Raw genomic sequence first — 60,948 nt, 5'->3', positions numbered from 1 at the left:
AAAAACAAATGGAACGGGAGCTACCTCTCATGTGAATGCACGTGACCAGCGCATGGCTGCTGGCAGACCTCTGACTCATTCCCCTCTCATTCGGCCCCCATTCATAGTAGAAGCCTCAAACAAGTTTCTAAAGACGGTTGAAGCCTAAAGAGTGGAAGCCTTAGGAAGTGCAAGATTACCAATATCTTCAATAGGGGCTGAGTTGAAAATCGACCAACCTCAGATGTCCCACTTCCTGGTTGGATTTTTTTCTCAGGTTTTTGCCTGCCATATGAGGTCTGTTATACTTACAGACATCATTCAAACAGTTTTAGAAACTTCAGAGTGTTTTCTATCCAAATATAATCATATGCATATATTAGCAACTGGGACTGAGGAGCAGGCAGTTTACTCTGGGCACCTTATTCATCCAAGCTACTCAATACTGCTCCCAGCCATAAGAAGTTAATGCATTTAAGCCAATCAGTTGTGTTGTGACATGGTAGAGATGGTATACAGAAGATAGCCCTATTTGGGAAAAAACCAAGTCCATATTATGGCAAGAACAGCTCAAATAAGCAAAGAGAAACAACAGTCCATCATTACTTTAAGACATGAAGGTCAGTCAATCCGGGAACATTTCAAGAACTTTGAAAGTTTCTTCAAGTGCAGTTGCAAAAACCATCAAGAGCTATGATGAAACTGTCTCTCATGAGGACCACCACAAGAAAGGAAGACGCAGTTACCTCTGCTGCGTTAGTTACCAGCCTCAGAAATTGTAGGCCAAATAAATGATTCACAGAGTTATAGTAACAGACACATCTCAACATCAACTGTTTAGAGGAGACTGCGTGTATCAGGCCTTCATGGTTGAATTGCTGCAAAAAAAATACTATTATAGGACACCAATAATAATAAGAGGCTAGCTTGGGCCAAGAAACACGAGCAATGGACATTAGACCGATGGAAATCTGTCCTTTGGTCAGATGAGTCCAAATTTGAGATTTTTTTTTCTCCAACCACTGTGTCTTTGAGACGCAGAATAGGTGAGTGGATGATCTCCGCATCTGTAGTTCTCACCGTGAAGCATGGAGGAGGAGGTGTGGGGGTGCTTTGCTGGTGACACTGATTTATTTTGAATTCAAGGCACACTTAACCCGAATGGCGACCCCAGCATTCTCCAGCAATGCACCATCCCATCTGGTTTGGGCTTAGTGGGACTATAATTTGTTTTTCAACAGGACAGTGTCCCACACCTCCAGGTTGTGTGAAGGGTATTTGACCAAGAAGGAAAGTGATGGAGTGCGGCATCAGATGACTTGGCCTCCACAATCACCCGACCTCAACCCAATTGAGATGGTTTGGGATCAGTTTGACCGCAGAGTGAAGGAAAAGCAGCCAACAAGTGCTCAGCATATGTGGGAACTCCTTCAAGACTGTTGCAAAAGCATTCCAGTTGAAGCTGGTTGAGAGAATGCCAAGAGTGCGCAAAACTGTCATCAAGGCAAAAGGTGGCTACTTTGAAGTATCTCAAAACAAAAATGAACACTTTTTTGGGGGTACTAGATGATTCCATGTGTTATTTTATGGTTTTGATGTCTTCACTATTATTCTACAATGTATAAAATAGTAAAAATAAAGAAAAATCCTTAAATGAGTAGTTGTCCAAACTTTTGACTGGCACTGTATAACAAGGCAATTAGAAATGCCAGACAGGCTCATTTTTCTAATAATCAGAATAATTTAATAGTGCGCTTCTCAACCATTGATGGCCTGATAAATCCTACCCCGAAAACCTATGTGAACTTTCCTTCACATCTAAATGTGATGCATTTGTGGGATATTTCAGAGATCAGATAACAAACATTAGGCTGGGTATCAGTCAAGCAAGACCTGATGAAGTGTTGATGTGTGCCTTAGCCAACCACGCTACGGCACTATGGATTTATTTTCCCTGGTTGACACAGACATGCTCACGAAAGTGATACACCAACTGAAGCCTTCTACCTGCCTTCTCGATCTTATCCCAACCACCTTCAAAACAGGTTTTAATTGCATATCTGTAGAAGTGCAGGTTATTGTTTATCACTCCCTATTCACAGGCACTTTCCCCATTGCACTAAAAACTGCTATGGTGAAACACCTTCTGAAGAAAAGTAATCTAGATTCTTAAGCTCTTTGCAATTTTCAGCCAACCTCCCATTCTTAACCAAAATTCTGGAGAATTTGGTTTTCAAACAGCTAAATTATTGTTTTAAGTGCCAACTGTATTTTTTATTTTTTTATTCCAAACTGTTTTTTATGCCCACCACAGCACAGAGACAGCCTTAGTTAAAGTGGTAAATGATCTTAGAGCCAAACACAGATGCCAAACAGCTCTCTGTTCTTGTACTCTTGGATTTAAATGCTGCGTTCGACACTGTTGACCTTGATGTCCTTCTGGACAGACTGGAGAGGTGGGTTGGCCTCTCCACTCCAGTTCTAAATTAGTTTAGGACCTATTTAACCAGTGGAGAGTTTTTGTCACTCTTGTTGAACATAACTCAGAAAATACATATCACATTATATCACGTCATATCACGTTACACAAGATTTGATTTTGGTTCCGGTACTGTTCAGTATGTTACCCCTTGTCAGCGTTATCAGAAAGCACAGCATTGATTTTCACTGCTACGCAGACGATACATAACTGCATTTCTGTGTCGAGTATTTTAGTTCCACTGATAAATTATTAGACTGTATTAGTGATGTAAATACTTGGATGGCTCACAGCTTCCTCCAGCTAAATCAAGACATAACCACGGTACTTATTTTTGCAGCCAAAGCACAGAGAGAATCTGGCCGAACATTTTAATTCATTTGATTTATCTTTATAACGATAAAATGTCAGGTAAAAAATCTAGGTGTTATTTACGTTTCTGAACTCAATTTCAAATCGCACATTATGAATGAGACAAATAGCTTTTTACCACCTGAGGAACATCCCCACAGTGTGGTCGTTTCTCTCTCACGCTGATACAGAGACAGTCCTCCATGCTTTTATAACAAGCAGGCTTGACTACTGTAATGCTCTCCTGTCTGGTCTACCCAAGAAAGCCATTGTTCAACTGCAAAACATCCAGAATGCTACAGCATGGGTACTGACCAAGACCAGACGGGGAGCACACATTGCATCAGTTTGAAGGTTTTCACTGGCTGCCTGTGCATTTTAGAATTAATTTTAAGATACTTCTGTTGGTTTTTAGATAAGTAGAAGCCTCAGAAATAGCCTCCCTGTGAACCTGAAGGGGGCTAAAACTTTGGACATATTTAACAGATCTTAAAGCACACCTTTATAGCTTTGTTTTTCCTTAGGGTGCTTTTTAGTCGTTCAGTTTTTGTTATTCTTTAGTATTTTATCCTCATGTTTGCTGTATAATATTTCAGTTTGTATTTGTTTTTTCCCCTGTGAAGCTCATTGTGTTGCATTCCATGTCTGAAATGTGCCGTATAAATACTATGTAAAAGTGGGATTGAGAATATTCAGTAGGACTCTCCAACCCTGTTCCTGGAAAGCTACCCTTCTGTAGGTTTTCACTCCAACCCGAGTTGTAACAAAACTGATTCAGTTTATGAACCAGGTAATTATTAGAATCAGGTGTGCTATATTAGGGTTGGAGTAAAAACCTACAGAACTGTAGCTCTCCAGGAACAGAGTTGAAGAGCCCTGCAGTAGGGTCTGTAGAATCTGTACTGAAAAAAGTGGTGGTCCCATATTTCATGAGCTAAAATAAAGATCCCATAAATGTTCCATACACACAAAAAGCTTTTTACAGACTATGTATTACCACACCAGCCCAGGACCTCCACATCCGATACCTTCACGTGCGGCTACTAAAAGTCCGCACTTTCAGAGACCAGCCACCCAGACAACTGATGAGTATTTCTGTCTGTAATCAATCCCTTTTGTGGGGGAAAACTCATTCTGATTGGCTGGGCCTGGCTCCCCAGTGGGTGGGCCTGGCACCCAGGTGGGAGGGCCTATGGCTATGCCCCTGCCCAGTCATTTGTAATCCATAGATTAGGGCCTAATGAATTTATTTCAATTGACTAATATTCTTATATTAACTGTGTGAATCATTGTATATGGAATATTGGTTTATAGAGCAAAAACTATTCTGGGTGCTGCAGTAAACGTATTGTACGGAAAACACAGCAGGGTCTGTAGAAATGATATCTATATATCATGGGGCTCTGAATAATGGAGTGTTGCTGGCCTTTAACTCCACCAATTCCATTGGCCACAATGTGAATCATTGTAAATGGAATACATAGCAACACTTTTTACTCCACCCATTCCATTTGTTCCAATGCAACACTGTCAGCCTATACATTTGAATATTGACTAATAGAGAGAGAACTATTCTATGTGCAGAGGTAAAAGTGAGGTTGGGAACACCCAGTAGGGTCCGTAGAATCTATATTATCTCATGGGGGACTGCGGTTTAAATGCCCAGCTACACTTTCTACTCCACCCTTTGTATTGTTCCCAATTCAATAAACTGTAGGCCAATACCGCGCATTTGGAAAGTATTCAGACCCCTAGACCGTTTCCACATTTTGTTATGTTACAGCCTTGTTCTAAAATTGATCAAATCTTTTTTTCCCTCATCAATCTACACACAATATCCCATAATGGCAAAGCAAAAACAGGTTTTAAGACATTTTAGCAAATAACAAAAAATCTGAATTGACATTTACATATGTATTCAGACCCTTTACAAAATACTTTGTTGAAGCACCTTTGCCATCGATTACTGCCTTGAGGCTTCTTGGGTATGACGCTTCAAGCTTGGCACATCTGTATTTGGGGGGATTCTCCCATTCTCTGCATATCCTCTCAAGCTCTGTCAGTTTGGATGGGGATCGTCGCTGCGCAGCTATTTTTAGGTCTCTCCAGAGATGTTAGCTCGGGTTCAAGTCCGGGCTCTGGCTGGGCCACTCAAGGACATTGACACTTGCCCCGAAGCCATTCCTGCGCTGTCTTGGCTGTGTGCTTAGGGTTGTTGACCTATTGGAAGGTTTACATATAAATATATATTCTATAGACCCTAGTGAGTAATCTCAAACCCAATTTTACTTTGGCACCTAGAATAGTTCTCTCGATAAGCCAATATGTAATTCATACTATAGCTAGTGTATTGCATTGGTGGCATTTATTTGACCTTGGAACATGTTTTAAAACCCACATTTAATGCAAATGTCACTTAAATATAAACAAATGCGAATCATTGTTAAATACAGGTTGACACTTTTCTACTATTACCCTACTAAGTATTCACAACAATACTTGTACTGCACCAGCCAGAATAGTTTTTGCTCTATACGCCAATATGTATTCATCACAGGAGGTAGGTGGCATTTTAATTGGGGAGGACGAGTTCATGGTAATGGCTGGAGTGGAATGGTATCAAATAGATCAAACACACGGTTTTATGCCATTCAATTGGCTCCGTTCCAGACATTATTATGAGCGGTCTTCCCCTCGGCAGCCTCTACTGTATACAGTGATTCGCAGTGAGGACATTTGTCTGACTTTGGGACATGTTTTAAAACCCACATTTTATGCAAATGTAACTTAAAAATGAATCATTGGTTTATGTTTATACATATGTGTCATATATCATGAATAAATACAAGTTATTGACACTTTTCCACTTTTGTTTTTGTTTTTTGAAGGGTGGATCAGCTTAATATTGCGGAAATAATGTTGCTTCCAATGTAATTGTCTGCATCATTTCCAATCCCCCATATTTTTTTGTAAATATATATATCCATACACGCATGCATATATATACACACATACATACACATACCTATATAGACATACATATTTTAAAAAAATAATATACCTTTATTATTATTCCCCGCAAACCCTTCCGCCGATCCCCCAATTGGAGTAAACTAATAAACACTTCTGCTTCTACCTTCAATCCATACATTTTATACACACTCTACAGACACAGTCTACTTTACAATAGTTCTCTCACTTTTCCACTATTAAGTGGGAGACTTTTATTTGGAAAAATTCCGTGACCCGGAACAACTGTTTAAGTGTTGCTGACGAAACGCGGATTTTTTTTGACGATGAATAATACACAATTTCACACAAAACATCGAAAACACATTGATCGTTGCATTGATCTCGTTTAACACCTAGTAGCCGTAATCGCAAAGGTAAGCCATTTGATCAGACTTGCTAATACGATAGCTGTTGTGAGGTAACGTTAGTTATTTCTTTGCAATCAACGGTGTTGGTAAGCTAACAGTAAAGTAATCAGTAGGCTTTTAATCACATTCATAGAATGTTTGATAATGTCTGTTAGCTAGTTAGTAAGTTTTGATATGGAAAATATCGATGCAATTCGTCAGCTATCCGTACGTTAGCTACTAACTAGACAGGTTGTACTTCTAAGTAGCAGCTAACTAACGAACTTAGATAACTAACCGTTTCTTTGCTAGTTGGCTAGCTAACCACCCGACTCGCCGGCTAGCTAACCACCCGACTCGCTAACCACCCAATTAGCCGGTTAGCTAACCACCCGGCTAGCTAACCACCCGACTCGCCGGCTAGTTAACCACCCGACTCGCCGGTTAGCTAACCACCCGGCTAGCTAACCACCCGACTCGCCGGCTAGCTAACCACCCGACTCGCCGGCTAGCTAACCACCCAATTAGCCGGTTAGCTAACCAGTACTGCATTGCTGGACGAAAGCAAAACGGACTATACGGTACCGGTACCGTGCAGATTTATTCTAAAATCAACAAAGCGTTTGCTAAATGCCAAACTAACCGTGTGGGCCTTTGCGATTTTCAAACAACTAGCTAGCCAACTACTGTTAGCGTAGAGTTTCCGCAGTAGTGGGACGTGTATGTAGTTGGTCCCATGAATTACCGATTGTGTGGAATGCAACTAGAGTCATTCCTGCCTGCGTGGCCACCGGCACTGCTAGACACGGGTTGCTTATACGTTTAACTTAGCCGGCTAATTCACGGGTTGTCCTTAGTTAACTACCTAGTACATACACTTTCTGGTATAGTGTGTATTTAAAAAAAAAAATTCTCAAGTCCGTTTCATGTCTATTTTGGGCTCCCTAAATAACCTTTCAAATGACATCCCTTTAATTTGAGTGGAAACATAATTGCTTGTTTTTGATGAGGGTGGAAATTGTATCCTCCAGCTGACTGGAAAGTTGTTGTTGGCTATGATGATTCTGTGACATTGACAGTGGCACTTTGACATAGGCAAGTGTAACGGATGTGAAACGGCTAGCTTAGTTAGCGGTGTGCGCTAAATAGCGTTTCAATCGGTGACGTCACTTGCTCTGAGACCTTGAAGTAGTAGTTCCCTTTGCTCTGCAAGGGCCGCGGTTTTTGTGGAGCGATGGGTAACGATGCTTCGAGGGTGACTTGTCGATAGGTGCAGAGGGTCCCTGGTTCGCGCCCTGGTAACGTAAAGTTATACTGTTACACAAGGACAAGAGCCATACATTTAGAATGAATACATAACTCTGGCAAGGACAAGTTGCTCACATTAGATAGGGCTATCTGTCGTTGTTGAGTTATGGAGAGCCTAGATAGTTAGATACAGTTACATCATCATATTACTGATTATGGTATCTCCATTGTTATGCAGGCTCATTTGATATGTTGCAGGCAGTTTGCTTATCTGCCCCAAATAGCACAACAACTCCCATCTATGAACAATCTGATCAATATCTTTGTCCTGGCCATTACCAACCGATCAATACATCCATCTCAACTGACGTGGGTCTGTATGAGAGGAGCCCTGCTTTGGAGCCTTCATGTCCTGTCCTGATTATTTTTCCCCAACTTAACTCTCCTCTGTTGGGGGAGAGGACAGGTTAATATTCCAGTTTGCCTGGAGCTGTGGAGCCAGACAGACGAGGGTCACTGTCTGACAGCCCAAAGCAAGGTGTTATCCGATATCAAAACATAAAATGTTGTTTTGAAAGACAAGGAGTGATAGGCTAGATGGATCCTGTAACTGATCCTGTAACTGATGGGAGAACAGCCAGTGGGTTAGGCAGGGTGTTATGTTGTCAGTAAAGTGATTGTTTAAAACCCTGGGTGTGGATCCAGGAATCAGTCAAGTTTGGCTCCTTATGGGTGTCTCTCTCAGCTCTGATGACATAGTTAGAGTTGTAATATGTTACGAATTGAGCCCAGTAATTATACATTAGTTTTTCATCATGCTCCTGTCAATCATGTACCAGCCTGTCCAGCATCTTGGCTCCTGCTTTTTCTGTTTGTCTGTCAACAAGTTTAAGTTTTTATATCTAACTGTTTTTCATCACTAATCCTCTCTGACCTCCAACAGGCTGGTTGCTGGTACAGTAGGGGCCTGGTCTAGCTGTGGGTCTTGTGGTGAGACAGAGATCCACACCTGCCCTTCAGAAGGGTGTGTGTTGGAGCTGGGAGGGGGGAAGCGACTAGAGGGGGGGGCAGGTGCCATGCTCTAGGGGTGAGGTGGGGAAGAGGGGGACTCACAGGTCAGTGGTGGTGTCTGAGGTTGCAGAGGAGATGAAGTTGAAGCAGCGTGTGGTTGTACTGGTTGCTGTGCTACTCCTGTTGGGGCTTGCCAAACTTTTTCTGCTGGACGGAGGAGAGGGGTCCGCAGCCAGCCGACGAGACCTCAGAGCCTTCCGCAAGGTAGGGTTGTGTTTTTGTGTCCGTGTGTATTTATTGTAGCTGGTGCATGCGTGTAGGCTATGAATGAACGTTTCTATCCATGTGTGTTATCAGATGGAGGCAGGCCTGTCTCTCTCCCGCGGTGCCAGTTTAACACACACTCTCCAGTCTGCATGGGAGGTGGCAGGCCAGTGGGTGGGCCCAAGGGAGGTGTACCCTGAGGAGACCCCCGAGCTGGCAGCCATCCTCACCGCGCTGGGCACTGCCAGGGTGGAGCGAGCAGACGTGGGCTACAAGGGCACCCAGCTCAAAGCTCTACTAGTACTGGACGGGGGGCAGAAAGTGGTCTTTAAACCCAAGAGGTGAGAGCGAGAAAACACACATGCACACTCCATTCTTTGGTTCTGTGCTCCTGAAGTTTTTTTATTTTTTATTTTATTTCACCTTTATTTAACCAGGTAGGCTAGTTGAGAACAAGTTCTCTTTTACAACTGCGACCTGGCCAAGATAAAGCATAGCATTGTGAACAGACAACACAGAGTTACACTTGGAGTAAACAATTAACAAGTCAATAACACAGTAGAGAAAAAAAGGGGGGAGTCTATATACAATGTGTGCAAAAGGCATGAGGAGGTAGGCGAATAATTACAATTTTGCAGATTAACACTGGAGTGATAAAAGATCAGATGGTTATGTACAGGTAGAGATATTGGTGTGCAAAAGAGCAGAAAAGTAAATAAATAAAACAGTATGGGGATGAGGTAGGTGAAAATGGTGAATGGGTGAAAATGGGTGGGCTATTTACCAATAGACTATGTACAGCTGCAGCGATCGGTTAGCTCAATCCTCAGGAACTGAGTGTCCTTGTTTCGCTCTGACTTCTGTCTGTCTGTTGTCTGGTTTTATGTAAGACTAGGCACTGTGCTTTTACTCTGGTTTATGTAAGAGGATAACTCTCTCCATCACTCCCTCCCTCTTTTTCTAGGTATATTAGAGACTATATGGTAGAAGGAGAGCCATATGCAGGTTATGACAGACACAATGCAGAGGTGGCAGCTTTTCACCTGGACAGGTACGGGCACACGCGTATCGGTCTTATGCATAAATATATACATTTTACATTCGGGATTGGGAATCTGGATACTGGTGTTAGTTGTATCTGAGTGTCTGTCCTGTGTCTGCTGTAGGATCCTAGGCTTCAGGAGAGCACCCCTAGTGGTAGGGAGGTTTGTCAACCTGAGGACTGAGATCAAACCTGTCGCCACGGACCAGCTACTCAGTACCTTTCTAATGCAGGGTGAGATGCTAGCGCACACACACACAACAGGGCTCTGTTCGGTCCCACCCATAATATGTCTGCGTCTAGGTATGCCACTCCTTAAACGTTGATAAGATATTATGTTTGCGTCTAGGTATGCCACTCCTTAAACGTTGATAAGATATTATGTTTGCGTCTAGGTATGCCACTCCTTAAACGTTGATAAGATATTATGTTTGCGTCTAGGCATGCCACTCCTTAAACGTTGATAAGATTATGTGTTTGCGTCTAGGTATGCCACTCCTTAAACGTTGATAAGATAATATGTTTGTGTCTGGGTTCAAGCAGCAGTGGGCTGGATCTCTCTCTCTAAATGGAAATGGTTAACCTCTCTCTCTCTAAATGGAAATGGTTAACCTCTCTCTCTCTAAATGGAAATGGTTAACCTCTCTCTCTCTCTAAATGGAAATGGTTAACCTCTCTCTCTCTCTAAATGGAAATGGTTAACCTCTCTCTCTAAATGGAAATGGTTAACCTCTCTCTAAATGGAAATGGTTAACCTCTCTCTCTAAATGGAAATGGTTAACCTCTCTCTCTCTAAATGGAAATGGTTAACCTCTCTCTCTCTAAATGGAAATGGTTAACCTCTCTCTCTCTAAATGGAAATGGTTAACCTCTCTCTCTCTAAATGGAAATGGTTAACCTCTCTCTCTCTCTAAATGGAAATGGTTAACCTCTCTCTCTCTCTAAATGGAAATGGTTAACCTCTCTCTCTCTCTCTTTCTCTCTCTCTCTCTCTAAATGGAAATGGTTAACCTCTCTCTCTCTCTCTCTAAATGGAAATGGTTAACCTCTCTCTCTCTCTCTCTCTAAATGGAAATGGTTAATCTCTCTCTCTCTCTCTCTCTCTCTCTCACTCTCTCTCTCTCTCTCTCACTCTCTCTCGCACTCTCTCGCACTCTCTCGCACTCTCTCGCACTCTCTCGCACTCTCTCGCACTCTCTCGCACTCTCTCGCTCTCTCTCGCTCTCTCTCGCTCTCTCTCGCTCTCTCTCGCTCGCTCTCGCTCGCTCTCGCTCTCTCTCGCTCTCTCTCGCTCTCTCTCGCTCTCTCTCTCTCTCTCTCTCTCAATGGAAATGGTTAACCTCTCTCTCTCTCTCTCTCAATGGAAATGGTTAACCTCTCTCTCTCTCTCTCTCTCTCTCTCTCTCTCAATGGAAATGGTTAACCTCTCTCTCTCTCTCTCTCTCTCTCTCTCTCTCTCTCAATGGAAATGGTTAACCTCTCTCTCTCTCTCTCTCAATGGAAATGGTTAACCTCTCTCTCTCTCTCTCTCAATGGAAATGGTTAACCTCTCTCTCTCTCTCTCTCTCTCAATGGAAATGGTTAACCTCTCTCTCTCTCTCTCTCAATGGAAATGGTTAACCTCTCTCTCTCTCTCTCTCTCTCAATGGAAATGGTTAACCTCTCTCTCTCTCTCTCTCTCAATGGAAATGGTTAACCTCTCTCTCTCTCTCTCTCTCTCTCTCAATGGAAATGGTTAACCTCTCTCTCTCTCTCTCTCTCTCTCTCTCTCTCAATGGAAATGGTTAACCTCTCTCTCTCTCTCTCTCTCTCAATGGAAATGGTTAACCTCTCTCTCTCAATGGAAGTGGTTAATCTCTCTCTCTCTCTCTCTCTCGCTCTCTCTCTCTAAATGGAAATGGTTAACCTCTCTCTCTCTCTCTCTCTCTCTCTCTCTCAATGGAAATGGTTAACCTCTCTCTCTCTCTCTCTAAATGGAAATGGTTAACCTCTCTCTCTCTCTCTCTCTCTCTCTAAATGGAAATGGTTAACCTCTCTCTCTCTCTCTCTCTCTAAATGGAAATGGTTAACCTCTCTCTCTCTCTCTAAATGGAAATGGTTAACCTCTCTCTCTCTCTCTCTCTAAATGGAAATGGTTAACCCCTCTCTCTAAATGGAAATGGTTAACCCCTCTCTCTAAATGGAAATGGTTAACCTCTCTCTCTCTCTCTCTCTCTCTCTCTCTCTCTAAATGGAAATGGTTAACCTCTCTCTCTCAATGGAAATGGTTAATCTCTCTCTCAATGGAAATGCTTAACCTCTCTCTCTCTCTCAATGGAAATGCTTAACCTCTCTCTCAATGGAAATGGTTAACCTCTCTCTCTCTCTCTCTCTCTCAATGGAAATGGTTAACCTCTCTCTCAATGGAAATGGTTAACCCCTCTCTCAATGGAAATGGTTAACCTCTCTCTCTCAATGGAAGTGGTTAATCTCTCTCTCTCTCTCTCTCTCTCTCTCTCTAAATGGAAATGGTTAACCCCTCTCTCTCTCTCTCTAAATGGAAATGGTTAACCCCTCTCTCTCTCTCTCTAAATGGAAATGGTTAACCCCTCTCTCTAAATGGAAATGGTTAATCTCTCTCTAAATGGAAATGGTTAACCTCTCTCTCTCAATGGAAATGGTTAACCTCTCTCTCTCAATGGAAATGGTTAACCTCTCTCTCTCTCAATGGAAATGGTTAACCTCTCTCTCTCTCAATGGAAATGGTTAACCTCTCTCTCTCAATGGAAATGGTTAACCTCTCTCTCTCTCAATGGAAATGGTTAACCTCTCTCTCTCTCTCTAAATGGAAATGGTTAACCCCTCTCTCTAAATGGAAATGGTTAACCCCTCTCTCTCTCTCTCTAAATGGAAATGGTTAACCCCTCTCTCTCTCTCTCTAAATGGAAATGGTTAACCCCTCTCTCTAAATGGAAATGGTTAATCTCTCTCTAAATGGAAATGGTTAACCTCTCTCTCTCAATGGAAATGGTTAACCTCTCTCTCAATGGAAATGGTTAACCTCTCTCTCTCTCAATGGAAATGGTTAACCTCTCTCTCTCTCTCTCAATGGAAATGGTTAACCTCTCTCTCAATGGAAATGGTTAACCTCTCTCTCAATGGAAATGGTTAACCTCTCTCTCTCAATGGAAATGGTTAACCTCTCTCTCTCTCAATGGAAATGGTTAACCTCTCTCTCTCTCTCTCAATGGAAATGGTTAACCTCTCTCTCTCTCTCTCAATGGAAATGGTTAACCTCTCTCTCTCAATGGAAGTGGTTAACCTCTCTCTCTCTCTAAATGGAAATGGTTAACCTCTCTCCCTCTCTCTCAATGGAAATGGTTAACCTCTCTCTCTCCCTCTCTCTCAATGGAAATGGTTAACCTCTCTCTCTCTCTCTCTAAATGGAAATGGTTAACCTCTCTCTCTCTCTCTAAATGGAAATGGTTAACCTCTCTCTCTCTCTCTCTAAATGGAAATGGTTAACCTCTCTCCCTCTCTCTCAATGGAAATGGTTAACCTCTCTCTCTCTCTCTCTCTAAATGGAAATGGTTAACCTCTCTCTCTCTCTCTCTCTCTCTCTCTCTCTCTCTCTCTAAATGGAAATGGTTAACCTCTCTCTCTCTCTCTCTCTCTCTAAATGGAAATGGTTAACCTCTCTCTCTCTCTCTAAATGGAAATGGTTAACCTCTCTCTCTAAATGGAAATGGTTAACCTCTCTCTCTCAATGGAAATGGTTAATCTCTCTCTCAATGGAAATGCTTAACCTCTCTCTCTCTCTCTCAATGGAAATGGTTAACCTCTCTCTCAATGGAAATGGTTAACCTCTCTCTCTCTCTCTCTCTCTCAATGGAAATGGTTAACCTCTCTCTCAATGGAAATGGTTAACCTCTCTCTCTCAATGGAAGTGGTTAATCTCTCTCTCGCTCTCGCTCTCGCTCTCTCTCTCTAAATGGAAATGGTTAACCTCTCTCTCTCTAAATGGAAATGGTTAATCTCTCTCTCTCTCTCTCTCTAAATGGAAATGGTTAACCTCTCTCTCTCTCTCTCTCTCTAAATGGAAATGGTTAACCTCTCTCTCTCAATGGAAATGGTTAACCTCTCTCTCTCTCTCAATGGAAATGGTTAACCTCTCTCGCTCTCTCAATGGAAATGGTTAACCTCTCTCTCTCTCTCAATGGAAATGGTTAACCTCTCTCTCTCTCTCAATGGAAATGGTTAACCTCTCTCTCTCTCTCTCAATGGAAATGGTTAACCTCTCTCTCTCTCAATGGAAATGGTTAACCTCTCTCTCTCAATGGAAATGGTTAACCTCTCTCTCTCTCTCTCTAAATGGAAATGGTTAACCTCTCTCTCTCTCTCTCTCTAGGTAATAATAGTTGTTTCTATGGGAAGTGTTACTACTGTAGAGAGAGTGAGCCTGCATGTGCGGAGGGAGAGAACATGGAGGGATCGTTAACTCTCTGGCTGCCAGATGTCTGGCCGCTCCAGAAACATAGACACCCCTGGGGACGCACTTACAGGGAGGGTAAACTGGCCAGGTGTGTGTATTAACAATTTGTCTGTGTATATGTTAACTGTGTGTGCTTGAGTATTCATTTTGTGTGTGTGTGTAGGTGGGAGTATGATGAGAGCTACTGTGATGCGGTAAAGAAGATGCCTCCATACGACGCTGGTCCCAGACTGCTGGACGTCATCGACACGTCCATCTTTGATTACCTCATCGGCAACGCAGACCGACATCATTATGAGAGTTTCCAAGACGATGGAGGAGCCAGCATGCTCATTCTGCTGGATAACGCAAAGAGGTGGTACACATACACACTCTACTTATTGTAGCTAATGTTAGCACATGAACGGTAGAAACACATTTAGGTACTCTAGACATGACTAAGATGACCTCTCCTTCACCTTTCTCTGTCTCCATCTCTACATCCCACACATCACTCCTCTTTTCTAGCGATGTAACGGTTCACCAAACCCATGGTTTGGTACGTATTGTGGTTACGGTTCGGTACAGCGAAAATGAACAATGTTCAACATTCACAATGTTCCCTGCATTGTCTCTTGTGACCGGATTGCTTTGATTGACCTCAAGTTTCCACTCTGATGCTGCATGTTGGTGGGAAATTAACCCGTTGTGAAGTCGTAATACCAGCTGTATGCATTCATGTGATTTGAACTCGTTGATAACCGTTGATTGGCTAATGTTCAACAAGCTGTGTCAACCATAAACTAAAAGTGCAGTGATTATGCTTGGAAACAGAGTTCAAAAAACACATTTAATAGTTTGCTTTTTATAAATAATGTTTTGTTAAATTTAATTGCTGAAAATGCTGTTATAGAGGTAATTTCCTAAGTAGGTGACAGAGGTAACCATATGGGAGAAGTTGGTGATGGACAAGTTTCCCACAAGTAATTACCAGTTTGAGAGCTGTTCAAGTGGATTTTTCCCAGTCATGGTAAATTCTCACTTGGTTACGAACGCACCATGACACTACCTCCTTCAGTGCCAGATGCGCATTTGTGACTCTCATAAAGGGGGCATGTCTTTAGCATGGTACATCTCCCATAGTGGGGTAATGTGATGGGCTGTCACTGTTAAGTGAAACAGAGGATTCATTGGTTGAAAATTTCCTGCTTTGGTTTGCTTATAAAGAGCGTAGGGCTGACCCCTTTGTTGACTGGTCGATTTTTTTTTTTTATGGTTCCCAAGACACCTGTCGGATTCATGCCTGTCACAGTGGACTAATCCATTGTGGAGGCTACAGGGATGGCACAGTCCATCACTAAGACATCTGATACTGACATTTTATATGGTTATATCATGTAAAAAAAAATAATGGTGCAACACTAATAAATCTAGTATTATTTTATAACCAATGCACTTTCTCCCGCTTTGGGTATGGTCGCTGTCCGCGGTTCCAAAACTATCTTTAGTGAGCTGTAGAATTTGTGCCTTTCCCTATGTTGCTATCTGCATAATAGCTAAGGCAGAGGCGGAGGCAGCAGCAGCAGAGACGAGGAAACAGTCCTCGCTTTAAGCCCTATTCAGACGGGGTTAGTTGTACTGGGGGAGATCGGGTAATGTAATTATGTGCACAAAACACCACATCTGTCATTTTAGTCCTGTCTGAATCTGTCAGTTATTTATATATGGCTGGAGAGTAACAATTCCAGTCAGAATAACCTACTGTTTTTTGGCGAACGCCAAGGTCCTCTGATAATACTAGTCCCTGTAAATCGACATCCTTGTGTTTTGAGAGAAATGTCAGTTTGACAGGTGTTGCTTACGGTTTGAGCAAGAAAACAACTGATTTGATAAATTAAACGTATAGAATATATATGAAGGGCTTGTATCAACTTTCAAAGTGAAAGCTTTTGTTCATTTGTTTTGTGTGTATGAATAGAATATTGCCATATGCACCTGTAAAAATGTTGAGCCTATTTAATGTAACCCTTCCTGTTAATAGATCGCAAAGCAGCATACAACTGACCTAAATGTTTGGAAATGATAAGTTAACTTTCACATCCATAGCCTTAAAAAACACATCTCAAGTGCAAAGGGCACTGTTTAGCTCACATCTGAAGACTGGGGGGCAATTAGGACGTCTTACTGCGGATCTCTAAAATATACGAATGATTCTCATAACACTCTATTCAAATATTATGGCGACACTATACCAAAGAGGTTTGGTTTTAGGGAACCAAGCTCGAGTTATCAGTGTCGCCCTGTTATCGCCTGGACTTGAAATATCTTCACGCCAAGAAAATAACCACCAAACTTCTGTCAATTTAAAGGGAAAAAACAAAGATTTACAGGGGGGGTTTGGAAAATTGAATCCCATCCAAATCATCCTCTAGAATAAGACGTTCTGGGGTCATAATTACATAACCCATGTTCTCTAGTCCTGTGTGAATTGGGCTTAGCCTAATTGGATAGAGCAAACAAACTTAAGTCTATAATCAATAGCCTAACTGTCGAATGTGCCTGGCTTATAAATCATCTATATACAGTCAGTCAAAAGTTTGGACACACCTACTCAGGGGTTTATATATTTTTTCACTATATTCTACATTGTATAATAATATGGAAGACATCAAAACTATAAAATAACACATATGGAATCATGTAGTAATGAAAAAAGTGTCAAACAAATCTAAATATATTTTGAGATTCTTCAAAGTAGCCACCCTTTGCCTTGACAGCATTGCACACTTGTGGCGTGGTGACATACTGTTACCGTTTTCCTTTTAACTGTCCATCGCCATTGTAATCTTTTGGGAAGCCAAACATGTTCCTATACTGGAGATTTAAATGATGGATGATCCTCAAATTCTGGTTTATCGACTCCACCACTCGCCATCGTACATAACTAGTTCCCGGCTGCGCCTCACGAAAGTTTAAAACAGTTTGAAGTTCGGCAATTAAGAATTACATTTTGATTACAATGTGCGCATGGGCTCAAGTTGTTTTAACAGAATAGTCAGATTTACTTGAGGCATAGGCCTGCAACGCAGCGTCCACATGGCCTGCAACGCAGCGTCCACATGGCCTGCAACGCAGCGTCCACATGGCCTGCAACGCAGCGTCCACATGGCCTGCAACGCAGCGTCCACATGGCCTGCAACGCAGCGTCCACATGGCCTGCAACGCACATGGCCTAAACTCAGCGGAAAAAGAAGCGTCCCTTTTTCAGGACCCCGTCTTTCAATGAATTCGTAACAATCTAAATAATTTCACCCGACTTCATTGTAAATGGTTTAAACACTGTTTACCATGCTTGTTCAATGAACCATAATTTATTTTTTAACATGCACCTATGGAACGGTCGTTAAGACACTAACAGCTTACAGATGGTAGGCAATTAAGGTGACAGTTATGGACACTAATGAGGCCTTTCTACTGACTGAAAAACACCAAAAGAAAGATGCCCAGGGTCCCTGCTCATCTGCGTGAATGTGTCTTAGACATGCTGCAAGGAGGCATGAGGACTGCAGATGTGGCCAGGGCAATAAATTACTATGTCCGTACTGTGAGATGCCTAAGACAGCGCTACAGGGAGACAGGACGAACAGCTGATCGTCCTCGCAGTGACAGACCACGTGTAACAACACCTGCACAGGATCAGTACATCCCAACATAACACCTGCGGGACAGGTACAGGATGGCAACAACTGCCCGAGTTACACCTGGAATGCACAATCCCTCCATCAGTGCCCAGACTATCTGCAGTAGGCTGAGAGAGGCTGGACTGCGGGCTTGTAGGCCTGTTGTAAGGCAGGTCCTCACAAGACATCACCATCAACAACGTCACCTATGGGCACACATCCACCGTCGCTGGACCAGACAGGACTGGCAAATAGTGCTCTTCACTGACGATGTGATGGTCGGATTTGCGTTTATCGTCGATGGAATGAGCGTTCCACCGAGGCCTGAACTCTGGATCGATTTGGAGGTGGAGGGTCCGTCATGGTCTGGGGTGCTGTGTCACAGCATCTTCGGACTGAGCTTGTTGTCATTGCAGGCAATCTCAGCGCTGTGCGTTACAGGGCAGTCGTCCTCCTCCCTCATGTGGTTCCCTTCCCGCAGGCTCATCCTGACACGACCCTCCAGCATGACAATGCCACCAACCATACTGCTCGTTCTGTGCGTGAGTTCCTGCAAGACAGGAATGTCAGTGTTCTGCCATGGCCAGCGAAGATCCCGGATCTCAATCCTATAGAGCATGTCTGGAACCTGTTGGATCTGAGGGCTAGGGCCATTCCCCCCAGAAATGTCCGAGAACTTGCAGGTGCCTTGGTGGAAGAGTGGGGTAACATCTCACAGCAAGAACTGGCAAATCTGGTGCAGTCCATGAGGAGGAGATGCACTGCAGTACTTAATGCAGCTGTTGGCCACACCAGATACTGACGGTTACTTATGGTAACAGTATAGCATCCTTCCCTCTCCTCGCCCCTACCTGGGCTCGAACCAGGGACCCTCTGCACACATCGACAACAGCCACCCTCGAAGCATCGTTACCCATCGCACCACAAAAGCAGCAGCCCTTGCAGAGCAAGGGGTACAACTACTCCAAGGTCTCAGAGCGAGTGACGTCACCGATTGAAACGCTATTCGCGCGCACCCCGCTAACTAGCTAGCCATTTCACATTGGTTACATCTGTTCATAAAGAAATTAAATGATTCAGAATAGCCTACTACACCATGAAAATGCCCAACAACAAGGCATAGCCTACCAACCTAGCCTACAGTTGGGAACGTGCTGCAAATCTGTCAGTGAACAGCATGCAGACAACAAACCTTTCCCAATATTTAAAATACAATCATGGAAATCACAAATCTGTCGTTCTGCCCCTGAACAGGCAGTTAACCCACTGTTCCTAGGCCGTCATTGAAAATAAGAATTTGTTCTTAACTGACTTGCCTAGTTAAATAAAGGTAAAATGTAAATATATATTTTTTTTTAACAGGTTGGAAAGCAAATGGCTCCTGCTGAAAAGAGAAGACTATCATTTATGTTGTAGGCTACCATAATAGCTCATCAACTTCCAAATATTGTTTTACAAAGTAAAACAGATAGGCTTTTGTCATCACCGGCGAGTGAGCTGTGCATCATTTGGGGAATCGGTGAAACTGGAACGCATTTTTAGGACAATTTCCTCCTCATATTGTAGCTTCCTATATGTCTCCACACACCTCGGCCAAGGATATTGATGGGATTCAAGACAAGGTCGTTTTTATCGATCTCAGTTTCAGTATCATTTCAATCATTTGTGTGGTATTAAAGATTCTAGTAACGTCTCCAGTCATGTAAAATGACAGAGAATTGCATGAAATAGGTTTGTATAAGGCCACATTGTACATGGTCTGTAGGCTACTAACATTTTCCCTTGTGTGTGCAACTTCTGTAAGCTCTACTACTCTGCCACTACGTAAATGTGATGATATGCATGCAATGCTTCTTTTAATGTGTTCCGGTACCTCAGTCACCCCCCCCCCTCTTGCGCCCAGTTTTTGTTCCTGCACCTCCCGATGTCCTAATTAAGCACTGGTTAGGTTGATAATTTAATAACGAATACAGCAATCACTTTTTGTCCCGCACTGCATGGTCAACGCGGGAGAAGAAGAGAAGCTCACTGTGTCAATTTCCGAACATGCTGCCATTAGATTTGAGACTGGGATGAAATCCAAAGTTGTGCTATATATTTATTGGCTATGTCGTAGCTAATTGTTAAGCTAAGTATTTATAAATACTTATCTTTAACACATTTCATCTGCAAAAATGACAAATGAGTTAGTGGTTGATGGTGATTTCAGATTATTTTTTTTTTAATGGGTGGGTGGATAAAAAGCTAACTTTGTCCTCCCCTAACTGAAAGTGGGGTGGTGTAGATGCCCAGTTTCCCTTATGGCTCAACTCAGGGGCCTATATATATAACAGACATATATATCATTTACACACACACAGAAGTCTAGCCCAGAGAGGCCCAGCTCATAAGGTTGATCAGCAACAGATTTGAATTTAGAATGGGAAATGAATGTTTTTATGCAACAAATGCATTGAATCGCATTGAACTGAACCGCATTGATTCGTTCCTCTAATCAAACCAAATCTTACCGAATCATTTCAAACAAAAATGTATCGTTCCTGTACCGGAGCCCATGTATCTAGATACTTATCGAATCGTCTTGAAAGGTAGAGATGCACATCTGTAGTATCTAACCAATCTTACTGTGTTTTTTTCTTGTTTTGTAGTTTTGGGAATGCAGCTCTGGATGAAAGAAGCATTTTGGCCTCTCTGTATCAGTGTTGCATGTGAGTTTACACACACACAGAAAATACCAACATTTGTCAGTAATCATGAACCATTTCTCCTTTCTGCAGTGTGTTTATGAGCTGTTTTTCTTCTCTACATTCTTGCACCTCTCTCCATCTGTCAGGGTGCGTATGTCTACGTGGAATAGGTTGAACCTGCTGAGGGCAGGGGCTCTGAGTTCAGCCATGAGGCAGGCCCTGACCTTTGACCCCATCAACCCCGTCCTGGCCGAGCCTCACCTGGCCGCCCTGGACAGACGTCTGTCTGGTGTCATAGCAACCATCCGACAGTGTGTGGAGTCACAGGGCCCTGACAACACACTGATAGAGGACCGCTTGAACCTGCCACACTCCTAAAGGAGGACAGGCGAGAGGGATGGAAGAGAGGAGAGACCTGTCCCATCCCTTGTGGAGGACAAGAGAGAGGGATAGATGAGAGACGAGGGAAAGGAGAAGCTCTCACCCAGGGATCGAGAGAGAGGGTTGAGCCATGGTAGGAGGAGCTGGAGGATAAACCACCTCCCACGCTCCAAGTATCATGGCCCCCTAGAATGGGACAGGAAATGACTCCAGCAGCAGGAAGTGGTTTCCTCTACAAACTGTTTCCCTCCACACTAGAACCTAATGGGATCTATATCTGAGGAACTGTATCCCCAATGTCTCTCCTCTGCCTTCTGCACACACACACACCTCGTGCCAAACCCTCCCTCTCATCCAGTAATAACGAGGGAACCAAAGCCATAGGACTCAACCCAGCGGCACTCAGGATAGCAGGGGTCGCTCACACAGCCATAAAACCCACTCCATGTGAACACAACACTCCCAGCCAAATCCACTGGACTGACAGTGGAGAGGGAGACTGGTTAAATGACCAAGGGGAATTTTGTGGTCAGTCTGAATGTGACTAACAAACAGACGTGTCTGTGTCTGAAATGACACCATATTTCCTATATAGTGCATAAGGCTCTAGACTAAAGTAGTGCACTGTATAGGGAGGGAATTGTGTGCAATTTCAGAATCTGCCAACTGACTATGGATGTCTCATGCTGCTCTATTCAATATATATTGTACTAGTTTTGGCCCCAGTTTCTCAGACCTTATTCCTATTTCTGAATTAAAAGCACTTTCAAAAGAGATTGTTCATTAAGCATGCTTTTTTTACTCCAGGATTTGACTTGATCTGGGTCTAAGAAACTGGCCAATGAGGTTTCAAAGGTTGGCTACACACTCGAGGGCTTTGGTCAAGACTAGTGCACTATTTTGGGAATAGGGTAGCCTTTGAGACATTACCAGTGTGTACATAACGAACTGTTGAATAGCATTACTGAGAGAGTATAATTATGAGAATTGTAATGTTAAATTAACCTAATTTAGTGTCGTGTCTGAATGTGTGTCTGAATGTGTGTGTCTGAATGTGTGTGTCTGAATGTGTGTGTCTGAATGTGTGTGCCTGAATGTGTGTGCCTGAATGTGTGAGCATGAGTGTAGGGCAGGAGTCTGCACCCAAAAAACGTCCCGCAATCAGTTTTTGGTCAAAAAAAGACTGTAAAATCTCAAGAATCCTGCAAAAAAAAAGTGTAATTTAGCTAAATCTGTTCCCAAATATTCTGACAAATCATAAGAGATGTTATCGTGTCAATCTAATCAAGATATGAAATTATTTTCAAATACAATCTCTTTGAGCTTAGTTGTGGTCAATTTGCAGTGTTCATTATTATGTTCAGCCCCCCGACCATCTGCTCCAACAAAAATCATCCGGCAGCTGTATCTAGTTGTCTATACCTGGGGTAGGGGGTGCCATACTCTAGTTGAGTATGCTACTGACGTTTTCGAGAGAATCTAGGACAGGGAGGGAGAAGATGGGAAATTTGGGGCTTTATAGGAATGTATAATGTTTTCAACATTAAATTAATTTTTGTCATATTTGGTATTTCAGTGTTTTGTATAAAAACAAGTAATGGCTCCTATTCAATTGGCTTTTCTTGAAAAGGTGGTTTATACAGATGTAGGATATTCAATGTTTCGCACTTGTTCCTGAGAATCTCAAATCAAATAGCAGATGTTAATGCGAGTGTAGCGAAAAGCTTGTGCTTCTAGTTCCGACAATGCAGTAATAACCAACAAGTAATCTAACTAACAATTCCAAAACTACTGTCTTACACTTGTGTGTATAAGGGGATAAAGAATATATACATAAAGATATATGAATGAGTGATGGTACAGAGCGGCATAGGCAAGATACAGTAGATGGTATTGAGTGCAGTATATACATATGAGATGAGTATGTAAACAAAGTGGCATAGTTAAAGTGGCTAGTGATACATGTATTAAAGATGCAGTAGATGATATAGAGTACAGTATATATGTATACATATGAGATGAATGATGTAGGGTATGTAAACATATTAGGTAGCATTGTTTAAAGTGGCTAGTGATATATTTTACATCAATTCCCATCAATTCCCATTATTAAAGTGGCTGGAGTTGAGTCAGTGTGTTGGCAGCAGCCACTCAATGTTAGTGGTGGCTGTTTAACAGTCTGATGGCCTTGAGATAGAAGCTGTTTTTCAGTCTCTCGGTCCCAGCTTTGATGCACCTGTACTGACCTCTCCTTCTGGATGATAGCGGGGTGAACAGGCAGTGGCTCGGGTGGTTGTTGTCCTTGATGATCTTCCTACATTGCAGGAAATGCAGATTTTTACTGGTCAAATTAAGAGCTTACATCTATCTGTACATGCTTTGTATAGATGCTCCTATATAGAGGGTCTAAAGATGCTCAAACTGTCAACTGTTACTCTTTCTATTTGCAACAACTTATAGTTTTACTGTTCCTCCCTTTAGAGGGAGCCAGATCACCACAGTAGAAACCTCTAGATACAGACATACCAGACAGGACAACCGATGCCACCACTTTCTCTCTTTACTATCTTGCACAAACAGTCTTGAGGTCATCTGTGGCATAGCCTGGTGGTAACCGATTCAAAGCGAGAGATGCATTTACAATCACAGATGTATGGCTAGAGGATAGAAAACAGTATGAAAGGCTGTGTGGGATGACTGGTGGTGGTAGCATCATGACCTATAGTTTCTAATCAGACTGATCTCTGGAATTTCCTCCTGTGACTGGCTGGCCTGAATATCGTTTGTGTCTGAGAGGTGTTATTAACCCTTTAATTATGGCAACCAGTCCATGTTCTGGTTATTAATGTCACAAAGGGGGTCTTTTACCAGTAAGTCTCTCCTTGTTGAGCTAACTGTAAAAACCTCACTTTACGTGTTAGAGCTGAAATGCAGCTGTCAGATACAGACATTCATACAGAGGGGAGTCCCCTGGACAACACTACTGGAGAATGGACCTTCTCTCCATCTCTGGGGGGAAGATGGCAAACACACACCGTTGATGTGTGATCGCAGCCCACTCATACCCAGAGTCAGGCCTGGTCTCCCAGTATCAGAGTGGGAGGAACATGCACATACAGTCCTCGGGTGTCTCCCCATGTGTGATTGTATGTGAATCGGCTCCAGCACAGACCTGCATCCACCCATCATTTCCACTTATACCAGTTCTCAGCTGTTTGCATGCCAAAATAACACCCGCATGCGCAGACACACTTTATTTTCCATGGAATGGTGTGTTACAGAGATGCTTGGTTTCATGTTCTTTCTCTCCGCATCTCGCTCTTTTGTTTAATGCACTTTCTCAGGTTCACTATGAGTCAGCGACAGCAAAAACATGTCACACACCGATATCAGATGGGGGGATGTATGGGGTTACAGTAGGTGGGCTCTTCCAGATAGACTGTCACAGGGATAAACTTGTCTCAAATGTCTCCATGTCTGTTTTATTACTGTGGGGGTGGGGGTTTTCTCTGATCTCCTCCCGCACTAACACTCAACTCTACCCTACATCCCAAAGTTCGCTCCACTCTATACTTTTATGCTCAAGGTGGTTGTTACACTTGGTGGTTCAGTGAACTACTGGATGCTAGTGGGATGATGAGTAACCTTGCCTGAGACCTGAAGATTTGTTGTGTCCAACTGTTCTGAATGTGTTGTACCTTGAATGTGGACAGTCGATGCATTTTGTTCTACCCTGCATATCAGACCTCAGAAGTAAACGGTCATCTGGAAAAATGTGCAATGTTTTTACCACCTGGGGGATTTTAGTAGAATAGTTGTTTGATAGAGCATGTCCAGACATGCAGTACCAACCTCTGTCTCTCTGACCTATATCAACCTGCTAACTGGAAGCAGATCTCTCAAGCTGTTTGATGCTTAAATCACTGACTGTTAAATCAGCATCACTGATTGGGAAACATTTTTAAAAGAGATGGGAGAAGAGAGAGAACGCATCATGGTACCGGATGGTGTGAGAGTGATTCATCTGTCACCACGTCCCATCCTGGTTAAACATATCACACCTACAATTGCTGTACAGCCCCTAATGGGAGCTACTGCTTTGTGGTTTGGAGGGGTATTTACCAGAGACCGTATATATATATTAAGGTTTTTACTGACCTTCACACGCATGCATTCACGCACACACCACCACCACCACACACGCATGCATGCGCACACACAAGTCAGTGGGTGGTTGCCCATGTGTGATTGCTGGGGACAGTAGATGAGGGCCAAAACCATGTAACTGACCAGTTTAGCTCTTGCTGTGTCAGCACACTATTATCAGAGATCTTGGAAAACAGGCTCAGACACACCTTAGACCGGCTCAGCTCAGAGGTCCTTTGTTTAATGATCAACCTGGTTGGAGTCCAGGCATTCATTATTTGGAGTGTTTGCCATCATGAGAACACTGAAATGCAATCATGATGATTCAACTCTTAACACAGTAAATGCATACTGTACCTCTGAAAGACTGGTTAGATCAGGGGGGAAACAGTGGCTTAGTCTGGACTGAGGGTAAGATAGAAGCCCGGCTTTCTACTGAAGTTAAGCTAAGCAGGTGCAGGCTTGGTTAGTGCCTGGTATGGGAGCAGGACTGGCCCGAGCCTTTTGGGGGACATAAGCGAGATTTGGTTGCCCTGAAATTCTACCCATTTTGCCATTAAGGGTAGAGAAATCTTTGCAGTTTAATTCTAATTTCCTGCAATTCTACACATTTTGCCATGACTTGTGCCATGTTAATATAGCTGAGTGATAGTGACTAACAAAATCAATGCGGGTCCCCTGGAGGTCAGGGCCCCTGGGCATGCGGTTGGTATTCGGCCATGATTTTCTACAAGTTTAGATTGGTTAGTCTAGCCAGCAATCTAAAATTTGTTAGCTCACATTGCTCATTGAGTGACCATCAGGGACTGACATAACAACCGAAAAATTGCTGATGAAGAACCAGATTTCGAACTACACCTTGCATATCCTTTTATTCTAACTCTCAACAGTAAATTGGGACCCTGACTAAGTTGCAATTGTATTAACTACTGCTTATGCCTGGAGCCGGCCCTGGATGGGAGGCAGGTTTTATTTAAGGTTAAGGCCTTACAAACACACACATAAACAGGTAGTGTAGTATGTCAGGATGTCAGCTGACCCATGTGGTGAAGATGGGTCTGCTGCCTCTGACAAGGTGATGTTACTGTCACAACGGAAAGAGACAGAGACAGCGAGAGCAACAACAAAAAAAGGACATTGAAATGCCGCAAATGGACCCGTACAAAAACACATCCCTGGGCAACCGTGTAAGAGGAGGAGGGTGAGGAAGATAGACAAGATGTTCGGTGGATTACATGGAAACACACACACAATAAGAGATGCTGTGTGGACTGGGTGGAAAAGAGGCCGCATCGTGACGCACGGCCAACCGCAGAGTTTCCCAGCTTCATCAGAAAGGAAGAATCAACGGCTGATCTAAAAGAATGTGTGTGTGTGTTAGTGTATGATATTTAGAACACAATGATACTACTGTGACCTTATGTGTCTGTCACCTTACACCTTAAAAAATGTTTTTATATATTTGTGTGTCAAATCTCAATCAATTATCTCTGAAACTGATATAACTTGTGTAAACATTAACAGAATATGATGCAGTGTTCACTCTTCCAGGAAATGCTGTAAAGGTCTATGTTTACTGTGGTACTGCACTGTTATTTCCTGGAGTAGCTATAAAAAGAACAGCAAGTAGCCATGCTGCAGTTTATGCTTAAAATCAATGAAACTGACAGTCTCTGGATAGTTATCTGGTAGAACCTATAGATTCAAGTAAAATGTTGCTTTTTAGTGAAAAAGGCCTCCGTTCTCCTAAATTGTCAGCCAGTCTAACTATGAATAGCCAGTGGATTATTTCACATAGTCTTTTCTACATGTGGATCAAATTGTTTTCACACTTGTAGTTCTGGTTGATTCCTTAAAATCCTGTGTCCAATGTAGAGAGAACTGGAGAGTCTGAATTATCTGAATCAGTTGTGTTAGTGCTGGGATGGAACAAAAGCATTCTCCCATGCAGCTCTCCAGGACCCTGGTGTGAATGTAAACTGGCCAGTAGTCACTTTTTTGCAACCTTTAACCATTGAAGGGGAAATCTGGAGTTGCTACATAGAATTTTGGTTTCATGGTATGTACCCATTGATTCTTGAAGAAAATAACTTATTAATACCTCATGAGCTTAGCTCAACTGTCGTAACCCATCAGAACTCAAATGTTCGTAAACAAGTAAATGTAAACAAACACTATATAGCCTCAAAACATGGTTAAAACTATAATTTGCATCCATAGCTCTGTCTATGAATTTGAGAGTGGTTACATTTCTCCAGCCCCATCCCTCAGCTTTTTACTGAAACAGGGGCAGGGAAACGCTTTGTTATTGTTTCAACTGCTGAATGTCCCTTTAAAGAAGAAATCTAGAGGTTGTGGGCGACCCAAAGCCGCCCCACTTCTTGCTTAGTAATTTTTACTTTGAACGGAAACAAGATGGTTGAGCCCTGAGCCGCTTGGTCTTCTGGGCAAGGTGTGTCTTTGCTCTAATCTCATCTACTCGAATGACCCTGGTGCCCCGGAGCTGGAGGGAAAGTGAAATCACTTGCAACCTAACGTTACAGCCACCAGAAATAAACAAAGCCGAAGAAGCCAACAAGCATCAGTCTCGGTTCTGAATCAACTCGACCCCAAAACTGAAAAAGGGAGCAATAAAAAAAGATTGCTCATGACCAATCCAGAAACCGGATAAACATTGGAATTAACTTTGAAAGGTGGAAGAGCGATGCCGAAATGGCCACCATTCTAATGGACTGGTAACATTAGGTAGTCGTTGTGATGCGTTTTTAGTCTGCTAGCTACGTTAGCTGCTAACGTTAGTGTGTTTAATGTAAGGAATCTAATGATAGCATCATGTAGTTACACTGCATAAACCCCACAAGATGCCTAATGCCTTTATTTCAACTAGCTAACGTTAGCTAGCTAAAGCTATTCAAATTGTTGATGTGATCAAATCCAATTTTATTTGTCACATACACATATGATACAGTATATACATATGATTAATGCCAAATATGTGAAAGTGACTACTGTTCCAATTATTCAAGTGGCCAGTGATTTCAAGTCGATGTATACAGTGGTTCCTCCTTTAAAAGCGGTGTCATACTACGGCACACCTTGCGGACTGCCGCAGCATTCTGTGGCACGTAATTTAATTGTCAGCCATTTTTTCTGTTAATGCAAGTTAGTGCTAGTTTGACCACCAGAGGGCATCTTTGAGAAGCATTCCATAGTCTTCCATGTTGGCATTACCAGAGACGGGGAGGGCACGCGGGAAACCGGGGTTCAATCCCTGAAGGGGAGGAAGCAGTAGGCTGTCCTTTTAAATAAGAATGTGTTCTTAACTGATTCCATATGTGTTATTTCATAGTTGTAACCAATTCACTATTATTTTACAATGTAGAAAAGTCTAAATAAATAAAATCCTGGAATGAGTATGTGTCCAAACTTTTGACTAGTACTTTCGGGATGTAATGTTTTGTCTAGTGATCGATAAACCCACACAAACTAAGCTGTGTTTTGCTATATTGCACTTGTGATTTCATGAATATAAACATTTTTAGTAATTTGGGGGGAATTTGGCACAATTCAGTGGTTGTTGATGAAAATGATCCCGCTAAAGGGATCCGTGTGCCAAGAAGTTAATTAATTTGATTAATATTATGGTGTTCTATTCCAAGAAAAATGAAAAGCTCTCTGGGTTTCCGTTAGAATGGAACAGAAAATATGGCGCTGTACAACGTGATGGTCGGCAGTACAGTACTGGGCTATTTAGCTAAAGACTCCCTGTGTTGTGGGGGCAGGGCACATGGGAAACCGGGGTTCAATTCCCCAACGGGTAGGAAGGAGTAGGCTGTCCTTGTAAATAATAATTTGTTCTTAACTGATTCCATATGTGTTATTTCATAGTTGTGATGTCTTCACTATTATTCTACAATGTAGAAAATAGTAAAAATAAAGACAAATTCTGGAATGAGTAGGTGTATCCAAATGTGACGATCAGGAGTAGGCTACAGCATAAGTGGATTCTAAATGAATATCTAAGGGGTATAACATTTCCACACACTAATTGTAGTGTAACTGAACTTTCAGTTGAGCGTACTAGCTCTTTGCCTTCTCTACCAGAAGTTGATGCTGTTGCTACTGTCCGTGTACACAGTAGGACAACAGCCTCTAATGTGCTGATTTGTTTGTAGATGATAATGTTAGGAGGTTGACAGCATTTTTGGCCCAGGACCACCTCAAACAATGCATCTAGCTATAAAATAATCACACAAACATGCATTTCTCAGGGAGATACTGGTGGAGGCAGTCTGATTTCGAGAACTTGTACAGCCTCAGTTAAGGTAAGAAATGCTGTATGTATTTTCCGTTATGCTTAGTAATTCAATAATTATTTTGCTCGTAATCACGGAAAATAGCTAGCTATGTTTGCCTCTACATCACATATTTCCTGTCTATATAAAGCATTGATTCCTACCTAGTGTGAACTACCCACCAGAACGATTAAATGAATTTCCAGCGGTCAGTCAAGTAAACAATGGTTAATTTGCATGACATATTGGTGGACTATGGCTCATCAAGTCATAGGATGGAACGTTAGTATAACACGTTACACTGGTTACACTGTCTTGTGACGGCCGGCCGCCCAACAACCTGCCCGCTTGACCCTATCCCCTCCTCTCTTCTCCAGACCATTTCCGGAGACCTTCTCCCTTACCTCACCTCGCTCATCAACTCATCCCTGACCGCTGGCTACGTCCCTTCCGTCTTCAAGAGAGCGAGAGTTGCACCCCTTCTGAAAAAACCTACACTCGATCCCTCCGATGTCAACAATTACAGACCAGTATCCCTTCTTTCTTTTCTCTCCAAAACTCTTGAACGTGCCGTCCTTGGCCAGCTCTCCCGCTATCTCTCTCTGAATGACCTTCTTGATCCAAATCAGTCAGGTTTCAAGACTAGTCATTCAACTGAGACTGCTCTCCTCTGTATCACGGAGGCGCTCCGCACTGCTAAAGCTAACTCTCTCTCCTCTGCTCTCATCCTTCTAGATCTATCGGCTGCCTTCGATACTGTGAACCATCAGATCCTCCTCTCCACCCTTTCAGAGTTGGGCATCTCCGGCGCGGCCCACGCTTGGATTGCGTCCTACCTGACAGGTCGCTCCTACCAGGTGGCGTGGCGAGAATCTGTCTCCTCACCACGCGCTCTCACCACTGGTGTCCCCCAGGGCTCTGTTCTAGGCCCTCTCCTATTCTCGCTATACACCAAGTCACTTGGCTCTGTCATAACCTCACATGGTCTCTCCTATCATTGCTATGCAGACGACACACAATTAATCTTCTCCTTTCCCCCTTCTGATGACCAGGTGGCGAATCGCATCTCTGCATGTCTGGCAGACATATCAGTGTGGATGACGGATCACCACCTCAAGCTGAACCTCGGCAAGACGGAGCTGCTCTTCCTCCCGGGGAAGGACTGCCCGTTCCATGATCTCGCCATCACGATTGACAACTCCATTGTGTCCTCCTCCCAAAGCGCTAAGAACCTTGGCGTGATCCTGGACAACACCCTGTCGTTCTCAACCAACATCAAGGCGGTGGCCCGTTCCTGTAGGTTCATGCTCTACAACATCCGCAGAGTACGACCCTGCCTCACACAGGAAGCGGCGCAGGTCCTAATCCAGGCACTTGTCATCTCCCGTCTGGATTACTGCAACTCGCTGTTGGCTGGGCTCCCTGCCTGTGCCATTAAACCCCTTCAACTCATCCAGAACGCCGCAGCCCGTCTGGTGTTCAACCTTCCCAAATTCTCTCACGTCACCCCGCTCCTCCGTTCTCTCCACTGGCTTCCAGTTGAAGCTCGCATCCGCTACAAGACCATGGTGCTTGCCTACGGAGCTGTGAGGGGAACGGCACCTCAGTACCTCCAGGCTCTGATCAGGCCCTACACCCAAACAAGGGCACTGCGTTCATCCACCTCTGGCCTGCTCGCCTCCCTACCACTGAGGAAGTACAGCTCCCGCTCAGCTCCAGTCAAAACTGTTCGCTGCTCTGGCCCCCAATGGTGGAACAAACTCCCTCACGACGCCAGGACAGCGGAGTCAATCACCACCTTCCGGAGACACCTGAAACCCCACCTCTTTAAGGAATATCTAGGATAGGATAAGTAATCCCTCTCACCCCCCCTTTAAGATTTAGATGCACTATTGTAAAGTGACTGTTCCACTGGATGTCATAAGGTGAATGCACCAATTTGTAAGTCGCTCTGGATAAGAGCGTCTGCTAAATGACTTAAATGTAAATGTAAATGTAACACGTCCTGTGTATGTTAAGGACACTTTTGTGACTGACACTGACTTATTTGGTGCTAATGTCTCTATATTTAGCTGTAGTCAACAGAGCATTGATGGTTGAATCAATAAACGGTACATGTGTTCTCATTATAATTTACTCATTCTATCCATAACATGTAATCAAAATCAACATTTATTTGGTATATGCAGTGGGGTGTTTACGGGAATAAGACATTGCGTTGTACCGGGTACTATTGAAGTAACAATTTGTTTAATCTCTTCCCACAGTGCCAACAATCCCCAAAGACTCTGACTTGTCCCTCCTGTCCCACTACCAACCAAGCAAGAGTTTCTCAAGAAACATCATCATGGGGCGGCAGGGTAGCTTAGTGGCTAGAGCGTTGGACTAGTAACCAAAAGGTTTCAATGTTCAAATCCCCGAGCTGACAAGGTACAAATCTGTCGTTCTGTCCCTGAACAGGCAGTTAGCCTAGGAACAGTGGGTTGTCATTGAAAATAAGAATTTGTTTTTAACTGACTTGCCTAGTTAAATAAAGATACATTTAATTGATCATTACCATCAATGCTCTGTTGACTACAGCTAAATGTAGAGTCATTAGCACCAAATAAAACCGAGTCAGTCACAAAAGTGTCCCTTACATACAAAGAAACTTTTGTTCATACAGAATGGTAGACATTGCACTTGTTACAAGTATTTGACCTTTTCTTGAGAAATCAATATACAAATACATTGAGTTAGACTCAATACCATGAAAACTTGGTTCGGAAGGCCATTGACACTTGCGCTAATAAGTGATTTCAATGATATTGTTTTTTTCTCCCATCAGCATCAAAACTGCCGGAGTAACAGAACCATGGATGACTTGGACAACTTGCTGCACAATAAAAAATTAACACAAATCTGTTATGTAAAAATCCACGTTTTCATTTGAATTCACATTTAAAAACACTTTACAAGGTAAAGGTGACTTTTCAACTACAAAAAATTAGGACAATAACAACTGAACACTTGTAGAACTTAAATAAAACACCCATACAATACAGCTAGCTACCAGCTCCCATGAAAAAAAGCCTACATGGTGCCGCAGTGGATCATGGAAGGCCAGTACTAGGCAAACACAGCAACTTGGAATGATGACCCTGTTGCCAGGTTCCACACCTCCAGGCCACAAATGTATGTGCTGCGACTGCTTCTACCTTTTACCAGTGGTGGAAAAAGTACCCAATTGTTCTACTTGAGTAAAAGTAAAGATATCTTAATAGAAAATGACTCAAGTAAAAGTGAACGTAATCCAGTAAAATACTACTTGAGTAAAAAGTATCTTCAAAAGCAAATACTAAGTATCAAAAGTAAAAGTAAAATTATACATCGTTTCACACTCCAACACTCAGACATCATTTACAAACGTAGGGATAACCAGGGACATTCTCTTGATAAGTGTGTGAATTGGACCATTTTCCTGTCCTGCTAAGCATTCAAAATGTAACAAATACATTTGGATGTCAAGGAAAATATATGGATTAAAAAGTACATTATTTGCTTTCGGAATATAGTGAAGTAAAAGTTAAAGGTGTCAAAAATGTTAATTGTAAAGTACAGATACCTCCCAAAACTACTTAAGTACTACTTCCAAGTATTTTTACTTAAGTACTTTACACTACTGCCTTTTACCCCCTACTAGGAAGTCATCAGAGCCTGTATGCATCAATCTAAGTAACATCATTTTAAAAATCCCCATCAGAATCTGTCAGTTTAAGCTAGAGATAACTGCATGGGCTGCATCTCAATCCACTGCATCCGCCTATGGCAGCCTTCCGCATTTGCGGTGGAAGATGGCCGTGCTACAGCAACGTTTTTCAGACCGTGAGACATCTCGAAAATCAGTCTTCTCACAAAAATGTCTGTATCGTCCGAACGGTTATGACCACTCTATGAAAAGATGAGACTCACAAACACAATGGTGTTTTACGTTTTGCTCTACAATCTAATCTACTTCCCCTCTCGTTATTGTGCCTGCCCTACTAGCTAACTTTTATAGCTTTTTGTCTTGCATTTCCATGTTTGTGTTAGCTAGCTAGTTAGCTAGCTAGTTAGCTTCGGGTCTTTCCCGTTACTTCAGAAGTTATCTTGTAGCTAGCTGGCTAAGTTAGCCAGACATAACTATCGTAGCTATGATCACAGAGCTCAGCAGTGCTGTAGGCTATCGATCCTCGCTTGACTGAGTCCACCAAAGCCGAGACTGACAGTCCACCCTTGACTGTGCTAGTCAGATAGCTTCATATAGGCAGGAGTTCCCAGCCCAGTCCGTGATACCTAATTAGGCGCGGGTCTCGACCCCGAAGTATGACGGCTTAAAGTCAACGGTAAGTATAACCTTTCCTCGAAGAATCTGAAGCCGATACCGAGGGAATCGAAGCATACACCGAGACACCCCGAAACAAAAAACTTTTTTTTTTACACAATTTTCTTAGAACACATCTCTCAAGTGAAGTTTTGTACACAGGATGTCGTTCCACCCATGTAAACAGTTGGAAAAACAATTCCCAGCCTCAGGTAAGAACACACTTCAGTTCTTCAAAGACTGAGACAACCATCCCGTTATTCAAAGACTTTGTGTGTGAGTTCCAATGCACCTGGAGCAAGCCAAATTACAGAACCCCTTTCCATGTCAAGCATATGCACTTGCTTAGCTACAGTTCATGGTGCAGATGAGAATGGTTTTGAGCATTTACCCTGTATGGACAAATCATTTGCTTTGCTTGTTCTGCCTGCTTCTCTCCATCACAGTTCAGACCAAGAGCAGCCTAACAAACGATGCAGAGCATCTGATCGCTTCCTACGCAGGACACATGAAAGCACTGTTTCAGCCGATAGGCTTAGCTATTCAGGAGCTGCAGAAACGCATCTATGATGCTGAGACCATGAAATAATTGTCTACAGTTACAGACCTGCTCATCCAATGCTTTCAGGGCAATGCTCAGATGGTTGGAAAATCTTTGGCAACACAGTGTTGCTCGATGCCACTTATGGTTGGCGCAGTTCAAGAACCCTGACAAAGAGAATGTTCCACTCCTAGGTGTACCCATAGCAAATGGCCGGACATTTGGCCCAGCAGTGGCCCTCCTCCTCCAAGTGTCTAAGGAAGAAAGAGAAGCACAGATGGCGCTTCAGTGCCTCATTCCAAAACCTAGAACACATCAGCCAGCAAACCATTACTCCCGTCCCAGGGCCCCAACTGGGATGCCTAGAAACCAGGCTCAGACTCACGCTGCCCCTGCTCAGGAGTGGAGGAACAGACACTCTCAGTCCTACCAAAGAGGTGGAGCGCAGCATCGACCAATAAGCAGAAGCGCACCATATGCAGGCCGTGTCCCGTCTGCACCACAGCACTCAGAGCTTCAGCCCTGATGGAACCGACTCTCTGGATCTACTCAATCAATTTTTTGGTACAAAAAAATGGCGGAGGCCTCCATCTGAGCTCTCCCAGGCCTACTGCAATATTATCTAGCAGGTGTAATATCAAAGCAGTAAAAACAGCACCATATGATGGAGTAACTCCGTTAAAGAACTCCAAAGTTAATGTCTCAAGGTAGTGGAAAGCCCACCACAATACTCTGCAGGGGAATGAACAAGAAAAAAACCCTGCAGGGTAATTAGCAGAGAACCTGCGCCTTTGGCGCCGGGAACAACATGTTATAGAAATTCACAATACAGACATGCACAACTTGCAGACTGGCTTGTTCTAAGGTAAATTACAGTTTGTGGCAGCAAGAGCCACCATACTAATGGATGCACACGGAGTCGTAGTATACCGCTAACGAAACACAAGTAGGACAAACCACGGGCAGAAGATACAGATCAACCATGAGCAGAGATTGGAGTACTCAAGAGGAGGGGCTGGCCATTTAGCCAGCTGCTCCAGGCTGCAAACAGCCCGTGAGTATACTTCCACGCAAGACATTACACTTACCAGTGACTTACTTACCAAGCGAACTTCAGAAAGTTTGTTCCTCAAACCATACAGACGTCCGCTGAGAAAATGAAAGAGAACGTGTCTCCCGGCCATGGGGTCTATATATAGGGGCGGAACCCAGCCGTGACACAGGTGTACATCTGTAAATCCTCCCCTCAGATGTATCCCTCCGCTGCGTAACCTTTGTTTACTTGAAGTGCAGGTGTGCTTTACGCATGAGGCAAATTAGTTTACGAGTCATCGAGGAACATTTATTGGTTGACGGGAATAACCAAAGTGATGAATTATCGCGGGGGTGAAGTACTTGATGAATGTGTATTGTGTGACTTGAAGTTGAAGTTATGGCACAAGTTATTGAAGTGTGTTTATGTAAAACTGTTGTTTATTATTTTAGGGCTCACGAGTGGCGTATGGGTCTAAGGCACTGCATCTCTGTGCTAGAGGCGTCACTACAGATAGTATCACAACTGGCCGAGTCCCATAGGGCGGCGCACAATTGGCTGAGTGTCATCTGGGTTTGGCCAGTGTAGGCCGTCATTGTAAATAAGAATTTGTTCTGAACTGACTTGCCTAGTTAAATAAAGATTTAATATATATATATATATATATATATTCATTCATGGGAAATCACACATTTATGGTAGAAATGTTTTTTGGGGCTATCATGATGGAACATTCCTAGCTTTAGGCAGGTAACAGATTAGCTAGAGTAGAGTTATACCTGGGAGAGAGCAGGCTGGACAGGTAATAGGTTGGCTAGAGTAGAGTTATACATGGGAGAGAGCAGGCTGGACAGGTAACAGGTTGGCTAGAGTAGAGTTATACCTGGGAGAGAGTAGGCTGGACAGGTAACACATTTGCTAGAGTAGAGTTATACCTGGGAGAGAGCAGGCTGGGCAGGTAACAGGTTGGCTAGAGTAGAGTTATACCTGGGAGAGAGCAGGCTGGACAGGTAATAGGTTGGCTAGAGTAGAGTTATACCTGGGAGAGAGCAGGCTGGACAAGTACCAGGTTGGCTAGAGTAGAGTTATACCTGGGAGAGAGCAGGCTGGACATGTAACAGGTTGGCTAGAGTAGAGTTATACCTGGGAGAGAGCAGGCTGGACAGGTAACAGGTAGCAGGTTGGCTAGAGTAGAGTTATACCTGGGAGAGAGCAGGCTGGACAGGTAACACATTTGCTAGAGTAGAGTTATACCTGGGAGAGAGTAGGCTGCACAGGTAACAGGTTGGCTAGAGTAGAGTTATACCTGGGAGAGAGCAGGCTGGACAGGTAATATGTTGGCTAGAGTAGATTGATACCTGGGAGAGAGCAGGCTGGGCAGGTAACAGGTTGGCTAGAGTAGATTTATACCTGGGAGAGAGCAGGCTGGGCAGGTAACAGGTTGGCTAGAGTAGAGTTATACCTGGGAGAGAGCAGGCTGGACAGGTAATAGGTTGGCTAGAGTAGAGTTATACCTGGGAGAGAGCAGGCTGGACAGGTAACAGGTTGGCTAGAGTAGATTGATACCTGGGAGAGAGCAGGCTGGGCAGGTAACACATTGGCTAGAGTAGAGCTATACCTGGGAGAGAGCAGGCTAGACAGGTAACACATTAGCTAGAGTAGAGTTATACCTGAGTTTTGTTATAGGCAGAGAGTTGTTGCCAGAATAGTTTATACTGAGAATATGTTTGATTTGTCTGTCTTTGTCAGCGACCTGTTAGTGATTTTCTGTGCAAATTTTATGGGCCAATTAGTCCTACACCTGTTAATATTGTAAATAAAAGCCTCTAAGAGAGGTGAGCATCCTCAGAACATCCAGTCTGTCTCCTCACTGTCCGATCCGCCGCTTCAGTTTCTTCTTCACCCATAGTTCACAACCGGGTGACTTTGACCACAGATACCTCCCTACAGGGATGGAGAACAGTTTTGAACCAGTGGTTTATGGTGTATGGTCCGCACCATTATTAATAGCTCACATTAACGTTCTGGAGCTCAAGGTGGTTCACCTTGTACTACGGCACCTCCTCCCAGTACTGAGAGTACAACATGGTCTGACAACGCAACCATGGTTGCACACATCAACCGCCAGGGCGGACTGAGGTCAATGGCACTGCACCAGGTAGCAAGGGAGCTACTGATGTGGGCAAACAGACACCTTACATCCCTCAGAGCAACACACCTGCCAGGGGTGGAGAATCAGGCAGCAAACCTTCTCTCCAAACAAGGCCCTCTTTGTTCAGACTGGAGGATACATCCCTCAGAGCAACACACCTGCCAGGGGTGGAGAATCAGGCAGCAAACCTTCTCTCCAAACAAGGCCCTCTTTGTTCAGACTGGAGGATACATCCCTCAGAGCAACACACCTGCCAGGGGTGGAGAATCAGGCAGCAAACCTTCTCTCCAAACAAGGCCCTCTTTGTTCAGACTGGAGGATACATCCCTCAGAGCAACACACCTGCCAGGGGTGGAGAATCAGGCAGCAAACCTTCTCTCCAAACAAGGCCCTCTTTGTTCAGACTGGAGGATACATCCCTCAGAGCAACACACCTGCCAGGGGTGGAGAATCAGGCAGCAAACCTTCTCTCCAAACAAGGCCCTCTTTGTTCAGACTGGAGGATACATCCCTCAGAGCAACACACCTGCCAGGGGTGGAGAATCAGGCAGCAAACCTTCTCTCCAAACAAGGCCCTCTTTGTTCAGACTGGAGGATACATCCCTCAGAGCAACACACCTGCCAGGGGTGGAGAATCAGGCAGCAAACCTTCTCTCCAAACAAGGCCCTCTTTGTTCAGACTGGAGGATACATCCCTCAGAGCAACACACCTGCCAGGGGTGGAGAATCAGGCAGCAAACCTTCTCCAAACAAGGCCCTCTTTGTTCAGACTGGAGGATACATCCCTCAGAGCAACACACCTGCCAGGGGTGGAGAATCAGGCAGCAAACCTTCTCTCCAAACAAGGCCCTCTTTGTTCAGACTGGAGGATACATCCCTCAGAGCAACACACCTGCCAGGGGTGGAGAATCAGGCAGCAAACCTTCTCTCCAAACAAGGCCCTCTTTGTTCAGACTGGAGGATACATCCCTCAGAGCAACACACCTGCCAGGGGTGGAGAATCAGGCAGCAAACCTTCTCTCCAAACAAGGCCCTCTTTGTTCAGACTGGAGGATACATCCCTCAGAGCAACACACCTGCCAGGGGTGGAGAATCAGGCAGCAAACCTTCTCTCCAAACAAGGCCCTCTTTGTTCAGACTGGAGGATACATCCCTCAGAGCAACACACCTGCCAGGGGTGGAGAATCAGGCAGCAAACCTTCTCTCCAAACAAGGCCCTCTTTGTTCAGACTGGAGGATACATCCCTCAGAGCAACACACCTGCCAGGGGTGGAGAATCAGGCAGCAAACCTTCTCTCCAAACAAGGCCCTCTTTGTTCAGACTGGAGGATACATCCCTCAGAGCAACACACCTGCCAGGGGTTGAGAATCAGGCAGCAAACCTTCTCTCCAAACAAGGCCCTCTTTGTTCAGACTGGAGGATACATCCCTCAGAGCAACACACCTGCCAGGGGTGGAGAATCAGGCAGCAAACCTTCTCTCCAAACAAGGCCCTCTTTGTTCAGACTGGAGGATACATCCCTCAGAGCAACACACCTGCCAGGGGTGGAGAATCAGGCAGCAAACCTTCTCTCCAAACAAGGCCCTCTTTGTTCAGACTGGAGGATACATCCCTCAGAGCAACACACCTGCCAGGGGTGGAGAATCAGGCAGCAAACCTTCTCTCCAAACAAGGCCCTCTTTGTTCAGACTGGAGGATACATCCCTCAGAGCAACACACCTGCCAGGGGTGGAGAATCAGGCAGCAAACCTTCTCTCCAAACAAGGCCCTCTTTGTTCAGACTGGAGGATACATCCCTCAGAGCAACACACCTGCCAGGGGTGGAGAATCAGGCAGCAAACCTTCTCTCCAAACAAGGCCCTCTTTGTTCAGACTGGAGGATACATCCCTCAGAGCAACACACCTGCCAGGGGTGGAGAATCAGGCAGCAAACCTTCTCTCCAAACAAGGCCCTCTTTGTTCAGACTGGAGGATACATCCCCACAGAGCAACACACCTGCCAGGGGTGGAGAATCAGGCAGCAAACCTTCTCTCCAAACAAGGCCCTCTTTGTTCAGACTGGAGGATACATCCCTCAGAGCAACACACCTGCCAGGGGTGGAGAATCAGGCAGCAAACCTTCTCTCCAAACAAGGCCCTCTTTGTTCAGACTGGAGGATACATCCCTCAGAGCAACACACCTGCCAGGGGTGGAGAATCAGGCAGCAAACCTTCTCTCCAAACAAGGCCCTCTTTGTTCAGACTGGAGGATACATCCCTCAGAGCAACACACCTGCCAGGGGTGGAGAATCAGGCAGCAAACCTTCTCTCCAAACAAGGCCCTCTTTGTTCAGACTGGAGGATACATCCCACATGTATCGTGACACGATTTGGATGGGCCATCGGCGATTGTTTTGCATTGCAAGACTCAACCCATTGTTCTACAGTGGTTTCAGAAAGTGTTGACTGCCCTTGACTTTTTTCACATTTTGTTCTGTTACAGCTTGAATTTAAAATGAGATTGTTTGTCACTGGCCTACACTCAATTACACTTTCACATTATGGGGTATTATGTTTTTTTTTAAATACCAAATTAATTAGTATTAAACTCCTTTGTTAGGGCAAGCCTAGTTAAGTTCAGGAGTAAAAATAGTCACAAAATAAGTTGCATGGACTCACTCTGTGTGCAATAATAGTGTTTAACATTATCCACACATACAGATAATTGTAAGGTCCCTCAGTCGAGCAATGAATTTCAACCACAAAGACCAGGGAGGTTTTCCAATGCCTTGCGAAGAAGGTCTGCAATTGGTAGATGGGTAAAATATTTTAAAAGAGCAGACATTGCATATCTCTTTGAACATTGTGAAGTTATTAATTACACTGTGGATGGTGTATCAATACACCCAGTCAATACAAAGATACAGGTGTCCTTTCTAACTCAGTTGCCGGAGAAGAAGGAAACCACTCTGGGATTTCACTTTGAGGCCAATGGTGCTTATTGGTCTTTTTGTCAAGCAAAACTTTTTTGTGGAAGGTACTAAGCAGGGCGCAGTTTCCTTATAGGCCTATTTGGCCTATAAGCCAGCTGTACAGTCTATTACCTGTTTTTGTTTGAGTTTAAAAAATTAAAAAAAGCATAGCTTTTCTTTATATGGTCTGAAATAAATGTGTTCATATGGGCACAATTATATGTTTAGGCTATAGCATACCACATTTTTTGCTGTTATGAAAATAAAACATTTTATGTAGGAAAGAATTCTGGTAAAACAGCGACATTTGGACGTTTTGGTTAAAACAGACCGTCACATTACTATAGAAATGGAAACATTGGGATTTTAGAGACACAAAGCACCCCCCCTTAATAAAAAATGGGTTTTATTAAATTAAAATAAAGTGTGCTAGCCATTTACTTATATGAAGGTCATGTGTCATTCAGCAGCATACCTGTATCATCGTTAATTAAGCAACAGCGTAATTGGTTCAAGGGGTACAGTTTCAATCATGTCTGAGAGAATGTATTACACTCCAAAACCACCAAGTCCACCATTCCACTTCTCTCATTGTAACACCTCAAACCTAATCTTTGCATGTTTGCCATTCCAAAAGTTATTCATGTATACATGTATCATTCATTCCCCAATACATCAATCATTCCCCAATACATCAATCATTCCCCAATACATCAATCATTCCCCAATACATCAATCATTCCCCAATACATCAATCATTCCCCAATACATCAATCATTCCCCAATACATCAATCATTCCCCAATACATCAATCATTCCCCAATACATCAATCATTCCCCAATACATCAATCATTCCCCAATACATCAATCATTCCCCAATACATCAATCATTCCCCAATACATCAATCATTCCCCAATACATCAATCATTCCTCAATACATCAATCATTCCCCAATCCTCAGTATAGGAGAAGCAACTACATTCTGTCTTAGATGTTGTGCAGAAGGCTCTAGCGACAAAATTTATAACGTTGGGGATAGGCCATCTCCTTGTCTACATCCCCGAAAAATAGCGAATGAACTTGTGTATACCATTAGTAGAAACCATAGCAACTGGGTTAGCATATAACACACAAACCTTATCGATAAAATTATTTACCAAAATAAATCTCTCAGAGACAGCTCAAAAGTACTGCCTTTCAAACCTGTCAAAAGCTTTCTCAGCATCTAGAGACAGCACGGCACACAGTGTGTCCAGCTGTTGTGATTCATGTATTGATCAATGGACATTGTCAGCTGCAAGGTGACCTTTCATAAAACCTGACTGGTCCATGTGAACTTATCCAACTACTTTTCCATCTGTAACACCAACACTTTTGATCTTTCCCTTTCTTTGGCAGTAGAGAGATTAATGCAGAGTTAGTGTGCTCATGAAAAAAAACCTGGTTGATGGCCAAATGAATTGACTCCAATAATACTGGTCCTAAAATGCCCCAAAAATGTAGTAACAGTTGAGGTGGAATGCCATCCGGGCCAGGTGATTTACCCATTTTATCACCTTTCAGTGCTGACTCCAGGTCCTCTAATGAGATGGGTCGGCCTACATCCGCAGATCGCTTCTCATCCAAAACGGGCAAATCAAGATTATCTAAAAACTGCTTGCATTTATCTGGCTCAAACTGGATAGAAGATTTAACTCTTGGTAAAAATACTGAAATGTTCCATTAATATCCTGTGGATCAGAAAGTAAGCCTTTAGAAGTGGGTTGAATATATTCTATAGAAGTACAAGATTCCCTTTGTTTAAATTTTAAGGCTAGAAGCTTGCTTGATTTGCTCCCATTAAAATAATAGTTCTGCCTCACTCTATGCATGATGAACTCAGCTCTCCTCCTTAATAAACCATTCAGTTCCAGTTTAACCAGCCTCAAATCATTGCCGACATTATTTTAGTAATTCCTTTTCAGTTTATGTTCAAGTGATAAAACATTTTTCTTCAATAACTTGATTCTGTGATTCCTGGTTTTATTGAGGTGAAAAATGTGGTTAGTAGCCATCCATGTAAACTTTGGGTCCTTTACAGAGTCCTTGTTAATTTTCTAATTATAAAAAATAAAAATAAAATTATATAATATTATATAATTATATATATAATATAAAAAAATATAAAAATTATAATTAGAAAATATATATATTTATTTAAACAGGTAGGCAAGTTGAGAACAAGTTCTCATTAACAACTGCGACCTGGCCAAGATAAAGCAAAGCAGTGCGACAAAAACACAGCAGTGTGACAAAAACAACAACAGAGTTACACAAACAAAACGTACAGTCAATAACACAATAGAAAAATCTATGTACAGTGTGTGCAAATGTAGAAGAGTAGGGAGGTAGGCAATAAATAGGCCCAAGATGCAAAAATAATTACAATTCAACATTAATACCGGAATGGTAGATGTGCAAGTAGAGATACTGGGGTGCAAAATAGCAAGAGGGTAAGTAATAATATGGGGGTGAGGTAGTCGGGTGTACTATTTACAGATTGGCTGTGTACAAATAAACCAAACAATTTCTTTTTGAAGAATGGTCGTATTAAAATGCCAACATTTTGTTTTATTCACCTTAAAGCGCACATCCACGGGTAACCAGTTGATTATGATCTGAAAAGGTCGCAGGCAATATTTGTATTAGCGCGACGCACATACTTGTGAGTATGCAAGAATAGAAAACATTCAATTCTACAGTATGATTTGTGATATGCAGAAAAAAAATGGTATGAACTTTGATGCCAGAATTCTGAACTAGCCACGCATCAGAGATAGAGATGTTCCGTCATTGCATTCAATGCTAATGGCTCCCGAGTGGCGCAGAGGTCTAAGGCACAGTGGTCCCTGGTTGGAATCCAGGCTGCATCACATCCGACCGTGATTGGGTGGCGCACAATTGGCCCAGCGTCATCCGCGTTTGGCTGGGGTATACCATTATTGTAAATAAGAATGTGTTCTTAACTGACTTACCTGTTAAATAAAATAAAAAAATGATGCTGATTGTTGGGAATGTGAAAAAGTTTGTGGATCTATCAAGTTTGAGATTCCAAACTGCATTTGTATCTGCCCATATGACCAATTCATACTCTGAGAAAGTGATAAATTATTTGGTAAGCCCAGGGGAAAATCTGTCCTCAGACAGCGGGTGCATAGATAGAGACATGCTCCTTTCTTGCCATATATAGACATGCAAATGTAAACTAAGCGACCTGAAGTGTCCTTGCTAGTCTTTTCGATAACTAAAGTTAAATTATTTTTTATCAAAATAACCGCACCTTTGGACTTAGAGGCTCCAATAGTCGAAGCAGAAACTTTATAAATCTGTAAATTAGAGTTATATTCTCCTCACCAATGGGATTCCTTGATAAATGCAATAGAATATTTTTTTTTACTGCGCATTAAGTCTAAACATGAGACAGCTTAACCATTGTCAAAAACAATCCTGACAATTACGAGTTGAACTGAAAGTGGTTCAGATTTACATCAGATAAGCAGTGACATGTAACTGAGATAAGAATCCTCCCCCCACCCGTGCCAGACACCCCCGCTGTTTCTGAGACGCATGACATCCACACAACGCAGCTCTTGTAGGTCTCCAGAACTCGGGCCTAGTCCCTCCTAAATAAAATATATTCCAATCAGGTTGTACAAACCAAAAAAGTAGAAAGTAGAAATATTAAAGGCAATATAACCAAGAGGAATGACACTTGTGAAGCTGTGCAACCAAACTTGAAAACAAAACCTGGCTACAGTGGTTTAGGGACACAATGAAGTGATTAACTTAACCTAAAAGCTAGCATCAACACCTACTAATCATGTTCCAACTTCAACACCCTCATTTAAATATAGTTGAAACTATAGGTAGTCGTGATTGCTGCAAATCCATGGGTTCAAACAGTGAAAACATTACCATATTTTTTATAATCCGGTACTAAATAATAAGATTGTAGACCTGTCGCTGGGGAGACTTCTCCGAAATTCCTCTGCCTCTGTTGCCGAGGTGAAGGAGAGCTGCTCACCATTGAAATTTAAGTCGCAGGGTGGTGGGATAGATCAGAAAATAAGGTATGCACTGCGAGTACAATTCCCCCTGGGCATCTGAGAATGCTTTCCTTTACTGAATTGTGAAGGCACTGTAGTCCGCATGAAAATGTATGGTTTTCCCGGAATCTTGGACAGGCGCATTCTTCCTTGCTTCACGTGCTCCTTGTAGAATTGCGTTGCGGTCCTGGTATCTGAAAACCTTGAAGACCATGGTCTGGGGGTTGTCGTTCTTTGCATTTTGGTTGTAGACCCTGTGGGCCCTTTCCATTTGAATCGGAGTAGTACCAAGGGACGGAATCCATTTGGGAAGGATTTCTTGCAGGAATGCAATTGCATCATCATCATCATCCCGGTTTGGAACATTCCCATGACCCTCACGTTATTGCGTCTGTCTTGATCCTCAAGCGACGCCATTTTGAACCGCATCTTCTCAAGTTCCAAAGTGCAGAAGTTCATATCCCTTTTTAGGCCCCCTGCCTCAGTCTGAATGCGATCCAGCTTTTATTTTAGTGCTCGAACTGATCCCATGTGGGCGTCCAACTTATCTTGCAAGTTAGCAACTTGTTCCCTCACTCCTTGAATTGCTGCACCAACAGCACGTGTAACCACCCCCTCCATCCGACCTTGTTCATCTAAAGCTAGCATCAGTAGCTACTTCGGTGTTCTGGTGTTTAGTTGCCATTTTAGTGGGCGAACCCATATGTTTCTTGACCCCAGACATTTCCACTGACGTTTAAACTATAAAGTTTAAAACAAAATTAAGTAGAAGTAGATAACCTGAATAAAATATAGAACGAGGAAATATCAGCAGGAGCTTCAAAGTCTTCTGACCATTGCGTTTGTAGGTCACCTTCCCAAATGTTGCAAGTTTGAACCTGGCAATATGACATTGTTGTTTATTTGTTTTAAGCCTATCCCAAACCTTAACCCTTACCCATTCAGAGTTCATTGCTAACCTTAAGAATTTGGGGTTAATGCCTGAACTTGACATTTACCTTAAAGATGTGGAGTTAATGCATATACTTAACCTTAAACACTTAGAGATTTGACAGTTGGAACGTTTGAGAAAAATGAATGACATGAGACTGAGAGCTGGTAGCAGCAATTAGGCCCAATGAATTACCTTTGGAATGATCCTCTTTGAACTGCCAGATCTGAATAAATGGGTTGGATGGATTGATTCGATAGTGCAGCAATCTAATTACAAGTTGTTCATATTGTCATGACATTGGCCTGGGTGGTTGGTTTATGACAGTCAAATACCTCTTCCCCCCGTTTTCCTCTCCACCCTACTAAGGTTACATTTGCAAAACCCCTTGGTTAACAGAGATTCTGGGAACGTCAGAGTATGGGGGGGGAAATGAACCATATTCTGGTAATCCGAACAATTGAACATATGCAGTGGTACTTAATTAATTCTCAATGATAAGATGAAACTCCACAGTGGAAACTCCACAGTGGAAAGTCTATACATCAGAGTCATCCCATCACATGGAATTGTTCAATTTAAATGTTGGAATATGAAATTATTTGTGATGGGATGAAATGGGATTTTAGATTCTAAAATGTGAGATTTGGATTTTCATAAGTTAGGGCTGCTCACTCAGTGGCCCGCCTCTGTGAAGGGACAAGGGCTATAAAACGTTTCACGCACACAACCCTCTTCCTTCCTATATGAGCTCGACGACAACATAACTTTGTTCCGCGGATGTGAGATGACAATCCCATGTCAGAATGGTTGAGATAAAAACTACAGAATGAAGCCAACATCAGCATGAGCGTCGGTTGCGAATGGTATGGACCTTGAAACTCTTATTCACGACAGAAGTGATACCTCCTAGCCGTTGAGTTAGTGACCGCAGCTGCAAAAGCAGGTTAGGAAGTGTTACGAATCCCTTTAGGCCCGACAGTCTAGGGGGGGGGGATGGTAATGAGACCCATAACATAACTCATGCAAATTATAATAGTGACAAAGTAAAAGAGTGAATGAAATAACTATGACAACTGAAATCTACCGTCAAACTCAGGGTTTATTAATAAACACACGGTAATGGGGGGGGGGGGGGGGGGCAGGAAAAGGGGCTGAGCTGGACCCAAGGAAAGAAACAATAAGTATTCAAACACCCCTAAGCTAGACTAGCCTACTTTAACAGCTAATTAACTAACCAAAAATACAGTGGGTGGTCCGCCCAGTTCTAACTAGTGTATTTAACAAAGTCTACCTAAGGGTAGTGTATGCCCATGAGCGACTTGTCTTGGTTTCCCCTTTTCCCACCAGCAATCAAACACAAACACCATAACCAAAACAATACTCACAGGTGATGACAAAGTGCTATGGAGCTGCTCAAACAGAGAGGTCAATACACAAAGAGAGAGTGAAACACAGAGACCTACAGACATGGCATTTACAGAGAGATTGAGCTCTAGAGCAAACAACTGATGGAGTTTTTAAACCAAGGGAAAGGAACTGTGATTGGGTAGGAAACATGAGGAAGTGTGTCTTCTGATTGATGATTGGATTGGTTACTGATGATTTTCATCTGTGAGGGGAGAAGGAGAGAAAAGAACACAGTATACATACACACACAGGATACCTGTATCCGTAACAGGAAGGAACAGACAAGAGTATCCCATCTACCACACAACAACGTTACTACAACTTATCCAAGTGACCACCAGAGACATTCTTCAAAGGACAAAGGACTCAGTTTGGCAACACGGTCTTCCATCTACCACCAACCTACTGAAGCGCAGCTCAGAAGGTGGTCTCATACTTTTGGTATTCTAGAACGGCTACTACGCTGTCCTGAAAGACTTGGCAAAGACCAACATCGGAGTGGAGAGCTGGAATCAAATATTTTTGGCAAATATTGGCACTACCCACCCCACCATTTGGAATTTCATTGAGGCATTGCAACGACAGCAGCAAAGAGGTAAAATGAGAATGGAGCAGCGACTTGCTGGTGCTCCACCGCCATGGCAACGACCCCACTACCACAAGCAACAGAAGGATCTGAAGTCACTGGTTGAGAAGTACATCACTCAATGGCCGGAGACTTACCTGAAGAGATTTGCCTACACTTTCAAGTTGAAGTCTTGAATACTCCAAAATCCATCTGAGAGAAATGAGCACCTAGTCTACTTGGACACTTCTTGACACATGCATCTCTACCCTTTCAATGACACCAAAATCCATATGAGACTAGAACAAAAAGCACATTCTTGGATGATTTGTTTGTAAAGTTTTTTTCATGGCTGTCACGACAGATTTCCTCCTCTTCCTCTGAAGGTGTAGCAAGGATCGGACCAATATGCAGCGTGGTAGGTGTCCATGTTATTTAATAAGAAAACTCAACATGACCACAAATACAAACTAACACCGTGAACTGGCAACGAAACAATCACCCACAAAATTCCCCCAAGAACATGGCTGCCTAAATATGGTTCCCAATCAGAGCCAACGATAAACACCTGCCTCTAATTGAGAACCAATCTAGGCAACCATAGACTTACATAAACACCTAGACTAGAAAACACCCCATAAACATACAAAACCCCTAGGCCAGACAAACACAGAAATCCCCCATGTCACACCCTGACCTAACCAAAATAATAAAGAAAACAAAGATAACTAAGGCCAGGGCGTGACAATGGCACTGCATTGTCATTTAGTCTACTCTTATTTTTGTACTTTTTAAATTTGAAATAAATGTTTTAGGCTTACTTATTTTTGATGATAAATGTTTTATAGTGAATGATTGGTGTTAATGGATGGTGTAATTTTTTTATTTGAAGTAAATGTTGTAGGCCTAAACTTTTTGGATAATAAATACATGTTTTATAGTTAATGGTTGGTGTTAATGGATAGTGTAAAAATGTTTATTTGAAGTAAATGTTTTCGGCCTAAACTTTTTTGTTGATAAATAAATGTTTCATAGTGAATGATTGGTGTTAATAGATGGCGTAAAAACTAGATAAAACAAAAATACATTCTTTAAAACGAGAATACATTGTAGAAACTATACAGATATATTATAGTCTGTTTTTAGCTTTCAGCCTTTATATAAACATATGAACTAATTTATATACAATATTCAGTCCATATTAACACATTTCCATAGGCCAAGGCTCCAACATCCTTCCCATATGAACACATTTATAACTGAACCAATTTCTGTTGGCTATATATACAATATTCTGCACATATGAACTAATGTACACTACATGACCAAAAGTATGTGTACACCTGCTCGTCGAGCATCTCATTCCAAAGTTTTTATTTAACCTTTATTTTACTAGGCAAGTCAGTTAAGAACAAATTCTTATTTTCAATGACAGCCTTGGAACAGTCTGTTCAGGGGCAGAATAACAGATTTGTACCTTGTCAGCTCAGGGGTTTGAACTTGCAACCTTCCAGTTACTAGTCCAACGCTCTAACCACTAGGCTGCCCTGGGCATTAATATGATGTTGGTCCCTGCTTTGCTGCTATTTAGTATTTTATTTTGTATCTTTATCTCAAGTGTATGGAACGCCGTTTGGGTCTTTGCGTGTCAAATAAGATATACGTCAAAGAACACTATCTGATATGTAAAATAACACTATTTGACTAGTCAAATAAGCTTGTTGACCAATCAGGACTTGAATATGACTGCATGTCACATAATAATTTAACACATTTATTCATTTTTGACGTAGTTATTACACATTGATTACACTATCACTCGTATTTCATGTCACAATGATTCACCGATACGTATGCTAGGATGCTGGTAAAGTTTTGTCTGGCGCCCGTGCTGCTGCTGCACGTGCGCAGACACACTTCCCCGCGCTCTGGACAGCGCTGATTCTAAAAAAGCTAATTAGCTGATGGATGCAAACAATGTTCTTCCCCAAAAACATAGCAAAACGACATACTCTGTTTCAGTAGCTATAGTCATCTAAAATGCCCCTAATTTATAAGACAGTTCTTATTTGATTAATGGTGATCGAATCCACCTATGTGAAGTTAACCACAATAATGATGATCCACAGTAGTGGCTAAAGCTAGCTAGTTACCCCAGAAGTTGCTGATAACCTCTGTGTCAAAGATATTTGCAAACATTTTTGATCCTGCTCGTTTGATCCTGATCTAATTTCAAATGCTCACAGACGTTTTCACATTCGGTCGAAAAAATAATGCCTTATTGCCAACATGCTATTGTACAGCTTTGACAATGATCGTAATGGTGGCACTTGGCTTGCACGTGCAAATTCAGCACACACAACATTCTATACATTTCTATGATGAAATGGCGCCGGAGAAGAAGGCTGATGTTTTACGTGTCCCCAACCGATTGTGTTTTTTTGTTCATTTATTTGCATTGTTTGTAACTTATTTTTTAACTTATTTTGTACATAATGTTACCGCTACCATCTCTTATGACCGAAAATAACTTTTGGATATCAGGACTGCGATTATTCACCACGGACTAGCAGAATCCTGTTTTTCCTTTAACGAGTCTGACGAGCGTGACATGATTGATATACTACCTTCTCGGGAAAAGGCTCAGATCCCCGTGATTTGTGTGAATAAGAGGCCGAGAGAAAGGGGCAAGGGGGCGGGCTGCCTTCTGAGAATTCATAGGTGATCGAATAAACCTCCACTTCCCTCCATTCTGCTAGCAAACGTGCAATCTTTGGAGAATAAAATCGATGACCTACACGGAAGATTAAACTACCAGCGGGACATTCAAAACTATAATATCTTATGCTTCACGGAGTCGTGGCTGAATGATGACACTATCAAAATACAGCTCGCTGGTTATATGCTGTACGGGCAGGACAGAAAAGTGCCATCTGGTAAGACAAGGGGCGGCGGACAATGTTATTTTTGTAAATAACAGCTGGTGCACAATATACATTTACATTACATTTAAGTCATTTAGCAGACGCTCTTATCCAGAGCGACTTACAAATTGGTGCATTCACCTTATGACATCCATCTAAGGAAGTATCGAGCTATTGCTCGCCTGAGTTAGAGTATCTCATGATAAGCTGTAGACCACACTATCCCCCGAGAGAGTTTTCATCTGTGTATTTTTCATAGCTGTTTACACTACCACCACAGACTGAGGCTGGCACTAAGACAGCATTGAATGAGCTGTATTCGGCCAAAGCAAACAAGAAAACGCTCACCCGGAGGCGGCGCTCCTATTAGCCGGGGACTTTAATTCAAGGAAACTTAAATCCATTTTAACCAAATTTCTATCACCTGAGCTCAATAAGGCTATATCCTATGGAGAACTAGAAACATTGCTAAAGCTTAGCTCTGGATGAGTAAACTGATATGTCTTTCTGGTCTCTGACACCCAAAGTCAGTAAACCTTCATTTTTCAATAATATTATGTAGGTTTTCGTATTGATATAGAACAAGACAAAAACAGCAAAAAATCTCACAAGGGCTTAAAACATGCTCTAAGGCATCTGTACTTTTTACCATAAAGAGTTTACGTTATTCCAGACCAGAACCTATAATATGAATAATTAAGGGCTTGTGAATGTCTTCAACATATATCGTTTTGAGATGAGTCCCAGATCTCAGAACTTTTTTGTGATGTCCTCCTCTTTCATGGCTCAATAAGTATATCACCTTACTAAATACAATGATTCTTAAGTGAAAACCTGCATTTCCAGAATTACAGCAAACCCATAAAAAAAACACACAAAAAATATTCCCAAGAACAAGTTGTTCACCTCCTTTGAATTCAAATCGTTGAAGGGAAAAGAGTGAAACACACAAGCTACAAAAGTTGAGCCAGGCAGATATTAAGGTAACAATGGCCTCCATTGCTAATATCTATATATAAACAGTGCTTTCGGAAAGTATTCAGACAACTTGACTTTTTCCACATTTTGTAACGGCTCTCTTCTATCTCCTCCTCTGACGAAGAGGTAGAACAAGGATCGGACCAAAATGCAGCGTGATGATGATTCATGATATTTTAATGAAGGAAACTACACATACAGAAACTACAAAATAACTAAATGAAATAACGAAAACCGAAACAGCCCTATCTGGTGCAAACACAAAGACAGGAACAATCACCCACGAAACACTCACAGAATATGGCTGCCTAAATATGGTTCCCAATCAGAGACAACGATAATAATCGTAGCCATAGACTACGTAGACACCCCACAAACCCCTAAGACAAAAACACACCACAATAACCCATGTCACACCCTGGCCTGACCAAATAAATAATTAAAACACAAAATACTAAGACCAAGGCGTGACAGAACCCCCCCCTAAGGTGCGGACACACCTCAAAACCATAGGGAGGGTCCGGGTGGGCGTCTGTCCATGGTGGCGGCTCCGGCTCGGGACGTGGACCCCACTCCATAAATGTCTTAGTTCCTCCCCCTCGCGTCCTAAGATAGTACACCCTCGCCGCCGACCATGGCCTAGTAGTCCTCACCCAGAACCCCACTGGACTGAGGGGCAGCTCGTGACTGAGGGGCAGCTCGGGACTGAGGGGCAGCTCGGGATTGAGGGGTAGCTCGGGACTGAGGGGTAGCTCGGGACTGAGGGGAAGCTCGGGACTGAGGGAAAGCTCGGGACTGAGGGGCAGCTCGGGACTGAGGGGCAGCTCGGGACTGAGGGGCAGCTTGGGACTGAGGGGCAGCTCAGCACTGAGGGGAAGCCCAGCACTGAGGGGAAGCCCAGCACTGAGGGGAAGCCCAGCACTGAGAGGAAGCTCAGGCAGGTAGTTGGCTCCGGCAGATCCTGGCTGGCTGGCGGATCTGGAAGAGTCTGGCTGACTGGCAGATCTGGAAGAGTCTGGTTGACTGGCAGATCTGGAAGAGTCTGGTTGACTGGCAGATCTGGAAGAGTCTGGTTGACTGGCAGATCTGGAAGAATCTGGTTGACTGGCAGATCTGGAAGTGTCTGGTTGACTGGCAGATCTGGAAGAGTCTGGTTGACTGGCAGATCTGGAAGATCATGGCTGACTGGCGGATCTAGCTGCTCTGGCTGCTCCATGTAGACTGGCAGCTCTGGCTGCTCCATGCAGACTGGCAGCTCTGGCTGCGCCATGCAGACTGGCAGCTCTGGCTGCTCCATGCAGGCTGGCAGCTCTGGCTGCACTAAACAGGCAGGAGACTCCAGCAGCGCAGGAGAGGAGGAAAGCTCTGGCAGCGCTAAACAGGCGGGAGACTCCGGCAGCGCAGGAGAGGAGGAAAACGCTGGCTGCGCTGGACATGCGGGAGACTCCGACAGCGCTGGAGAGGCGAGGCGCACTGTAGGCCTGATGCGTGGTGCTGGCACTGGTGGAACTGGATAGAGAACACGCACAGGAAGCCTGGTGCGGGGAGCTGCCACCGGAGGACTGGTGTGTGAAGGTGGCTCTGGATAGACCGGACAGTGCAGGCGCACTGGAGCTCTTGAGCCCCAAGCCTGCCCAACCTTACCTGGCTCAATGCCCACTCTCGCCCGGCCAATACTAAGAGCTGGTATGAACCGCACCGGGCTATGCACCCACACTGGAAACACCGTACCGGTCTTTCTGTAGCTCAGTTGGTAGAGCATGGCGCTTGTAACGCCAGGGTAGTCGGTTCGATTCCCGGGACCACCCATACGTAGAATGTATGCACACATGACTGTAAGTCGCTTTGGATAAAAGCGTCTGCTAAATGGCATATATTATTATATTATTATTATTATTATATTATTACCGTGCGCTCCATAGCATAACACGGTGTCTGCCCGGTCTCTCTAGCCCCCCGGTAAGCACAGGGAGTTTGCGCAGGTCTCCTACCTGGCAAAGCCATACTCCCTGTGAGACCACCCCCCCAATACATTTTTGGGGCTGACTCTCAGGCTTCCATCCGCGTCGCCGTGCTGCCTCCTCATACCAGCGTCTCTCCTTTTTAACCGCCTCCAGTTCTTCCTTGGGACGGCGATATTCTCCAGGCTGAGCCCAAGGTCCTTCACCATCCAGTTCGTCCTCCCATGTCCAGTCCCTCTCTCGCTGCACCTTGGTGTGGCTACACTCCCCTGGTTTAGCCCAGGGTCCTCTCCCATCAAGGATTTCCTCCCAAGTCCAGAAATTCTTGTCGCGCTGCTCCTACTGCCGCTGTTGGCTGTTACCACGCCACTTGGTCCGGGTGGGTTGGGTGATTCTGTAACGGCTCTCTTCTATCTCCTCCTCTAACGAAGAGGTAGAACAAGGATCGGACCAAAATGCAGCGTGATGATGATTCATGATATTTTAATGAAGGAAAACTATACATACAGAAACGACAAAATAACGAAATGAAATAACGAAAACCGAAACAGCCCTATCTGGTGCAAACACAAAGACAGGAACAATCACCCACGAAACACTCACAGAATATGGCTGCCTAAATATGGTTCCCAATCAGAGACAACGTTAATCACCTGACTCTGATTGAGAACCGCCTCAGGCAGCAATAGACTACGTAATAATAATAATCGTAGGTAGCCATAGACTACGTAGACACCCCACAAACCCCTAAGACAAAAACACACCACAATAACCCATGTCACACCCTGGCCTGACCAAATAAATAAAGAAAACACAAAATACTAAGACCAAGGCGTGACACATTTTGTTACGTTACAGCCTTATTCTAAAATGTATTAAATAGATTATTTCTCTCGTCAATCTACACACAATAACTCATGATGACAATGCAAAAACAGGTCTTAAGAAATGTTTGCTAATTTATAATAAATTTAAAAAACTGAAATATGACATTTACATAAGTATTCAGACTCTTTACTTGTTGAAGCACCTTTGGCAGCGGTTACAGCATAGATTATTCTTGGCACACCTGTATTTGGGGACTTTCTCCCTTTCTTCTCTGCAGATCTCCCCAAGCTCTGTCAGGTTGGATGGGAGTGTCGCTACACAGCTATTTTCAGGTCTATCCAGAGATGTTCGATTGGGTTCAAGTCTGTGCTCTGCCTGGGCCACTCAAGGACATTCAGAGACTTGTCCCGAAGCCACTGCTGCGTTGTCTTGGCTGTGTGCTTAGGGTCGTTCTCCTGTTGGACGGTGAATCTTCACCCCAGTCTGAGGACCTGTGCGCTTTGGAGCAGGTTTTCAACAAGGATCTCTCTGTACTTTGCTTCGTTCATCTTTGCCTCGCTCCTGACGATTTTCCCAGTCCATACCGCTGAAAAACAACCCCACAGCATGATGCTACCACCAACATGCTTCACCGTAGGGATGGTGCCTGGTTTCCTCCAGACGTGACACTTGGTATTCAGGCCAAATAGTTACATTTTGCTTTCATTAGACCAGAGAATCTTGTTCCTCATGGTCTTGAGAGTCTTTGGTGCCTTTTGGCAATCTCCAAGTGGGCTGTCATGTGCCTTCCGTCTGGCCACTCTACCATAAAGCCCTGATTGGTGGAGTGCTGCAGAGATGGTTGTCCTTCTGGAAAGTTCCCCCATCTCCACAGAGGAACTCTGGAGCTCTGTCAGAGTGATCATCGTGGTCTTGGTCTCCTCCCTGACCAAGGCCCTTCTCCCCGGATTGCTCAGCTTGGCCGGATGGCCAGCACTAGGAAGAGTCTTTGCGTTTCCAAACTTCTTCCATTTAAGAATGATGGAGGCCACTGTGTTCTTGGGGAACTTCAATGCTGTCTAAGAGCTTTACGGACAATTCCTTCAACCTCATGGCTTTGTTTTTGCTCTGACATTCACTGTCAACTGTGGGATCTTATATAGACAGGTGTGTGCCTTTCTAAATCATGTCCAATCAATTGAATTTACTACAGGTGGACTACAATCATGTTGTAGAAACATCTCAAGGATGATCAATGGAAACAGGATGCACCTGAGCTCAATTTTGAATCTCTTAGCTTAGGGTCTGAATAATTACGTACATAAGGTATTTAAGTTTTTTTTAAATTCTACAAACTTGTTTTCACTTTGTCATTATGGGGTATTGTGTGTAGATTGCTGATGATTTTTTATTTATTTACATCCATTTTAGAGTAATGCTGTAACGTAACAAAATGTGTAAAAAGTCAAGGGGTCTGAATACTTTCCGAAGGCACTGTATCTATGCTACTAGTTAATGCTCCAGTGTCGTGCTAAGGTTAGACAGCTTGACACACTACGGTCTTAGAAAAAGGGTTTCAAAAGGGTTCTTTGTCTGTCCCCATAGGAGAACCCTTTTTGGTTCCAGGTAGAAACATTTGGGATTTCTTGTAGAATTCTCTGTGAAAAGGGTTCTACATGGAACTGAAAACGGTTCTACTTGGAACCAAAAGGATTGTCCTATGGGGACAGCCAAATAATCATTTTATATTGTGGATCGCACCCGGGTAGAGTATAGTGTGGACTTTCAAGAAAGGTTTTATTATCATGAGGGAACGTGCAGTTCAGTCTCTGTACTTCCCCTGCTGTCATCCCACAGAGCCTAATAATTCTATATCTGTTCCTTATAATTTAAATTCTACGTGTAGCGAACAAGACTTTTCTTTCATCTATTGAGAAAATCACAGCAGCTATTATTATCACTCCCTGACCTGCCCTTCCTGCCCTGATTGCCTTTACCTGACTGACAACTATAAAGGTTTGTTTATATACTAGTATCACTACAACGAATGAATGAGTGTGCGTACTGTCCTAGACACCCACTCATTACAGTACAAAGCTGATAAACAACCAGCCTGGTGTTCCATCATCATGTCACTGGTTAAATGGCTGTACTATAAAAATAGAGTGGAGTTTTTGTGAAGGCTTGGCTGCTTAGACCTTGCATAGGTGTGGCACAGGTCAGGCCCAGGGCAGGCAGCCATGTGTAGCCAGCAATCAAACATTGCTTCATGACAATGATGACGACACACACACATTGCATCACATCCCTGCAGCATTTTAACTTTCACTTTCTGAACTGCCCCTGCAGTGAAACAGACAGTTATGCAATTGTCTCAGGACAAAGTATCACAGAACAAACACCCGGCCTTTGGCTGGCAGAAAGACCAGGGCCATGGAAAACGTGAAAACTCAGTAATTGATGTGAGGCTGTGCAGAGTTTTCATATTAAATACTTTATTTGATCTTGAAGGCAATGGAAATATTAGATACAAAAATAACCATCTTATTCACAAAATATTTTATTACATTCAATTTGATTACATTTTATCTTAAGAGCATTGGAAATATTTGGAACATTCCCTATGACAGGAAAAGCACTGGGTTAAAATGATAATCTTATACACAAAATATTGATATTACAATCCTTTTCCACCATCTCTTTATTACATTCAATATCTTTGTTACTTTATGGTTGATCAATGCATCTTACAAACTAAATATTATAGAAAACAATCAGTTGCCTCTATACCTGTCCACGAACAGGAGATGCTACATCTATTGACAGGAAAATGAAAAACTATGCATGTAATGTACCAGCATACTTTACTGCCTGGTACTTTCAAGCAAACGTTACAATTTTAACAAACTTTAGAGGACTGGATCTCACTCTACTGAGTTTCACTGTTTATATTGGACGTAGACATTGGGTTTCAGTTTCCCTATTTAACCTTAAAGAATCAGCCACCATAACGGCTTTGGTTCGTCCTCCAGCCCAGCTCTTGTTCTCTCCACCCCTTGTTATAACACATACCTGTGTCAGGTGGTTAGTGTGTTGTCTATACCAGTGTTTCCCAACTCCTCGAAAACCCACAACAGTTCATATTATTGTTGTTGCCCTGGACAAACTCACCTGATTCAACTCATTGAGGGCTTGATAAGTTGACAAGTTGAATCCGTGGTGCTTGTCCGGGGCTACAACAAAATGTGTGCTGTTGGGGGTACTCGAGGACTGGAGTTGGGAAACACTGGTATAGACAGCACACTAACCACCTGACCCAGCTTATGTGTTATAACAAGGGTCATAACTTTCATCCAGATGTAAACTGTACTGTACTGTACTGTACTAGTCTATACAGCCGCAGTATAAAGGAGTTAAACATTTGTTCACAGGTGTTGCTCTCATGGAATGTCATTCATTGAGCACTACAGATAACTTGTGGAATGAAATCTTTAATGCTACCTTACAGTGTGGCTTAACACTTCTAGACTGTACGCTTTTCAGTCTGGTCACTGCTCGACAAGCTCGTAGACTGTGAAAGTGCTCTCTTTCAGGTTGGGTTTGCCCTCGTTGAAGACGAGGTAGACTTGATCACCTTTGATTAACTTGACCTCAGTAGCGAAGGTGACCTCAGGGCAGGTTCCGTTGATGGTGTTGAAATTATGCCTGCTAATGTGTTTCCAAAACAGGTAGACTTTCCCCTTGCCGTCTGCTCTGTTCACCTGGCCATGGATAAAATAGATGGCGTCCTTCGGTGCGGTGAAGATGTCGTACTGTACTTCGTCTGGTTTTTCTTCTGACTTTCTGCCCTCTGCAGACAGAGGAAATACACTTACATTAACCAAGCTGCACACTAGGAAAGATAATGACCAGCTCTGATTCAAGGCCTCTTCATTTTTTGATCCTCACAGTGCAAATTCATATTGGAATAAGTGTCCATGTGTATTGGATACTCAGTTGTTCTTGTCATAACCAGAACATTGCGGCTATTGCTGTGACTACTTATTTGTATTGCATTGAGAGACTGTTAACATACACTTGCATAAAGGATGTACATAAATATTGAGGTTGAGATTACTGTGTGATCTAAAGACCATAGAAGAATAAAGACAGAAACATTCACCTTGAAGTTTGAAGTTCTGCTTGAATTTCTCTGTGCAATGTGATTGTCCAGTTCCCTAAAGAGGCAGAGCGAGAGAACGAGATAAAGAGAGAGAGAGATGAGACTTTGTAAAGGTTGTACACACATATACACATACATATACACACACATACACTGGTCCTTACCTGTGTGACTCTCTGGATGTAGAACCCAATGCAGAAACAAATTAATCCCACGAACAGAACCATGATCACGAGCCCCATCACTGCTACACACCTGGACCAGGGGCGGATGGCTGTAGGTGAGGGGGGCCCTGGAATGAACACAAGGGCTTCCATCTGTCTATCTCTCTGTTTTTCCATCTGTAAGTTTACCTGTGAGTCTACCTGTATCACCATTATGTTATGTGTGAGTTGTGTGTCTATTTGTCTGACTGGCAGTTTTGACTGTGTTCTTTATTGATCAAGGGAGCTCTATATTTATAACCAATTTCTCCCACACACGGGGATAAGGCAGGGATCCCGAGTCCGGCCCTCAGCAACATGGTTTTGGGCCGTCCCCCAGCCAGACAGCATGGTCATAGAGACTGGAGGAGAGAACAGAGGGAACCCGGGAATTCTCCCTTCCACCCACGAACTACACTACAATTCTCCCTCCCTCCTTCCCTCCCGCCCGCCCACGCACTACACTTTATACTCTTCTCTTTGGCCCGCCTGCAAACTGGCACGACTGGCACATGCACAAACAAAGAGGAAGGAAGAAGTGAAACTGTTACTGACAGCCAGGGAGCTTACTGTTACAGGTGGTGACAAATCCATGAAAGCATATTTTTACTGCAGTGATGTTAATAAACTCATTAAGAGAACATGTTTTCTACTTTTCCAACACTAATATCCTGAAAACTGTATGGCAATATACACTTTCAATAAATGAAGCTGCAGTTTTTTTACACACACACACACACACACACACACACACACACACACACACACACACACACACACACACACACACACACACACACACACACACACACACACACACACACACACACACACACACACACACACACACACACACACACACACACACACACACACACACACACACACACACACCTGTATAAAAGAAACACTTGTTTTGATATCATTTTTAAAAAGCTTGAGAAGTCAGTGTAATGGGATTAGTGTGGTGTGTGAAGAATCCAATACTTTAACTTGTATGTGCTACAAATCACATTATTGTGGGAGCACCTCTTCTAAGAGTATGAATTAGGCTGTTTGAGAAGGTTTGAATTCGAAGCAACCTGCATACACATTGTTTGACGCACAAAAGACCAACATAGCTACTGTAGTCGATCAAAGCTGTGTGCTCGAAAAACTTGGTAGAGCATGAGTGGAGTAGGCATTGTGATGCTCATGTGAATTTCCGACCAATGCCTACTTCTCAATTAAACGTTGTTTTTTGTTTTTAATGCCCATGGTTTCCACATAGGAAGGTGATTATGCAACATAAACTGGGTGGTTCGAGCCCTGAATACTGATTGGCTGACATCCATGGTATATTTAAGCAATAAGGCGTAGGTGTGGTACAGTGGCTTGCGAAAGTATTTACCTCCTTGGCATTTTTCCTATTTTGTTACCTTACAACCTGGAATTAAAATTGATTATTTGGGGGTTTGTATCATTTGATTTATACGACATGCATACCTGTCACGCCCTGACCTTATAGAGAGGCTTTTTATGTCACTATTTTGGTTTGGTCAGGGTATGATTTGGGTGGGCATTCTATGTTCCTTTTTCTATGTTTTTGTATTTCTTTGTTTTGACCGGGTATGGTTCTCAATCAGGGAAAGCTGTCTTTTGTTGTCTCTGATTGGGAACCATCCTTAAGTAGCTTTTTCCCACATGGTTTTTGTGGGTAGTTGTTTTCTGTTTTATGTTTTGCACCTGACAGGACTGTTTCGCTTTCGGTTATTCTTTTTGTTATTTTTGTTTAGTGTTCAGTTTAAATGAAAAGTAATGAACACTTACCACGCTGCGCTTTGGTCCGATTCCTCTTCTTCAGATGACAAAAACCGTTACAATACCACTTAGAGGATGCAAAATATTTGTTATGAAAAAACAAGAAATAAAACAAAAAAACAGAAAACTTGAGCGTGCATAACTACCCCCCCCTATAAGCTTGACACATCTAGCCACTGGAATTTCTGCCCATTCTTCAAGGTAAAATTGCTCCAGCTCCTTCAAGTTGGATGGGTTCCGCTGGTATACCGCAATCTTTAAGTCTTACTACAGATTCTCAATTGGATTGAGGTTTGGGCTTTGACTAGGCCGTTCCAAGACATTTAAATGTTTCTCCTTAAATCACGTAAGTGTTGCTGTAGCAGTATGCTTGGGGTCATTGTCCTGCTGGAAGGTGAACCTCCGACCCAGACTCAAATCTCTGGAAGACTGAAACAGGTTTCCCTCAAGAATTTCCCTGTATTAAGCGCCATCCATCATTCCTTCAATTCTGACCAGTTTCCCAGTCCCTGCCGATGAAAAACATCCCCACAGCATGACGCTGTCACCACCATGCTTCACAGTGGGGATGGTATTCTTGGGGTGATGAGACATAGCGTTTACTTTGATGGCCAAAAAGCCACATTTTTGTCTCGTCTGACCAAAGTACCTCCTTCCATATAATAATAATAATAATAATATATGCTATTTAGGAGACGCTTTTATCCAAAGCGACTTACAGTCATGTG

General features: G+C 43.1%; 1 protein-coding gene across 3 annotated transcripts; it reads left to right on the top strand.

Annotated features, from left to right (window-relative positions):
• Window positions 1-6,037: 6,037 nt before the first annotated feature.
• LOC123996881 (glycosaminoglycan xylosylkinase) lies at window positions 6,038-22,494 on the top strand. 3 transcript variants are annotated; one of them, XM_046300684.1, is made up of 9 exons: window positions 6,038-6,195; window positions 8,360-8,691; window positions 8,785-9,032; window positions 9,656-9,742; window positions 9,858-9,967; window positions 14,121-14,292; window positions 14,368-14,559; window positions 20,512-20,571; window positions 20,697-22,494. In XM_046300684.1, the coding sequence occupies exons 2-9, from the start codon at window positions 8,563-8,565 to the stop codon at window positions 20,926-20,928; spliced, it is 1,230 nt and encodes a 409-aa protein (XP_046156640.1). In that variant the 5' UTR covers window positions 6,038-6,195; window positions 8,360-8,562; the 3' UTR covers window positions 20,929-22,494. The 3 variants fall into 3 exon arrangements, with proteins under 3 accessions (XP_046156640.1, XP_046156642.1, XP_046156641.1); XM_046300686.1 differs by having other exon boundaries at window positions 6,047-6,195; window positions 8,558-8,691; XM_046300685.1 differs by lacking the exon at window positions 6,038-6,195 and having other exon boundaries at window positions 6,219-8,691.
• Window positions 22,495-60,948: the final 38,454 nt, after the last annotated feature.

Source organism: Oncorhynchus gorbuscha, linkage group LG15, assembly GCF_021184085.1.
Source record: "Oncorhynchus gorbuscha isolate QuinsamMale2020 ecotype Even-year linkage group LG15, OgorEven_v1.0, whole genome shotgun sequence".
NCBI classification, from domain to species: Eukaryota; Metazoa; Chordata; class Actinopteri; order Salmoniformes; family Salmonidae; genus Oncorhynchus; species Oncorhynchus gorbuscha.
This window is presented reverse-complemented; position numbering and strand designations above follow the sequence as displayed.

What these genes read in the sequence shown, in the direction of transcription:
- LOC123996881 (XM_046300684.1), top strand. Translation starts at nt 8,563, where the DNA reads ATGAAGTTGAAGCAGCGTGTGGTTGTACTGGTTGCTGTGCTACTCCTG. An exon ending in GTGGTCTTTAAACCCAAGAG is followed by an intron (nt 9,033 to 9,655) that starts GTGAGAGCGAGA and finishes CTCTTTTTCTAG; the next exon opens with GTATATTAGAGACTATATGG. An exon ending in CTGCTGGATAACGCAAAGAG is followed by an intron (nt 14,560 to 20,511) that starts GTGGTACACATA and finishes CTTGTTTTGTAG; the next exon opens with TTTTGGGAATGCAGCTCTGG.